Here is a 55,298-nt window from a genome sequence, read left to right on the forward strand (position 1 = left end):
AGTGTGACCAATAAACTCAGGGCACAGGCTTCCGAACCAGGCATGCCTGCTGTTGAATCCTGGCTGTTCCCAGCAGGGATCATGGGCAAGAACAGATGTAATGACCACACATATCACTGCAAATGATCTGTTCCGGGCAGCTGTGGGTTCTGGAGCCAGAGAGCCAGGTGGATGATGGGGGGCTGGGGGAGTAGGAGGGGAGGCGGTTTCTTCATGTGTAAAGCAGGAAACAGAATTCTTTCCTTGCAGGGTGGTTTAAAGGTGGAGATAAAGGGTCTGCCCTAGTGGTTGGCATATTAGAGGCACATAGTAAGTGTTATTAAATGAAAGTATTAAAGGGGTAAAGAACTAGCAAGATACCCAAAAACTAGGGGCTTGGAAACTAACCAAAGAGGAATGGGTGGAAGGAAGGTAGAAGGACTCCAATGAGAAGGTAGGCAGTGATTCTCCATCTAACCTCATGTCATAAAATCCTGGGGCACTGATTAGAATATGGATTCATATCCCGGGCATTGGGATCAGCAGGCCCAGGGGCCTGTATTTTCACGGTCTTTAGGACCAGTAGGGTGCCTGGCAGTGACTGGTTTGTCATACATCATCTCTAAGACTCCGTGATCTTCTCAGAGAGCAACAACAGTGGAGGGACACAGGGTAGAACTGATGTAATGGCAACATATATCAGTGTAAAATGATCTGTCCAGTGCAGCTGTGGGCTCCCCACGCAGGAGAGAGCCAGGAGGAGGGGGGGCTCAGTAGGGGGAGGTGAAAAAGGGGGCAGAGGAGATGGCAAGGAGGGAGAAGTGGGAGCTAAGTTGGGAGCTGATGGAACTCAGGGACTGAGGACTGGGTAAATCCAGCCTTCTGACTGGGATTCTAGATCATTTGACAAATTACAGCATCATGGTTTTCGACCAGCTGTCTTATCTCCATCATAAACAATGGCTGCTCACAGGAGGGCTGGGCAGGGCCCAGATCCAAGTAGCAGGCTGGTTCTAAAGCAGCTGGGAGAGTCCGTGTGGGAAGAGATTCCAGGTTCTGAGAAGCCAAGGAAACTCAGGGCCAACCAGGGAGCTGGTTTGGGCACCTCGGCTCCTTTTCTGTGTCGTGTGTGTAGCGGTTCCGGACACTTGAATTCTCAAGGTGACCGTGTTTGGCCCCTGGGATCCTGCTTCTAGAGTTCAAATCCCAACTCTGGCACGTAGCTCAGTACCAGCATTTAGTTAGTACTCAATAGAGACCGGCCATTATTATCTCTTCCGCTGACGACAGACCCAAGCTGAGAGGAAGAAAAGTCTTCCTCCCACCCCTACTTTACCCCCACACTCAATTCTGCCTGAGTTTCCCCGCCAGCTTGTCCCAGAGTCGAGCAGTGTGAGAGGGCTGGTGAGCCAGGGTTCTGCTTTCGTACATTTAATAAATGTTTGGGAAGTGTCCACTGTGGGCCAGGATGGAGGGGAAGGAGAGTGTGGGGGTCGGTGGCTCACTCCAGGGCGAACCGGATCTTGGAGGGCCTCTCTGCCTCCCCTCCTGGCAGCAGCTGCTTCACCTGACAGGAAGCGGCCTACTGTCTGGGGTGGGGACCTGCACGTAGGGCTTGGGAGTGTTTCCTCTGCATCAGGGATGCACGCCTTCCTCCACAGGGTGCCTTCCAGGCTGAGCGGTTGCTACAAGAGTGAGCCAACACGCGCTCCAGGATTCACAGGGAAGGGAAGACAGGAAATGCATGAATAGATTCAGAAGACATCGCCATCGCAGCTCTTCCCCTTCTTTTCCTCAGTGGCTTGGTGTGAAGCCAATAGGTCTGTTAGCTCCTTTGACCAATCAGGCCTTCGTCTTGTGCTTCTGATCATCATGCTCAGGTTCAAGGTTTTTTACTGGAAGTGTCAGGGCTCATAGCCTATTGGAAGCTCTCTTTGCTAGATCCTTTTTGTGAAAGGGGGTTGGTGCAGATGACATAAGCTGTCTTCCCTATCAAAGTCCTGGTCGTGACCATTGACCTGTTGGGACATCGCAGGCTATCTCTCAGCGCCATCTAGTGGTCAGGGTGGCTTTTCTTCGAAAATTTTTTTCAATTACAGTTGGCACACAATACAACACAGTGATTGGAGTCCAGTGGTTCTCAACCTTCCTATTTCCGCGACCCTTTAATATAGTTCCTCATGTTGTGGTGACCCCCAATTTCATTGTTACAAATTGAACATAATTAAAGCATAGTGATTAATCACAAAAACAATATGTAATTATATATGTGTTTTCCGATGGTCTTAGGCGACCCCTGTGAAAGGGTAGTTCGACCCCCAAAGGGGTCGCGACCCACAGGCTGAGAACCGCTGGATTAGACATTTATATTAAGTGCTCTCCCTGATAAGTCTAGAACCCCCCCCCCCCCCCCCCCCCCCCCCGCATCTGACACCTAGGATGGCTTGTTTTCTTAAAGGGCCCTGAGCCCCAGCATTTCTACTCCCATCCCCACCTAGGGCCAGATCCGTTCCCTTCTGATCTGACCACAGCATGCTTTAGTCACGTCAGAAGATGGTTAATGGGCCTTTAATCTCTGCCTAAAGTGGAGACTTGAAACTCTGCATACCTTTGTTCCTGTTCAATTTTGCATAATTTCAGGAAAGGGGATTGGGAAATTTCACGGTATTAAGACTGGGCTGAAGTAAGGAAAATGGAAAGAACATCCTCCCCCTTCCCAGGTCTGGATGCCTGGCTCCAGCAATGCACACCACCAGCTGGGCACTTATTCCATGCCACGAGGGCAAGGGACTGGAAGAATCTCTTCTGGGCAAAGTCCAAGCTGTGGATTAAGGATCACCTTTGCTCTGCCACAGGTTAAGTGATAGGACATAGAGCTGGAACCAAACTGCTCATTGCGGGATAGTGAGGGCATCCACATACTGGGAGCTTTGTTCATGTGGGAGTGAGCCGTGGAGTGTACAGAGAAGTGGGGTGCATAGTGTACCTTTCCAGAAAGGAATTTCCGCATATCCAACTTCTGAATTTTGTGAGCCATATCCAGGGGAGGGGCTACTAGCCCTTTTCCCTTTACGGAATGGAGCCCACCTAAAGGAACCAGGTAGTGCCCACAGACAGGCCTCGTACATACGAAGGGAGGCCGGGGATGGAGCAGAGCATAGCTTCCTGGGGTAGGAAACTGACAGGCATTGCTCTGGGGGTGACACCTGGCTGCGCTCTTCCCAAACACTACACATTGTCCCAGTGGCCATTGGGGAAACTCCCTGCTGTCTTCTAGAATGGTCTGATCTTGAAAGCAGGAATTTCCCTGCGGGGCATTAGGATCATTCCTATGTAGAACCTCTCTGGAACAAAACATACTCTCGGGAAGAGGTTGTTTGTTTGTTTTTAAACAAAATATTAGTTTTGAAATAAATCCACTAGAATATTCAGAGTAAGAAATTTCTCTAAATACACGCGCCACTCAAAGCCAGTGAGATAGTACTGTGCGGATGCCGTCATGGTCCTGAGATGGGGAGTCATTTATAGAGGTGAGGATCACTAAAATTTTTCTAAGACTTTGCCCTCCACTTAATTTTATTATTATTATTTAATATATTTTTATTGATTTCAGAGAGGAAGGGAGAGGGAGAGAGAGATAGAAGCATCAATGATGAGAGAGATTCATCAATAGGCTGCCTCCTGCACAAACCCGCAACCCAGGCATGTGTCCCTGACCGTAATCAAACCTGGGACCCTTCAGTCCACAGGCCGATCCACTGAGCCAAACCAGCTAGGGCTCTCCACTTTAAATCCCTGCTTTCACTGACATGGTTTTATGATTCTTGTGTCCTTTCTTGAGCTACATCATTCAATATTTCCAACAGTTTGTGTTAGCAGAAGGATGGTTGACAGGACTATATTTTCCCCAATATTTATTAGCAGCAATAATAACAAAATAGAGAAAAAGACACAACCTAAATATCCATCTATTTCATCCTACTAAGTAAATCATTATGATTCATCTAGAAAATAGAATACTTTGCAGCCATTAAAATTTATGTTGAAGAATTATATTTAGTGATATGGGAAGATATTCATTAGTTAATTTCAAGTGAAACAATTTCTATAAAAGTATGTATAACATGCCTTATTTTATGTAAAATTGTATATATGTACAATTGTATATAGTTATGTATATAAATATGGGTAGAGTAATTTTTTTCAAACATTAACAGCAATTATCTTTGGGTATAGAAGAAATTTGGTTGAGTGTTTTTAGTTTCTGCTTTGTTCTTTTCTATATTATATAAATGTTTTATAAGGAGTATGAATCATTTTTCTAAGAAAGCTATTAAAATGTTTTAAAAGTATTGATCTCACCAGTAAAGTAGAAAACTGAGATTCAGGGAAATTGAGAAATAACTCAATGAAGCCACAATCTGCCCATCAAAGAGTCAGAATTTGCCCTCAGAACTTTCTGTCCCTTACGTTTAATGCCATTCCCTCAGAGTAACTTCCTCTAACTGGTTAAAATCTTGGGGAGGGATATGGCCAGTGGAGACCTGGGGGCGTGGGGGATCAGTGTTCTGATCAGAGGGACTCACATTGCTGGATCTCTGTCACCTCTTCAGAGCAATTAAGCTCTGACCACAATAGCGTTACTGGATTCCTATTATACACCATGTTCTTGTGGTCTGGCAGTTGTCCAGGTCTTGAAGGAGCAGACACAAGTCTGGAAACAGAGTTAAGTTGGGCCTAGTTCTAATCCAAACCCATTTTACATCTTTCAGGGGAAATGCCTTATTCAGCCATGTTCTCCTTTTGAGGAAAGAAGGAACGTGAAGCTGGTTGGGTGTAGTCCAGAGGCCTGACTTTGTGAGGTTCTGAGAGGGAGCAGTGCAGTAAGTGAGTTCAAGGAGAAGGTCTGGAGCCCGTCTTCCTTCCCTGTACCCCTTCTCATTCTCCTATGCCCTCCCACGCCCTCCACACTCCATCACTGCAGCACCGGAGACCTCCTGACCCTTCCTTTGACATTCTTAGTGTCTGGAGCATCATTCAGCTCTATTCAGTGGGCAAGCGGCAGTTAGGACAAGGAGTGGGACCCACTGGGCCCTGTGTCTTCCTAGAACACCATCTGGGATTTAAATAGTAAAAGCTCAAGGATATGCTATAGTATTTATCTCCATCACACAAACGCCCATAAGGACACTTACTGGATGGAGACGAGGCCCTGAGCCACCGGCTTCCTTCATAGGCTATGCATCTAAGCACAGACACGCAGCTCCAGAGCAGAGCACTGAGCACTTCCGTGTCCTTCTTCCGCGTTAGTAGAAACCCCACCATTCTGCCCTTCCTGTCCCTGGACCCATCTACTGTATTCCCTGGGAGGTTACAGTCCTATGTGACTGACATGACTGCCCACAGATTTGGAAAAATCCACCAAAGACGGCATTGCCCCCTCCCAAGGTTTGTGTCTTGCTGAAGGACATAAGAGGAAGCAAACTTTGACCTAAGCAAAGAAAGAGGGGCAAAGATTCTTTGGACAGAAAGAGGTGTGTAAATTTGCAAATACTGGCCAATTTTGAGCCAAAGCCTGCAAGTTTACTTTACAAGTAGAGTGTGGTCGATATAAAGCCAGACATAGAAATAGCCCCATCATAGATCACAAGCAATCACACACCTTCCGCGGCAGGGGAGGTGCAGAATTGGAAGCCGTCACTGGGCGTGTGGGGTAAGACCATTGTGTATTGTTCCCGTCTCCATATGGCAGTTCTCAATCTTCTTACCTGTCTGACCCTAATCCTTAGTGAAGGACATGACACATTAATGGTTGCTGAGTTGAATAGCAAGTTCTTTGCAATGGCGCAGCACTAGGGAAGAGAAGACACTAAATACATACTTATTAATCAATTATCGTCTGAGACTAACAGGGCAACTCGAGCGAACTAATTCCCCAGACTAGATAGAGTCTCTGGGATCATTAACCCGTCAGGCGTCTGCAGCCTTTCCTGAAGGTGGCAGAGTTCTCCTAGAACTGCCTAGAAGAGGAGGGTGAAAAGAATTGAAACAGGTTTTATCCTACCCTCGGTGATGCAACCTACACGCCTACCCCCAACTCCAAGTTGGGCTGCTTCTCAGCCAGCTCCTGTGGGAGAAACCTTTTGACTCAGATTTACAAAAATAAAGATTATTCCACTTGAACCCATGCCAGGACCCAGTGGGGCCAGGCATTGAGACTTGGATGAGATGTCGTGATAGAAAGTCTTAACCTATTAATGTTGCCAAATCCCCGGATAGCCTTCTGCAATCACTGCGTCTGGCTGAAATTTCTCTTTGAGCTGATATGGTGGAGTTGGGACAGGCACGCAGTGTCCCCGGGCAGAATGGCTTAGATAGCAGCATGAAAGCTATTAGTTGCAAAGCCTTCTCATAACCAGGCTCCCCTCAACAATACCCTTTTGTCCCTCCTCAGACGACTAAGCTCCTTGTATCCTGGCAAAGGGAGGCAAGCAGGAGAGGTGTCCAGCCTGGAGTTTGGTTTCTAATCTCTAAGGCAGAAATTCTTTCAAATTTGCCCAGCACTTGGGCTGACTGCTCAGTTGGAAATGAGAGCAGCAGGGGAGTGGGGGTGGCTCTCCCCATGATTCCCAAGTTTCATAATCAATTCTACCCCCTCCCCCCCCAAAAAAAATTTACAACCTTTACAGTCAAACCCACACTTAGAAGTAAGGAGTAGTGTCGTTTCCAGGTATGTTCATATTTTCACTTTAATTTCTTTTAGCATTGGCCTCCCCCACCCTCACTGCATTAATTTTCAGAGCTGTCTTAGTGCACACACATTAGTGTCTTCATGCTTTATGGATGAATTCACATGATCACAGAATGGCGAGGTCTTCATTTTCAGGCTCAAGGTGTTCATGAATACTGCATAGTCCTGTCCACTGTATTTTCTTTTGATGACTACAAAAAGAGGGAGGACATGACTTTAAATATCCCCAAGGCAGGAACACACATTCTCTGAGAGCTCTGTGCAAGTACATACCCCTTTCCCACACGGACAGATGGACAGCAAACCTTCCTGATAAAGCTTTAGTCAACTTGACCATTTCTCCCAGGTCTAGTTCCTCTTTCCTCCCTCCACTGGTGCCCCTTTCAAGCCCCCAGAGGCAATTTAGGAACATTCAAGGACATCCTTAACAACCTTTTGTTTCCCTTCTCACAGTTCACTCATTCCTGGCCTGCCTGTCTCCAGTGCCAGACCAACCCCAGAACAAGCAGTGATTTTATTCAGCCATCCATGCTTTCCTGTCCCGGGACTTTTCAGAGCTTCCTGGTGGCTGCATGGCTCAACTAAGGCAAATTTGACTCTTTCACACTTGAGCAGAAGTGATAAAAAGATTGAAGTTGTTCTGGCAGAAGAGCCCTGAGGAGACTTTCAAATACTTCCTGTTATCTGGGCTCCCAAAGGTGTCCAGGTCCTAGCCTTTTCAAGTGTATTTTGCCAGCATTCTCCTGAGATCCATGAGCCACTTGATCATATTCTTCCAATAAATTCCTTTCAGACTTAAGATAGCTAAAGCTGGCTTCTGTTGCTTGCAATCAAAGAACTCTAAATGATACTAGTTCACACTCCTTAGCCTCTTTCCTTCCTATTTCAAGAAGGGGCTATTACCAAGTGTCCATCAGTAGATGAGTGGATAAATAAAACAACAACTATGGTACATTTATACAGTGAAATACTGCTCAGCCATAAATAAGAAGGAAATATTACCCTGTTGCAGCATGGGCGGACCTGGAGAGCATTATACTAAGTGAAATAAGCCAGTCAGAGAAAGACAAGTACCATATGATTTCACTCCTATGTGAAATCTAATGAACAAAATGAACTAACAAGCAACACAGAGACAGATTCCTAGGAAGAGAGCAGGCTGACAGCTGTCAGGGTGGAGTACCGGGCTGGATGAAGTGGTGGTGGAGGGGTTGAGCGAGAAAGAAAAAAAAAGAAAAAAACTCATGGACACGGACAACAGTGGTGATTGCTGGGGGAGGGGGGGTGGGGGGGGGGGTGGAGGAAAGTACGGAGGGGATGAATGGTGATGGAAGGAGACTTGGAGTGGTGAACACACAATGATGTGTTGTGGAACTGTGCACCTGAAACCTGCTTTGTGAACCAGTGTCACCCCAATAAATTCAATAAAAACGACAAAAGGGCACTCTTACAAAGATACTCCTCCAATTTCCCACTCCCGCAAATTACCTTGACTTCCACTCTTACTGCCAAGACCATGTCCCTAGTTTTTGAAAGAGAACTTTTCTGTCCCTTTAAAAGGCAAACCATCTATAAAAGAGTTACTCTTGTCCGCCATTAGAAAATTTCTTGATGACTTTCAGGGGAAACAGAAAGATTTCTGTATGCTTGTCAGAGAGCATGGGTTCCCTCGGGGACTCCCCCCCCCCCCCCCCCCCCCCCCCCCCGCCTTCTCTCTCACCAGCTCATCCTCCTGTAAAGCTGGTGCAAATGATTTCACACTCAAGACTGATTGTGACTCCAGTGCCTCCCTGCTCCTACCTCCCTTCTCTCTTTTCTAGCATCTGGGGCAGACTATACATAGTCTCTCTTGGCCCCCCATTGCCATGCTCCCTACCAGGTTCTTCCCCATTTGGCTGCGGGCCAGTCCCTCCATGGAAATCACCCTCACGATCCACATCTCTCCTGGCTTACAGTCAGAGGGCAACCCCGCAGGGAACCAACCAATCCTCACTCACAAGAATACAGAAAGTCATCAAGAAAATTACCTATAGAAGAGCAACCCCTTTTCGAATGGTTAACTTTATAGAAGGATAGGAACGTTCTTGCCTTTCAGAAAATATGGCTGAGATTCTAACACATTGAGGGCACTTTGGAGACTATGAGACATTTGAAAGACCCTTTTCCCTGCTTGGTGAAGGGAGCTATCATCAACTGCCTCCTGTGGCAGGAACTTTTAAGCATGTCCATGTGCCTGGCACCATGCTAACTACCTAAGATGCATCATTGCATTTATGCTTGCAACGGTCATGGGCTTGGTTATTATTGCTATTTCCATTTTTCAGATTAGGACGTAGGCTCAGAAAGGTTAAACCGACTGCCTTAAGCTATCTGCCTAGGATGTGGAGGCTGAATCAAATCCAGGTCGCTTTGACAAGACAAGAAGGCAAAGGAAGGGCTGGCATCTTTTGGGGCTTAGTTTGTCCCAGGGCCCTCCAACTCGAGTCTGTATTGGAACCACTATCCACCATTACTGTGCCTAACTGCACCCAGAGTCACCCTCCTCACCCATTCACACAACACTGAATGCATGTCTCAACCTTCGCTGGGTGAAAAGCCAGGGGACCACTCTGCATTTTTAGGTCTGATTCTGTAGCAGACTGCTCTGCCTTGATCTTACTTGAAATCTTCTAGGTCAGTGGTCGGCAAATTCATTAGTCAACAGAGCCAAATATCAACAGTACAACGATTGAAATTTCTTTTGAGAGCCAAATATTTTAAACTTAAACTATATAGGTAGGTACATTGTTATTAACTTAATTAGGGTACTCCCAAGCTGGCCTTTGCTAAAAACGTCCTCAATCTGAGGGGCCGACCTCAGCGAACGTACCCCCACTTCTTCTAACGCCACTTCTTCAAAATAGACTCGCCCAGGCCGAAAACCGACTTCTGTGCATGGGCCACCAAGTTTCAATCACACTGTACGTGCGCACCCACAGATGGTATTTTGTGGAAGAGCCACACTCAAGGGGCCAAAGAGCCACAAGTGGCTCGCGAGCCGCGGTTTGCTGACCACTGTTCTAGGTGAAGATAGAAAGGACTGTGGATTGGGTGCCAGAAGACTTGAGTTTGAACTGCATTTTGCCTTTACTAGTATCACCTTGACCAAAACATACAATCTATCTTGATTTCCTCATGTATAAAATGGGGGTAAAATAGCTACCTTACCTAAAGAGAGAAGATATGTCAATTGTAAGGCATTACATACATTTTTTTTTTAGGAAGAAATGATTCCTAATTTAGGAATGAAGAAAATTCAGATCACGGAGTTACATCCAGGGGAGAGCTGGACAAGGTAGAGGCTGGCTGATGCCAAGTCTTCTGCCTCAGCTCCTAACTCTTCCTTCGTTTTGATTCTGTAACTGGCACCTTGGCTAATGTACGCTATGGCTTCTATCCTAAGGATGAAAACACGAATATTATATATGGAAATATTTTCCTAGACTTCAAAGTTTAATTTTTATCTCGGATTTTAAAAGAAAGTCAAACATTTTACAGGTCCTACAATATGAGAGTTACTAGGCATTGCACCTCCTGTGCCTCGTGGATAAGTCACCCTGAATTCAGATCTTTTGCTTTTCCAGCCCATTAGGCTTTCCTCTATGCAATGCTGCCTCCCAGAGTCTGGGAGGGAGCCACGCCAGCTGCCAGTCACAGACTGAGAGAGAACCGGAGCCGGGGAACTGGGCCTCCAAGGCCAGGGGCCGCAGGGAGGTCCCTCTTCAGCAGGCAGGCTTTGCTGCCAGATTAACTAAAGCCACTTCTTGCCAAGGTTTTCCCGAGAGAGAGGGCAGTCTCCTGCCTCGCTGACAGTGTTCTAGGGACAGCTCACCTGCCTCCCTGTAGCCTGACCCTTTCTCCTTCTCCCTGCAGAGTTATCCGAGCAGAAAACACATTTCTGTTACCAAAGGCCAGTGCTGAGAACCTCGTATGCATTACGTTATTGAGTCGTGAAAATATACTTATGAAACAGGCAATACTGTGTCCATTTTCCAGAGGAGGAACTAACTCAGGGAAGCCAAGAGCTCTTGACACTGACACCACATGGCTGCTATGTACTTCCTACATCGGTTTGAGAAACTCCACGTAAGTCCTTCTGCCGCCATTGAAAGAATGACTAAGCCGGCTCTCGAACAGGGCGTGTATGGGATGGGCTTAGAACTCCTTGTCCGCATCGCTCATCTCTAGTTTGGGGTGCACTTTTGAATATCCCGACCAGGGACAGGAGGTTGATGGAAGACCCAGGGCCCCATCAGGCAATTAGAGGAAGACATAGGATTGGATTAGGTTCAGACAGTAGGAAAGCAGCCCAGCTTCTCACCCAGAGTGGGGTAAGACCAGCTGGATGAACCTCAGGTTCCGTTTCTTGGAAGACTCCATGCAGCCTTAGACCTCTGAGAACTCCTTGTCACTGTGGCACGCAATACAAAGGGGAGACAGCTAGGAGAGAAGTGGCGGTCAGACCTCTCAGAGCAGGCCCTTGGCACACATAGGGTTTGTGTAAGAACTGGAAAAGGGCACCCCTCCGGATGGCTTGTTTACAAAAGGACACCCACAAAGCCTTATACGTTTAAAAAAATGTCCCTTTCTCTTGGCTGCAGCACCCAGTACCAGGACTCAGGCTTGGCGTGGGGACATGGGTTGGGTTGCATTCCCACTCCCTGCTCAGCTTTTTTGCAGGACCTCACCTAGGACCCATCAGAGGGGCCTGTCTCAAGTCAGGGCCCTCTGTCAGGATTCCCCACCGTCCACATTCCAGAATCTCCAGGCTTTCCAGATGACATCCAGGATTTTCTACCTTCCAACACAAGAATCTAGATTGACCTCAGAAATATCTTGTTTAATCTTTGCTGTAAATCACACTGTGGACGTTGGAAGATCAGAATGTGCCTTAGGTGAATTCCTTAACTTCCATAGACCTCAGTTTTTCCACCTTGAAAATGGGTCTGTTTCCATGGATGAACTGCACAGAACGTAATGTTGGCACCCAGTGGGTCATGGCCTTCGGGTAGGAGGGCCTGCAGGATACCTACCGTGGATTTTGTGCATGCAGTCCCCACAACTCCTGTGAGCTGGGAGGCAGTCCTCTCCTCCGGGTTCCTGCAACACCTCAAATACGTGTAGCAGGGGGCCCTGCAGGGCCAAGGAGCTCTGCGCTGCGGCCACCTGCGCCGCGGCCCGGCGGAGGGCGCGCTTCCTGGCGCCCCCGGCGCGGCTGACTCCCGGCTGCAAAAGGCGGCGGGGCCGGCGAGGGAGCGCACCCGGCGGCCGACAGGCGAGCAAGGAGTTAAGCGGGGCCGGCGGCCGGGCGCCTGTCAGACGCGAGCATGTGCAGTCCGCCTCGCATCCGTACTATGGGTGAGTGCCGCCGCCGCCGCCGCCGCCGCCGCCGGGGGCTCCGTGCGGCCCGGGCAGCGGCGGCTGCAGCCTCCCGGCCCCGCGGCGGGCGCCGGCACACAATGCGGGACTAGGCGCGGCGCCGGAGGCCGGCGGCGTGGGGGAGGCACGGCCGGCCACTCGGCGCGGGGGGAGCCCCACGCCCGGCGTGGGGGCGGGGAGCGGGCGGCGCAGGAGAGCGCCCCAGTCCGGGCGCGGGAGGAGGAGCGGGAGCCAGCCGGCGAAACGGCGCTCCTGGCCGCTCCTGGCCGCACCTGCCCGCACGCGGCCGGCCCAGCCTTGCCCTGCCCGCGGCCCACGGCCCCGGCCCCGCACTGGTAGGTGCCCCCGATGCCCGCAGAGAGGCCTTTCCGCCTCCCGGAGAGGTGGCCTCGAGGGGCGGCCGGCGCGAGTGAGGAGGTGCGGGCGCGGGGTGGGGATGGGAAGACCGGGCGACCGGGCTGGGGGCGCTGCCCCGTCCCGCTTCCTCTTTGCTTTCGGTTTCGAAGCGGCTGCCCCGGCCGGACAGCGAGCGGCAGATTAGCTGGTGCGCCCGGGCTTGGATTCCCGGAGGGGGATGGGCGCACAGGGGGGCGTGTTGGGGAAGGGGTGCACGCTGGCAACTTTCCCCGCCGGAAAACAAAGGGGCATGGAGGAGATGCTAGGGGAAGGGGCCGGACGGGGAGCTCTGGCTGCAGAAGGTTGACACCCCCTTCCTCCGGGCCGAGAGCACCCCACGAGGCCACCTCGGGAGGGCAAAGGGGGGCGCCAGTCTGGTGGAAGTTAGGGAGCCAGTGCTTGGGAGTGGAAACCACAGACCCTCCTTAGTTTGAGGCTGAGGACTTTGCAGAAGGAGAGGAAACCGTCCAAAATGACCCTGTTGCCTTCTCTCCGGGGGGCTTGGAAAAGCTCGGTGATGGTGGAGTGCACCCCCTGGGGCCCGGCCCAGCCTCCTGGCTGCCAGCTCTCTCTCTGCCCTCTCTGATCTCCGGTCATCGGTGGGAGGTGCAGGGCTGAGATGAAGACCGCTCATCCCTCCCTGCTCATGGCAAGGGCAGAGAGACGCTGGCCTCTTTCCCAGGTGTCTGTCTTCCCCTCTTTCTGTGTATGCCCAGGCAGAACTGGCCCCTTCCCTTCCTTTTCAGGACTATGTCTCCCTCTGTCTCCAGTTTCCTTGGGGGGAAGTCTAGTTGCCTCAGGTACAGAGCCTAGGGTGGCAGGTGGTTCCGATGCTGCTTCATGCCCCCGCAGGGGGGAAAGAGCGGGACCCTGGGAGATCCGGGCCAGTGTAACCTTGGGGGCTCTGCTCATCAATTCTATTGTGTTCAGAGCACTTAGTAACAAATGAGCTGTTACTCTGGCCTTCAGACTTGGGTCATCAGGAGGCCTGGGTTCTGTCTTTGTGTAACCAGGAAGAAGGATCAAGGGGAGGGCTGAATGGCCTGCCCTGGGGGTGGTACAGTGTCTTTCTCTCTAGAAAAACAATGGGCCAGGTCCCAGGTCCCAGGTCCCAGGTCCCAGGTCCCAGGTCCCTGATCTGTGTCTTCAGGAATGAGGTACCTCCAGCTCCAAGCCGCTTGCAGGTGACCATGGGCTTCTATGATGTGGCAGGACTGCCCATTGCCTTTCTGTCCCTCAGAAAGGATAGCCCTCTGAGAGTTGGGCTTTCCCCCTGGTTGCAAGGCGGAGCTACATCTGCTCGCCTGTGGAGACAGAAGGTATTGGGGCAGGGGTAGGAGGGGTAGCTGGTCTGCTGGGCATCTCTCCTGCCTGCTCCTGTGAATGAGCTAATGATACAAGTGAGTGGGCGGGGGGGAGGTGGGGGGCCTGCAGGACATCTTGGTCTAGAGAAGCATGGAGGGGTGGGCGGAGATGAGGCTTGGCCCCCCTCTACAAGGTTTTGTATTTGGGGACAGAGATGGGTAAGTGGGAGACAGCGGGGGCTGGACCAATGTATTTCATCTGATCCTTGGAGCGAAATAACTGGTCACTTAAAGGTCCAGGAGTTTCAGGACCACTAAGGAGCAGCAGGAGAGAAAGAAGTCCCCTGAGCTGTAGCTCTGTGGTCCTGGAACTGTGGCTAAAGTCAGATGCAGGTTCTAGGCCAGAGAGCACCACCAGTCCCACGTCGAGGGCCCTTTCCCCTCTAAATGGGCAGGGTGGATATTGCTCAGCTCCCCCCCACCCCCATAGGCCTTGTCCCAAGCTACTTATTTAGAGCTGAGGGTTGTTCCTCAAATGTACTGACTGTAACTCGAGGATAATGATATGGAGTCCTGACCCCTCTACCCCCAAAGATAAGAGAAGGGGATTTTCCGTGGATTGTTCCTCAAATGTACTGACTGTAACATGGGAAAATGATACTTCCTCTGACTCCCTCCTTTAAAGCGATGAGGTGTGAATTTTTACATTTATAAAGTGATTTAAGAGCCTCAGGTCATTGAATGAAAGATGTCAAATGAGTTAGGGAGCCTTACACTGTCTTTATTTCACTTGTATCGGAATTACATCTTGTCTCTAAAGGGAAAGGTGTCATTTTGGGGGGAAAGGGCTAAATTACAGCTTTTGTGATAGGGAAGGCTCAGTGTTGGTTTTTAAAAGTATAGTTTTTCATCAGAAAGGCGCTGGAGTGGCACATGGGCAGCAAGTGTTTTTGTGTCTGCCTCTGCTCTCAGATGTCTTAGAGCTCCTTCCCAGACGGTGTCCAGTCTGGACAGCAGGGACAGTCACCATCCAAGCTCTGAGCAGGGTGTCTGAGGACGTTGGGGACACAGATATTAGAAGCTGAGACCTGGGTGAGGGCAGTAAAGTGAAGCTGCTTGGTGTTATCAGCAACCATAGAAGATCTGGCTGTCCTTGAGGGAAGGGAAATCTAACCCTCCAACAACAGCCAGGCTGTTTTCAAATTTGTATCTCTTTACTGTTCTTCCCCCCCCCCCCCCCCCCCCCCCCAGTTTACAGACAAGGCTGTTGGGGTTTTATTTTTTCATTGCAGGAACATTCCTTTTAAGGGGTGGGTAATTTCTTACTTGGCAAACTCTCCGCGCTTTTTGTGGCGACACCTGGCCGAGGAGGGAATGTTGGAAGGGATTCCGAGCAGGAAGCAAGTCCGCCCTTCTGGTCAGGTCTCCTGCTTTCTCCACCGCCACCTCTCAGGAATCAGAGGCTCTGTGTTTGAAAAGGCAAGTGTAAGCTGATTTCTGGGGAAGGACTAGGAGCTGGCACGTTTGTTTACGATTTCCTTGGAGGGAAACTGAGTCACGCTGAGAGTTAGCTCACTGGCTGTGGTTTGACTGAATGTCTGTGTTGGGGAAGTTTTCCTTTCCTGGGATTTCAGAATGTTTGGACTCAAGCACTGGAAGAGACCCAGGGGTTATGCTTTTTCGTTCATTCTACGGGCTGTTAGAATTTAGGCACCCAGGTGCTTGGTTTCGGATAGATGTCGGCCTGGGACGTTGAGCTGTGGGGAGCTCCTTGCTGCTGTGATAGAAGGAAACGGTGTGGTTTTCACCCCTGCAACTCACATCCATGGATAGAGCTGAGGCAGAATAAGTGATCTGTCACCTTCCCAGGCGAAAGGAGGCCTGCTCCCTCCCCTCTGCTCTCCTCCATCCTGCAGGTTGGACTCCCGCTCTCTTCCCCCCTGAGGCTGTCCTCGAGGTTCATTTTAACATCAGCTCCCCTCTGTATAATTCAGTGGGGTCGAGGTCACAGAGTGGGCGTGGCCCTCTGCTCCTGTGAAGGATGGCTCTGAAAGGTAACTTCCCACCCTCCGCTGATGTTGGTGCTTCTACCTTGGGGTCGGTCACAGTCCAGTGTGACAATTTGAGGAGTAACCAAAGTCGTTGCCAAGTGCTGTTTCTGAACATGGAGCTCCCCATTTTCCTTTACTCTGCTGGCTCCCCAGCAGGGACTTTGATATCTTTGCAGGGCTCTTGGCTCCCAATGTGCCTGGTATTGTAGAAGGGACAGCATCCTTGACGTTCGAGCACACGGTCTGCATGGACATGTCCTTAGATTGCACTTCCCTGCTGCTCCATCCTCTAGAAGCATGGCGGATTAAAAAAAACAAACAAGACTGTGTGGTCAAATAGTAACTTAATGTAGGGAAATGTAATAGATTGAGGCGGTGGGGGGGGGGGGGAGGGCGTCATCAGAAAGTGCACTTTCTGCCATTCCTTCCCACTCCATGCGCCCTGCAGTCAGGGCGCACTAGCCATTTCTGACTGCTTCCGTGGTTGGATGTGAATGACAAATGCTGGTTCATTCATTCATTGTTTCCTTTCCGTTTTTAAGAGACCCCGTCACATGAGTTTCTGGAATGTTTCATTTCTATCAGAAAGGTCACTCAGCCTGCGTTTTCATAAGGCCTTGACACCAGCCCGAGGAGAGAGGGACGCCAGCCAAAAAGGAGATGGAAGGGCCACAAAGAGAGGATTCTTTTCTGGGCTTCTGAGGGTGATTCATGCTTCAAGATAAATGTGCTTCCTGCGCTTCATGGTTTCGTGGCTTGTACCGTCCATGGAGGGACAGGCCCTGCTGCAGCAAGAAGCCCACCTTGTAGACAATGACTGCCATTCTTTGGAGCAATGGCAGGGGCCTGTATTTTGCCCACTGCTATCCCCATCTTCTTTTGTACTGCTGTCCTTAGCCAAACCCCATTTTAGTTTTTGGTCCCTCGGGTCTCCCTCCCTCTTATTCCCAATCAAAAGTGCCTTTCCAAAGCTAGGAATAAGGCAGCCAGGGCATTGGTCTTACTTTCATCTACCTTCTTAAATATGGACAAGAAGTACCAGTATTGTTACACAAGCAAGCAGCAGCTCTAGATTTAAAAAAAAATGTTTTATTGATTTGAGAGAGAGGAAGGGAGAGAGAGAGCAACATTGATGTGGGAGAGAAACATCGAAGTGGCCTCCCATATGAATCCCAACCAGGGATCGAACTCACAACCTGGGCACGTGCCCTGACCAGGAATCGAGCCATAAACCTTTCAGTGGGACATCACTTAACCAACTGACCCACACCGGCCAGGGCAACAGCTCCAGATTTAAAAAAAAAAAAAAAATATATATATATATATATATACACACACACTTCTCTCTTTTTAAAAAATATATATATTTTGTTGATTTCAGAAAGGAAGGGAGAGAGAGAGAAACATCAATGACAAGAGAGAATCATTGATTGGCTGCCTCCTACACGCCCCCTACTGGGGATTGAGACTGCAACCCAGGCATATGCCGGGACCCGGAGTTGAACCGTGATCTCCTGGTTCATAGGTCAGTGTTCAACCACTAGGCCACACTGGCCGGGCCATTTTTTTGTATTTTAAGTGTGTTTTTGCCAGCCATAACAGGAGATGACTTTCCTACCTTGATTTGTACAAGCCTTAACGCTTCCATATAGCCTGCATGGTTTCTAGAACATGGTGAGGGCCTATTAATCAGCTGTGGTACTAGGATGTGATCAGATACCCAGATTTCTAGGTCATTGGGCAATGATGTTGTTTGTGTAGGAGCGGATAGGTGGCAAAGGCTTCTGGAATGAGGACATCTGGGATTCCTTCCTGTCTCACTTGTGTAACCTTGGACAACCCATTTCAGCCTTCTAAGACTTAATTCCACAGACGGAGCTTCAGCAGGTTTCAGTGCTCTTAGCAATAACAGATACTTATCAGATACTTGTTATACCCCAGGCACTGGGCTGAGCACTTGATATATGTTCTTCTTCTTTCATAGCAATGAGATAGCTACTTATTTGTCCCCATTTTACAGCTAGAAAAGCGGAGGCTCTCTGAAAGTTAAAATGATCGCACATGTCACACAGCAGCAAGTGTCTAAACTGGGATTTGAACTGGGATCTGCCTGATTCCATTGTGTTCTATGAATTGCATGTTGGGAAGAAGGCAAAAGTGGAGGTAGTGTTAGTTAAACGATAAGAAGGAGGGCTTATGTAGATTAAACACAGCTAGTTAAAAGGAGTTGGAATTCCAGATTCTTATTTGAACACCCCAGTGAATGTCCGGGAAGAAGAGAGAGGTCAGTACTCTGCAAGAGGAAGTAGACCAGATGGCCTGGGAGTTACTGTAAGGAGAATAGAATGTATCTCATAAACCCCATTTCATTTTGATGCCAATTTTTTTTTCTCTTGCTTAACAGGCTCTCTGGGCTGCATTTTTCTTTCTGTCACTCTTCAGTCACTAGTCATCGCAGCTTATCTTTTCAAATTCTTGACTCCAGTCCTCATCCTCCAACCTAATTTCTGGGCCTTCCCCTGCCCATTATTATAGGTCTCAGCTATGGAGACCTATCATGACTCTGGGTCCCAGGTACACTCTGCAGAGTACAGCAGACTATCCTGTTCTTCTGAGAAAGGATTTGTGGTCCCTGGTTAGTCTATTCAAGGGTGACCAGCTAGCTCGTTGAGATGATTCTCATCTCTTTCATCCTGTTTGTTTCAGGCAAGTCTTGAGGTGTTTGTGGAAGAAGAGTGAAGGTTGAGGTGGTGGCCTGGCGGAGGTGAGCTGGCCCCCTTGGAGAGTTAGCATGATGGTGTATTATGGAGTATTGTGCTAGGGGTTAGGGGACTTGGGCTCCGGTCTCAGCTCAGTGACTCTAGGCACGTGACATGAGTCCTTTAGTTTCTTTATTAGTAAAAGAAGAATGTTGGCACAATAATGCTGGATGATGCAGTAGAATCTGATTGATTTGGTCCCAACTCAGGGAATAACTCAGAAGACAGAGCTAGGGAAACAGAGGTTGGGTTGAAGGAGAAACCCCAGAAGAAACAAGCCAAATTGGAAGTTAAGGGGCAAAGTTAGAGCTGGAGTAAGTACCTTCTTGCAAAAGGGGTCTGGGTCAGGAAATTCCTCCCCTGACTGTTTAAACAGGGCAGCGGCGAGGTGTGTACTCTCCATCTCCTAAACCATGGGGAGCAAGCACCCCTTGTATCTTGTCTTAAACTTCAACTTCACCCCCCTGTCCCCCTGCACGTTCTGACTGCCCCAGCGAAGGCAGCAGGGAAGTTGTGCAATGGTGTGTTTTACATTCTGCACTTGGACTGGGCAGATTCCAGGGCCTGGTTTGGCTCCAGATCCCTCCAGGGCTCCAGGATTCGGGGACATTGGCTGATGCTTCCCAGGTGACTCAGTGTCCTGAGAGCGTGCCTCTTCTCTGCTGGCGTTGCTCTGGCCTAAAAGAGCAAAATCGTATTGTAAACTCATTTTAGGAACCCAGGGAGTCACAGCTTCTCCGTATATGCCATTGGGCCCCTGGGTTTCCCTGTGAACAAAGCCATTTGTCCAAGGATTCTTGGGTTCTGCTATCCATGGATACACTTCTATTTTTATTTCATCATTTTCAGAGTTGAGGAGCAAATGCGTTCCCACTGAACCCACCAAACTAATCTTTTCTGCCCCTGCCTGCCTTGCTTTTTTCCTTAGTTCCTTATTGCCCTACACCAGTTATTTCTAATGGTGGTTACTATACCAGTGGGAATGTGAGAGATGATTTTAGTTGGTACAGGGACAAACATTCCATTTTAATAACTATGTTTCTAATTAGTGTAAAGAAACATGACTCATTGGGATGTGTTCATAAAGTGACTTAATTTTGTCTTCTACTGTCCCTTTATGTTTTTTCAGCAGGATTAGTCCTTTCCCTGTCCTGGGATGAAAACTCAATCAGTCCCCATACCTTTATGGACATTCTCAGGCAGTAGAAGGTCCTGTGATCACTATAAGTCACAATTCAGTATTTCATGTGTCCAGTCCTTTGCCAGTGGGCTGGGAGGGACAGAAAAGGGTTCACTTGGCTTAGCACTGCTGTCTCCCAGCTTCTCGCCTCCTGGGCCTGGAGGTATTTATTTATTTTTTTGTTTGTTTGTGTGTTTATTTGTTGCCCATATAAAAAATACAACAGAGGTGTGTTTTTTAAAAATATATTTTTTATTGTTGATAGTATTGCAGATATCCCCTCCCCACCTTTTTCCCTCCTCCCAGCTTCTACACCCCCCCCACCCCCAGGTCTTCACTACCCTATTGCCTGTGTCCATGGGCAATGCGTATCTATATATATAAAAACCCAAGCAACCAGCCGACCGTCTGACCGGTAGCTATGATGTGCACTGACCACCAGGGGGGAGACGCTCAATGCAGGAGCTGCTGAGCTCTGGTGACTTGGCAGCTGAGGTTCTCAGGTGATGCACCTGGAACCAGAGAAGAGGGAGCCCGATTCCAGGGTGCGTCACCCGAGAACTGCCCTCTCACAATCTGGGACCCCTTGGGGGATGTCGGAGAGCTGGTTTTGGCCCATTCCCGCAGGCCAGGCCGACGGTGCCCAAATCTGTGCACTGGGCCTCTAGTAAGTATATAAGTTTGTTGGTTTAATCTCTTCTTGTCCTCCCAACCCCACCTCGAGGTATGTCAGTCTGTTCCATGCTTCCCCCAATTCTTTCTCTTCTGGCCAAGTTCATAGTTTCTCAGACATATCTCCCCACCACGAGTTGCTGGGATCATTCACTTCCATTTGACTTGAAAAGAGCAAAATATCCTTTATTCTAAATCATTTTTCTTTCCTTAGCCTCTAAAATTTAGAGATTCACCTTCGGCCTATTTCAGCTAAGGTCCTTCAGTCTGTCTGAGGGGCCCTTTTGGACAGGGGGCCTCTCTTGCAGGTGGCCCATGTAAGTCCAAGGAAACGATCACACATTTGCTGGCACAGTGAACCTGGGTGTGCAGGCTGACCCCCCAGCTCAGCCATCTCCCTCGGCTCCTCCAATAGCGGGTGGCGAGGCTGTGTCTCATACCTTGGGTGTTTGAGGTGATGGTCAGATGCCAGTCCACCCCATTCTCCCCGTTGTAGGGTCAGGCATCAAGTTTCTTGGTCCTGTGGAAGCCTCTTTTGCCAGCCTGGGAGCTTCAGACCTATTGTACTTGGTCCCTTAGTGAACACTTTTGATTTAACCTCTTGTTATATGTGTATCATCAAAGCCATAACTGTCATGAGAAGCCCATGATTTCTTGGATATTGTTGCTTAGGATAAGCCTACAGTATATACCTAACTAAAATTTTAACTTAAATAAAAAGTCTAACGATATCTAACCTTTATTGAGTACTTAGAATACTAGGTACTATTTTCAGTACAATCAACATGCTCTTTCATTCAGCCCTCATGAGAGAGGCACCTGCATGGTCTTGATTTTACAAACCAGTAAACTGAGGCAAAGAGAGGTTAAGCAGCTTGTCCAAAGTCACAGTTGGCCACAGAGCCTGGGTTCAGATGGAAAGACTCTGACCCCAGAGTGTACGGTTTGAAACCACTACACTCCAGCTCTTCCCACAAGGGTGGTGGGCAGCCATGACCACTCATGGAGCGGGAGGCAAATGACTGGGAAATGCTGCTTAAGACGTAATCATCAGTTCTCCATCCTGGCATTTAAGTTCTCCCTGCATAGGTTTTCCCTGCTTTCCCAACGCCTTCTGTGCCCTTTACTAGAGACTAATCCACATGCCTGGCTGAGCTGCCACACACATGCCCACCCTGTATCTCATCATTTTCCTGCCCGGACGGCCCTCATCTGCTTTGCTGGCTCCCCAAACACAAGTTCCTTTTAAAGTCAGAGGCCATTTTTGCTCCAAAGGTACATTTGACCCAAACTACTTGAGCTGGGATCTTCTACTCCTCTTGTAATTTCATCCCTACCTTGGCAATGATTATGCAAGAAGCACATGGAAGGAGCAGTGAAGGCCCTGGCCCGGTAGCTCACTTGGTTAGAGCCTTGTCCCGATATGCCAAGGTGGCAGGTTCGATCTTCGGTCAGGGCACATACAAGAAGCAACCAATAAATGCATAAATAAGTGGAACAACAAGTTGGTGTTTCTCTCTCTACCTTTCTCTCAAATCAATCAATAGATTTTTTAAAATATATATAATATAGGGCAGTTAGCTAACCCAGATTCTGCTCTCCTTCTGCCGTTAACTGCCTGGCTTCATCATTTCTAAAGTATGGGTGTGGATTAGTTCCTTTCAGTTGTCAGAATTCTACGGTTTGTGTTTCCCTTCTTGTCCCTACTACCTTTAAGCTCTTGAGGGCTGGAACTGCGTCTTGTGTGTCTTAGTACCGCCCAGGACTCTGTACAAGGTTTGACACACAGACGGTGTTTAATAATAGCCGTTGGTTGGCTGGTGGGAAATGCAGCTGTAAGTCTGCTCTGGGCTTGACCAACTTTTAGAAATTGCCTTCTTCTGGAGGATCACTGGGGAGGACTTTGCAGTTGTCTTGTCTGCATAAGTTTATAACAAATGATTTGGGTCTAATCTGCTGCCTTTTTTCTATAAGAAAACTGATGTGATGCTATGAAGACTCATACTCCTTTGTCTATATTTTCAAAATCCACGATGGTCTAAAACGGAAAGCTTTTCTTTAACTCGTGTGACGGCAAAACCTGACCTGGACTAATGTGAGGCCCCTGGTTGTCTATTCTGTGGAGTGTGAATATTCACTTGTTTGATGGGGGGTCGAAGGGGTTTCCTGCCCACACCCTGCAATGGGACTATGAAATCTATGAGATGTACTCTACATTACCTTTAAAAAAAATCCTGAATTATAGCCCTAGCTGGTTTGGCTAAATGGATAAAACGTTGGCCCGTAGACTGAAGAGTCTCGGGTTTCAAGGGCAAGTACCTTGGTTGCAGGCTTGATCCCTGATCCCTGGCCCTGGTCGGGACTCGGGACTCATGTGAAAGGCAACCAGTGAACCAGTCGAAGTGTCTCTCTCACATCCATGCTTCTCTCTCTCTGTCTCTCTCCCTCCCTTCCACTCTCTCTAAAACTCAATGGAAACATACCCTCGGGTGAGGATCAACAACAACAACAAAATCCTGACTTGCAAGGGTTTCGGATAGGGTGCTGTGCCTTGTCTCTCACAGAGGCGTGATTGGCACCAGGGGTGGGACAGGGCTTCGTGATGTGCTGCGCTTTCAACATCACAGGACCTCGCCTGACCTGCCTCATCGGCCTGGCCCTAATCCTGGCCCTGGTTCCAGTACACCTACAGCCTGCACCTTACCTGACCAATTTGATTTTGTAAAATATTGCATTACACTATCATATATCTTGATTACTAAGCTTTTCTTGTTAAATTTAAATTTTGTGCCTGAAGCAAATGGCTCTCTTGCTTCACCCTAGTCAGTCCTGGCCCTGCATGATTCTTCATCCTGGAAGGCTTTTCCTCTTCCCATTGCCTCATCTCTGAGATGAACTGGTGTGCCCTCGGGGAGGGAGGCACCTGCTGGTGTCCCTATTTCATGGGTGTGGGCCCTCTTGGCCCCTTGGCCTCCTCAGCTCCCCAGAAGGACTTGTAAACGGATTCCTGGATGCACTTCCTCCTTGCGGGTGTGCCTTCGGAGCCCCAGTGAGCCTGGTTCCTCTACTCTCTTCTGGGAAGCGATGCAGCTACTCATTTGAGAGTCTGTCTGTTTGTTAATTCCTACAGCTGCTTTGACCTGATGTTTAAAAAAATTTTTTTAAATATACAATTGTTCCTGGAAAAATATGAAGACAATGGAAAAATGTATAATGGTGGAATCTAAAGTGTTTTCTTTACTTTCTGACGAGGAAAGCGAGAGGAGAGGAGAGGAGTGGCGAGTGTTAGTGGAAGAGCCCGCTCTAGCCCGCCCATGTGCACCAAGCCAGCAGGCTGCCCCTTCCTCTCTCCCCAGGCCCCTATGCTCTCCGTATGGAGAAGACACGAGTCAGTTAGCTATTGAAGGGCACATTTATTTCCCCTTCGTCCCTCTTTGGCAGTGATGGGCATGCCCATGGGAATTTATGCCTCCTTATCCCCACCATTAAATAACCAGCCCGTCTCAGAATCTGAGCCCTGAGTATATCTGGCCTGCCTTTTTAGCCTATTGGAGGTCCTTTGAGATCGTGTCTCTATCCCTACGCCTGTCCACAATTCCTCACGATAGAGCATTTTCCATAAATACACTTCCTTAAGCATCCTCTTACAAACTGTGTACTCATCTTCTCGTCCATTAAGGAGACATTCCCCAGCCCAGGCCTGGCTCCTATTGCTTTGACTTCTGGTAAGCACATCTTCGCCTCTGGACGTTGAACCATTTACCATTGCCCTGGTCCCTGCAGATGGACGTGTGGCCTTTACCCAGTGTCCTTAGGCTGGAACATGCTGAGATAGGGTATGATTTAAATTAATCATAGAAATGGAGTTTCCCAAAGGTGCCCAATTGAATAGTTTTCTTACGCCCCATGCAGTTGCCCTATGGCCAGTAGACCCATCATCCAGGAGCTTCGTGTAGGCATCTGTACGAGACCGCTGGGTTTATCCTGTGGGATTGGCCCCATGAAGCCACTCCGATTCTGCACACCACCTCCTGCATTTCCCTCACACCACAGTTTCTCTTGCTTCTAGGGGTACATGGTGTGGAATGCTGTCCCCTTTTTATTTAGCAAATGTTTGCCATGCCTCCTAATTACCTTGAATAGAACTCCTAGATACCATGACCTACCTACCTATATAAATTTAAAAATATCAATAAAATGCCTCAATGGTAATATAAGAGAGAAATACAGGACAAGTTAGTTACACAATGTCTTGTGTCTTAATATATACACTTGCTGGAGCGTGACTACATGGAAGCCAGAAGGAAGGAGTCAGATGCTTGAGCCTGTGCGTGGAATCACTAGCAATGTAGCAGCCTCAATACCCACAAGATACAGGTGTGTTGTGTGGGTGACTCAAATTCCAAGGGAGGTGCTGCTGACGTCAGTGTGATTTTCCAAACTCGGGAGCCGCTCTTGGTAAAGTTCCGAAGAACATAAAGTACGGCACCCCCTCGATTTGTACTCTAGTGGCATTCCCGGGCAATTCAGTATATGTGAAAACCCAGCAAAAAGTCCTCTGTGCTTCTTTTAGAAAGGGTGTTTGGCTCTAGATGCAGATAATTACAAAGGGCTTTTCACCCCTGACTGTCCCGTGGACCATCCTAAAGTCACGCGAGAGAGTCCTTTTGTGGGCTCGTGTGAACTGGAGGACGTCCGGCAGTCCCTGAGCACTCCCTCCCTACCGGGGGGCTGAGAGAGGGTCCCCCCGCTGAGAACTGCTGATCTGGAAGAAGGACCAGGACCAGGAACTGGGAGATCTGTGTCCTAGGTCTGGTTCTAGTGCCCCGATATTTATGTGACCTAAACACTGCATGTTAGGGTCCCCTATCTGTAAGGGGGAGTTAGTGACACACGTGTCCTTCTGGCCTTTGGGGTTGTGGCTCACTGTGCTCTCCTCCAGTGCCTCAGGATGGCCAGAGCATCCGTGTGCACCCCACAGTCCATGTCCCACCCACAAGCGCTCCTCGCTGTGGTTTTTCTTAGCATTTGAACATCCTGAGGTCTCTTACCTGGGAGAGAAGGAACGGGGCGGGGGGGGGAGAGGGGAGAGATGGAGGGAGGGCAAGGACAGCCCTGGCATCTCTCCTTCTCCAGCAGCTTTCTCTCTCCTTTCCTTCATAAGCAAATTTCTCAAGAGTCTCAGTCACCTTCCTTTGCAGTCCCTGCTCTCCCCTAAATCGTCCCCAATGGTCGGCTGCTAAATCTCTTCACACCCTGTCTGCCTTGCTTCTGCATTGACCACCACCCCAAACTCTCCTGCCCCCTCTTCCCTGACAGGGTCCTTTCCAGGGTGTCCTGCCTCCCTGCCCTTCCTCAGGCCCCTTCACAGCACCGCATCCTCTGCCAGCCCTGGCTGGTGCCTCTCCCCGCTTCTCCCCAGCCCGCTCCTCTGTGCGGCTCCATGCTGCGGGGGTCCCAGACCTGCCAGCCCCTCTTCCTGTGTCCTGCTCTCAGGGGATGACCCCGCCATTGCCAAGTCAGAAGTCAGGTGTCATCCACCACGCCTCCCTCTCGCCCCCTCCGGTGCATCCCTCACCCAGTGCTATCAGTCCTGCTTTCTTAGTAGCTCTCGGTCTTCACTCGTTTGACTTGCCTGCTTGACCCGTGCTGGCATTTGGGATGGCAGCCTCTGCTCTGCGGGCTGGATGAACACCTTAGAAGCCCTCGGCGCTGACCAGGTCGGGGCCCCATAAGTAATTAAAACTGTATCAATAGAGTTCTAAGTTATAACAGAAAATCATCGTTTTAGAAACCACAGAATGTACTTGCGCAGTGAAGCCACAGAGCCTCTTTTTGATGCTCTCTCATCTTCTCTTCTTTGAAATAGTTTTCTTGGGTGCCCCATCATGGGTGGCACCCTAAGCATGTGTCCGTTGGGCCATCCAGGGCCACTTAGAACGCCAGCCCCCTGGGGCCAGGGCTGGGGTCTTTGCATGTACCTGGTAACATGACATAGACTCTAATTATGTAATGGACATGTGAATGAACATGCATGAATAAGGAGATGAACTTGAAAGGACTCAAGTAAAAGGCACTGTCAGAATGTAAGTTGTTATTATTCGCTTTCTGGGATTAGATAGTACAGTCTAATTTCCAAGATTTTGTGTTTCCGCTGTGTTAAAAACAGCCAGCCCCACGGTGGTGCTTCAGCTTCCGTACTCTAGTCTACCTAGCATTGCGTCGTCTGCGCATGGAAGATGCAGATAAGCATTTCTGAATTAATAAGTAAGTGATTCCCTTTAGCCCGCTGTGAGGCTGCTTAAAGAGACTCTGGCTGTCTGTGAGTTAAAAGTGACCACACACAGCTGTGACAGTGGACTGGGGGAGGGAGGCGTGCCTGTGTGTGGAGTGGGGGGATTGCTTTGGGATTACACTGGTGATGGCGATGGCGATGGTGGTGTGGGAAACGGGGCATCCAACTAGAAAGCCTTCGTGAGATCTCAGAAGGGAGGAATGTGGCCTAAATGCCTAGAGTCAGGCAGTGTGAGTAGTATTAGCCACAGAATGGTGTGTGTGTGTGAGAGAGAGAGAGAGAGAGAGAGAGAGAGAGAGAGGGACCTTATAAAACCTAGAAGGCTTAATAAATAGAACCTGCCTCATTAGGATGGGCTTGTAGACAAAAGAGGTGTTGAAACATTTCCAGAAAATATTAACTATAACTAAGAATAGACCCAAAAGGTCAATCAATCCTGGTATTCATAGGGAGGCCTCCTAGAAGATTGCTGGTTGGGAGAGGAAGGCGTGAACTGATGAAGAAGTACGAGGAGGAGGCCAAGTTGGAAGAAGAAATGTGTCCGTGAGGGACACTTTGGCAGCGCTGGGTCTTCTGTGTCCAGTGCAGACATGTGATGACCAGTGTCCTCCCTGGATTCACCCTCATGTCTGCTCCACCCTCACCCCACCCCTGTCTAATGGAAGGGGCTCGTTTGCTGTTATTCCCCCAAACTTTTTATTTGGAAATTAATTTCAGACTTACAGAAAAGTTGCCAGAATAGTACAAAACACCCATATTTTCTTTATCCAGATTCACTCTTTTTAATATTTTGCCTCATTTGCTTTATCATTTGTGTTTCCTTGCGTGCTCTCTCTCTCTCTCTCTCTCTCATTCTCTCTTTTGAACCATTTAAGAGTAAGCTGCCTACATCATAGCCCTTTAACTCTAAATATTTTAGTGTGGCTTTCCTAAGAAGAGGATGTTGTTTTATCTAACCTGCAGTGAATTGAACATTGTATGATACTTCAATCTGCTGCTTGGATTTCGGTTTTGTCAATTGACCCAGTCGCGTCCTTTACAGCATGCTTCCTCCCCAGCACAGGATCCAGTCTGGGCGCCCAAAGTACATCCTGTTGTCATGTCTCTTGTCTCCTTTCATCTATAAAGGTCCTCAGCCTTCCTTTGTCTTTCATGACATTGACATTTTTGAAGAATGTAGCCTCCCCCTCCCCCCCTTTTTTTTAAAGAATGTCCTTCTCTTTGGAGTTGTCTGATGTTGCCTCATCTGTAGACCGTGGGTTATGCCTTCCCGGCTGCGATACACAGGGTGATGTGCGTCCTTTTCAGAATGTTACACCGAGACACTGGATGTCCATCTGCCCTTTATGTGTGAAGTTGGATCACTCGGTCAAGGGGTTATCCAGTTTCTTCACTGCATTTACTGGTTTCCCTTGTTACTAATATTCTATGGGAGATACCGTAAGACCATGCAAATATGCTGCTCTTCATCAGCATTTCACCCCTAGATTTTCCAACCTCCCGCCCCGGGTTTGCAGGTATTTCTGGATCCCACACGGGTGTGGGAGTGCAAAGCTGTCTGGGACCAGGTGGATCGTTTACGAGGGCCTCGCCCGTGTGCGATGGTGGGCACAGCCCTGTTGAATACTGGCATTTCGACAGTAGTTTTCCTCTTCCTACTCCCACCAGGAACAGAAGCTCGTTCGTCCTTCACTCAACTGACATACGAGGATGTTCTTGCGAAAGCGCCTCAGGTTTATTGGAGCCCAGTGGGGCATAAAGAGAGGGCTAGTGCCTCTTGGTGTCTTTAAGGAGCCAACCACAGAGTTGAGGAGACAAGGCTTGGACTCCCTGGAAGGTAAAGGGTGTAAAAGTCCTCAGTCCTGTGACCCCACAGGACAGCTCCGCCAGAGGTCCCTGGAGAATTAGGTGCCTTTCGGAGTTTGGGGCAGGAGGGGTCGGGTGGGTTTGGCAGGATGCAGAGACCTTTCCTTAATGAGGCTAATCTGAGTGGCATTGAAGAACAGGCAAGTACGGCAAACAGGGAGGAGAGACAAGGGCATTCCAGGAGAGGAACCGTGTGCACAGAGACCCAGAGATGGAGCACGGATGGTGTGAGTTAGGGACCAGCCTGGATAGGGCCAAGGGCTGTTGGAGGGGTTAGAATCCACCCCCTTTTGCTTTGCAGAACAACTACTTTGCATCCAAATCTTACTGAGCACCTACCTCGGGCTTTTTAAAAAATATATACATTTTATTGATTTTTTACAGAGAGGAAGGGAGAGGGATAGAGAGTTAGAAACATCGATGAGAGAGAAACATCGATCAGCTGCCTCCTGCACACCCCCTACTGGGGATGTGCCGGCAACCAAGGCACATGCCCTTGACTGGAATCGAACCTGGGACCCTTCAGTCCACAGGCCAATGCTCTATCCACTGAGCCAAACCGGTTCGGGCCTACCTCGGGCTTTTAAAAACACTTTTTCCGATTCTAAAAGTAATCTATGTTCAGTATAGGGAGTTTAGAAAGATAGAAATATGTAAAGAAAAATTTTAATGAAGTTCCTCTATTTTTGATCCAGCGATAACCAGTTAACCGCTGCATAGTCCCTTCATTTCTAATATCTTTACTGTTTTTCCTGCAAATAGCTTTGTTTTGTTTCATGGATTCAGTAGCCCTTCTTGCCCCTCAGAGGCTATTAATCGTGCCTTTAAAAATAATTTATTCTGTTAACTTTGTTCATTTTGTTTTCTAGCTAGAGCTTCTGTTCTTAAATTTGGTGCTTCTTTCGAGGTTTGGTTTTTGTCCCTAGCCCAGTGTCCAGGGCACAAGCCTGGGTGGAGAGGTGGTCAGCGGCCCACCACTGGTATGGGCCTCATTAGTGTGGGCTTGTGGACAAAAGCCCATTTACGTGGCTAATGAGAGTCCATCCACTCAGGACGCCTCCTGGGCCTCTGATCTGCAGGCTTCAGAGTTGGAGCCCCCAGAGCTGCTCACCTGGCTGAGCGTAGAGCCCTCAGCTACACTGCCTGGGTTCACATCCCAGCCCTGACACTTACTGGCTCTGTGCCTCGGGAAAGCCGTGTGACCCAGGGTCTTATTTATAAAGTAGGGATAATAATATTCTCTACCTCAAAGGATTTTTGTGGGGGTTAAATGAGATAATATATGCCAAAGTTCTTAGAGCAATGTCTGGCATACATATGTGCTATAGGAGTATCTATTATTATTATTATTATTATTCTGTCATGGTTGTGGTTTCTCCATGTTTATTCCCATCTACCGTCCATCGTCAGGGAATCCATATAATTCCTTCCTGTTTTCTAGAACGGTAATGGATTTATTCTTCCTAGAAAAGGCCTTTTCTGTCATTTTCTAGGGCCTTAGGGGAGGCAGGCATATGCCCTGGCCTCCCGTCTAGAAACAGCCATGTGTTTCCTTCAAGTCCTTTTCCTCTGATTGTGTACAAGTGTTATTGTTATCTGTAGTGTGTACATCAGGGCACGTGTGCACCAGTTCGCCCTAGAGCCCAGCCCAGGCGGGTCTCCCGTCTGCCTCTGGGCCGTTACCGGATGCTGACTCTGTCCTGCAGGGGACTGGGCGGTGGAGTTCTCTCCTTGGCCTGGGCCTCGCTGAGGCTGCTCTGAGGCTGTCCTGATGAATGTAACGGGTCCTCTGTTTCCTTTGTCAAAAGGAATGTTAATTATTTTCAGCAGTCTAATTACGTGGCTAATGAGAGACTGAGTGAGATAACATTCCCTTTAATTACTCTTGCCTAAGTGCTGTTTGGAGCCATAGTTTGAGCATGTTGCGAGGCTCACTTCTTTAGAGGTAGATGGAGCTGTCCAGTGAGAGATAGAGTGAGGAGCCAGGCTTTCTGGCTAAGGCCCGTGGTGCGAGGGCCTGGCTGCAGCCAGTGCCCAGCCCAGTGAATGCTGCCGTTTCCTCTGTGCCATTCCTTAAAGGAACGCAGGGGTGGGGAACTGTTTTTCTGCCAAGGGCCATTTGGTGTTTATGACATCATTCGCAGGCCATACAAAATTATCAACTTAAAAATTAGCGTGTCAGTTAATTAGCTCACCCCTAATCCCTTGGCAGGGCATTAGCGAACGGGACGGTTGGATTGGGGTCAAGTGTAGAGCAAACAGCGTTCATCACAGCTCCCCCAGAAAAACTCTTTCCTCAGTCCTTCATCCAATGTACTTGCCCTTCGGCTCCTCTTGGCCAGGCCCTCTGACCCATGGATACTGAGTCTCTACTGTATGTCACGTGCTATCCAGAGCATGGGTGCGGAGATGAGGAACAGATTGCCTTCTAAGACAGAAGTTTGATCATGCCCCTCCCCTCTTTGCCCAGGATAAATGCCACATGTCTGTGTTCTGACCCTCTACCGCCGTCCCAGGCTGATCTGTGCTAGGGCCTTCCTGGGGTTCTGATGGGATGTCTGCAGTACCTGGGCCTTCATGAGCAGACCCTTGGAAGGCGGCTCTCCCAAGCCCCTGGGTGGACCGGAGGAGGCTGGGAGGCGCAGCTCACATGAGACTGTCTGCCATGAGAGCCTATTGCCAACTGTGGGTGGCCTGTTGCCATAGGTAAATTAAGTCTCTTAGTGTCCATCCACATGCCCCCATCTCCTGAGTGGTGTAGGGGGGAAAAGTGCTGGCCCTCCCATTGACTTCTTTGAGCTCCTCTTGCCTGCTGAATAAAGTCAGAGTTAATGTTTGCCTCATAGCCTTGTGGAGGGGCGTGCTGAGGTGACTGACCTATGTGTGGAAGGGAATAATGAGATGACCTGGCACATGGGAGATGCCCAATAAATGGTGTGGAGTTCTTAACACTCCAAGCAGCATCCCTAGACTGAGTTACAGCCAGAGACCTAGTGGCTGGCCCCATGCACCAGTAGGCAGGGCCCTCTCCTGGGCTCTTGGAGGTAAGTCATTCCTCAGACAGTGGACAGTGACTTTCATGTCATGGAACAAGGCTTGACCCTCCCTCCATCTCACAGTGGCAGCCTTGGTTAACGTGGCCTGAGCTTGAGGAAGAGGCAGGGCAGGGGTGTCTGTTCAAAAGGGAAGGATTTCCAAGAGCAAGGAAATGGAGCGCAGCCTTAGGTCTGTGTGTTGGTCAGCCTTCTGCTCACCCTTGGTTAGTCCTAGAGCAGTGCAGTCCAGTGGTGATGGACATGGTCTATCTCTACACTGTCCAGTATGGTAGAAACCAGTCACACATAGCTGCTGAGCACTTAATGTGGCTAGTGCAGCTGAGGAAGGAATTTTCTATATTACCCACTTTTAGTTAATTAAAATTTAAATATCCAGTTGTAGGCAGTGGCTATCACATGGAATAGTGCAGTTTCTGCCTCCACTGGTGAGGCGATTGAGGGAGTGGGTCCCCATTGCCCCAAAGGCATGGTGTGGTGGGGTAACCTGTGGGGGACATGGCAGTAATAGGGAGAACCAGATAAATAAATGTCTGGTCACTTTGTCAGCGAGTCTGTGAGACCACGGCTGGCAGGAGGAGGCTTGCTGGTCTCATGTGACAAGGATTTCCAGGGCCCTTCAGCTGCCACCTGATGGGAACTGCATAGGGGATTATTGATGAAGGGGAGGCGAGGCAGCTCTTTACAGTAACACATGCCTCGCCCTGGGACGGCGGCCAGGCAGCTAATTAGAGAGCCCAGCAGCTGTCCAGCCTTTCAAGCAGCAAGCAGCAGTTACCCAGTGCCAGGAGTTGGGCGGGGGGTGCAGCGGGGGGACAAGAGAGGGGCCTGGGGCCAGAGACCACCCTCTGAGGTACAGGGACTGGGCTGTCAGGGTTCATGCAGAGGGAACATGGGAGGGCCATGTAAGTGAGAGTGACCTGGAGGGGAGGCGGGGAGGAAGAGAGGACAGGTGGCCTCCAGGTGAGACAGAAGGCAGGGTGGTGAGATGTCCGGCCAACAGGGAAACCCTGATTCCGAGCCCTGAGGGAGCGGGCCCAGAGTAGAAGGCAAGGTCAGGTGGAGTCCATCCCGTCTTCACCCCCCTTGCCTGTGCCAGTCAGGTCCCCAGGGCCTGGGCCTCCTCGCTCCCCAGGGGGATTGGAACCCCAATTATATATGTAGCTGAGTGTGGTCACTCCTTGGTTTGGGAAGTTGCCAAATCCACTTGTGTTCGGGGCTGGTCTTACTACAGGACAAGTACAAGCATTCGTTCTGTGTCACATGGGAAGAGCTGGGAGGACTTTGAGTGACCAGAGGGCTCGCAATGGCCCTTTGGGGCAGCTTCTCTTTCCTTCGTGGGAACCTGCGGTGAAGTAGATTTGGGGAGAGAGTTAAGGAAGAGGAGAGTGGGAGAGATAGAGGGGTAGTGTGCTTCCTGGCTCCAGTCTCAGGTTCTGGGCCATTTAGATGTGGGCGGTGAGTTGGGGTAGATTTGTTGTTGGTTTTTTGTTTGTTTCTTGCTTTTGTTTATTTAATCCTCACCCGACGATATTTTCCCATTGATTTTTTTTTAGAGAGAGTGGATGAGAGGATGTGAGAGAGACACATCGATTGGTTGCCTCCTGCATTTGCCCCAACCGGGCCCTGGGGATCGAGCCTGCCACCGAGGTACATGCCCTTGATCAGAAATCGAACCCTCGACCCTTCGGTCAGAGGGCCAACACTCTAACCACTGAACCAAACCAGCCAGGGCTAGATTTGTTTTTTAGGTTCCCGTCAGAGAAGCAGAGATTGAATCCTGCAAACCCAGCTTACCCTACATAGTTAGAGGGGAGAGAGAATGATGCAGAGGGAATTTCCTGCCAGCAGCCGCTGGGTAAACCTCTCTGGGAAATGAATCCCACTTGTGTGAAAACTGGATGTGCCTTCTGAGAGGGCCAGTCCCTTGCAGAAATAACAGAACAGGCATTGTCAGTCTCTGGCCTGACCCTGAGCTTGGAGCCTGCACTGTCCCTGAGGATGCCTGGGACGCTCCAATCCTGCCCCAGACTTTCTCAAGTGACATGTCTTTTGGATTGTCTAGACCAGCCATGGGCAAACTATGGCCCGCGGGCCGGATCCAGCCCGTTTGAAACGAATAAAACTAAAAAAAAAAAAAAGAACGTACCCTTTTATGTAATGATGTTTACTTTGAATTTCTATTAGTTCACACAAACACTCCATCCATGCTTTTGTTCCGGCCCTGCGGTCCAGTTTAAGAACCCATTGTGGCCCTCGAGTCAAAAAGTTTGCCCACCCCTGGTCTAGACCCAAGGCACCCACCTCGTCTATCCACACCGCTCAGTCCAGGTGATGGCTCTTGGGAAGCTGGAGAAAGGGGCATGAGCATCCTTCTTTCTTCCCTCATCTCCAGAGAAAGCCCTTCCGTGCTGCTAGCCTGAAAATGAGAGGAGATCCCCAGCCATCACTATGTTTGGTGAATAAAACTGGATGGTGCAATCCCCCAAGAATTTAGCTGGGCCCTTCTCTTCCTTGTGTGTCTCTAGCCATCAAACAGACATTTCATGGTCTTGGAATTCATTCTGTGGAGGGGGAAACAGACACATAATGATTTTAAAGATGGAGCAGTGTTTCTTGTTTTAAATTTATTTTTTAATTTAAATATTTATTGTTGAAATATTACATATGCCCCCCTCCTTCCCCCATTGACCCCTTCTAGTCTGCCCCGTCCCCTGCCCCAGGCCTTCACCACCCTATTGTCTGTGTCCATTGTTTATGCATATCTGCATACACATCCCTGGGTTGATCTCTTCCCACCCACCCCTGCCTTCCCTCTGGAATTTAACAGTCTGGAAAATTACGTTTCAACAGAAGGATGTTCAAGGGCCTGTGGGGACATTGGCGATGGGGGACTGTGGGAAGATGGCATCATCGTCAAAGGGGTGAGGTGGGAGCAGGGTCTTGGAGGAGGAGTGGGTGCGGTGGGCTGTCGAGGAGGCAGGTCGAGAGGCTTGAAACCGTGTGGAGGTCTCCTCTTCAGGCTCCTAGCAGCGCCTGGCCTGTCCAGGGAAAAACTGTATGGACAGACTCGGCTGTATGTTTACAAATACGAAGCTTGCAGAATGGACTAAGTAGGTGACACTTAACGAAGTGCAGACATGTGCCTTAAGAGTGGGATTGGATCGAAAGCATTTTGAGGGCCTGCTGCATGGGGAGAGGGGTGACTCTAGAGCCTGAGGACCAGGGTTTGAATCAAATGTGTGGATTTGGCCCAATTTCTTAATATCCTGAGACTCAGTGTTTCCATCTCTAAAATAGGAGTGAGGGGTGATAATTCCTGCCCTCCCCGCAGGAGTCTCAGCGAAATCACGAGATGATATACTCCAAAAAGTCTAAGTTCTACGCACATGTTCGTTGTTTTCAGGGCTCCTCACACATTCATGTACTCTATCAACGGGTTCAGGCCATGCAGTCCACAGAGGAGCCTAATACTCTGTGCACCCTGGGACCTACTCAAAGGGGGCAGGAAGTGCTGGAGGGGGCTGGGACTCGCCCCCCGCCCGCCCCCCCGCACTATACCATCACCTCCTCATCCAGCCCCCACCAGCTCCCTGGGGAAGACTAGGAAGCAGGAGGTGTCCTGCTCTGACTGCCTCAGCTTCATCTGCCAGGGTGGTACCTCAGCCAGCAGTGGGCTGGGCTCCCAGGGCTGACTTCAGCGACCAGCAGGCTCTGCTGCCAGGATGTGGGCTTTGGTTCCTGTTTCTGTTTTGGTTTCGACTTGTGCGGTGGATGTGGCCTGCTTAGGGCTCAGGGAAGGGGACGTGCCCGTACCCAGGGGTGGCTTCGAACTCCCCAGGCACAGGGTCATGGTGGTGCTGGGGTGTCGAACATGCCCCGTTAAAGCCCTTCCTCGAGGGGATAGGTATGTGCCTTGGTGATCTCTTGCCCACCATCAGGCAGGCAGGGAGCCGGGAGGAGGCTGAGGGGTGGGCAGGGTTGGAGGCTCCTGTGTGTGGAGGAGCTGGGAGGGACAGAGGCAGAGCCCAGGAGCCCAGTGCCCAGCACAGCCTCTGCCCTTCATTTCTCAGCGCAGGGGAGAGACCCAGGGGTGCACACCGTCTCCACCCACCAGCACAGGTGCACACAATGGATTTCAGGTCCCCAACCCCTGTCCTGTCACTTCTTGCAAGTTGTCAGCTTAGGGAGCAAAGGCCTGAGACACCTCTGCTCATAGGGCCTGGGGTGGGGCAGGGGGAAGGTGACCGTAGGTGTCAGCAGGGGGTAGCCCCACTGTGGCCCACCCTGTTTGGCCACCCAGGGGGGATGGCGCTAGCTGCCCTCTGCTCTCCCCCTCCCCAGTCATATTATTCTTGTCCGCTTCCGAGTGGCCAGTGCTCCTTCCATAGGCCGTGCCACACCTGTACTTGGACCTGTGCCGATGGTGCTGTCATTTAAGGCAGGGGTCCTCAAACTACGGCCGCGGGCCACATGCAAATACAAATATTGTATTCCCGTTTTGTTTTTTTACTTCAAAATAAGATATGTGCAGTGTGCATAGGAATTTGTTCATAGTTTTTTTTTAAACTATAGTCCGGCCCTCCAACGGTCTGAGGGACAGTGAACTGGCCCCCTGTTTAAAAAGTTTGAGGACCCCTGGTTTAAGGGGTTCTCAGGGAAGCTTCAGCACCTTCATATTAAAACAAAAAACCTGGGAATCTCTATCAAACGGTCACGTCCTAGGGATCTATTGGAAACGTACATGGCCAGGGATGTTGTCAAGTTGAGTTACAGCAGCTGTTGTCAGTTGCAGATGTTAATATGAAGGCCTCCACAACAATAATGACAAAATAATAGAATGAACTAAGTATTAGGGTGGTGGGATTGTGGGTAGAGGGGTTAGCACCTATTTTGATGGTGTGCTTGTTGTTGTAACTCCCTAAATGCTAAAACCAGCATCTGACAGTGCCTACCCTCCATGGGGCTCTTGACCCCGCTTTGGGAACACGTGTACCCACTACAGGGTGAAGGTAAGAAGCTGAAGCTAAGTAAGAATGGAGCTGGATTGTAAGATTATATCCGCTCTCTGATTTACGAGTGAGCACACATTCCCTCGTGGTAAAAGAAGTCCTGAGTCCTGGCCCCGCTTGGGATGTGACTTGGGATGGATCCAGGGCTCTTGTTGCTGGATTAACCAGACCCGAGCAGACAGGCCAGCCTGGAGGAGGTGGCCGGTTCCAGGAAAGGGATCAGGCAGCGCGAACAGGACGACAGGACGAGTGTCTAGTGCTGAGCCTGGAGCTGGGCCCTTGAGGCTGCTTCTCTGGCTGGCCCGGTGGCTCGGAGCTGGGGAGAGTTTAAGCTAAAGAACATCTTCTCTTTTATTCCCAGGGACACATGGAAGCCACCTGCCCACTAGCCGAGGATCGGCTAAGCCCTGGGACTAATGCTTGCCCACGCTGCTGAGAATGGCACGGTCGCCCAACCAGGCACCAGGACAAAGGTGAACCCAGGACACTCCTGGACAGCGATCCTGATGTCTGTTCTGAGCTGCGCACTGAAGGGTGTGATAAGTGAGTGTGTTACAGGCTCCCTGGGGAGAGCCAGCCCTCGCGGCCTCGGCAGGGTGGAACCAGGTCAGGAAGTCCTGGTCTGAGCCTGCGTCCCGTCCCAGGGCCTGCCAGGGCCCCCGTAACCCCTGTCCAGGGCCCCCATAACCCCTTTCCGGGGCCCCCTTCTGGAATTGTGCATCAAGAAGTAGTCCCAGAGGAGAATAGGGTGGGAATGGGCGGGCAGGGCCCAGCAGTGTCAGGCCATGTTCCTTGCTGGAGTCATGGCCTCTAAAAATGAGGCCAGACTCAGGCGACGTGAGTGGCATGAGACACCCAGCACCCAGGAGACGCATCTTCCCAAACCCTCCTTGTCTGTAGGCTCACGGATGCTTTGAGCCTTGGGCTCCACTTCTTTCAATAGGAACTGTGCCTCCCCTGGGACTTGGACTCTGCCCAGATGCCACGGTCAGTTTCTGTGACTCGGGTAGAGCATCGGGGGCACTGGGAGGTGAGGGATTTGTGGCACCTGAGCTGCCATAAAACTGGCCATCGGGGCGTCTACTGCTTTTGTCCTATTACCCTGTGTCTCCTCGTCGGTCCAGATGAGCTTCGTGTAGGGAGAGAGGCCCCCCAACTACGGAGCATCGCCTGTCCTCACGTGGCCTCTCTTCCCAGCCTTGGCCTCTGGCTTTTCCTGGATGATGCTTTTAAATATGACCATTGTCAGCATTTCCAAGCCCCAGAGGCCTGAAGGCTGTTCTGTGTGTGGGACCAGCAGGCAGAGAGCCCCCCTGGAAGGCAGGGCAGGGAGGGGGGGTGCTTTTGCACACCTGACTGGACAAGCGTTCAGGAGCAGCTGGGCTGGTCCATGGGAGCCGGAGCCTTCGGTTCCACGGAGGAGCTTGCAGGACGGAAGAGAGTAACCAGGTATTTCTCAGCTTTAGGTGGAGCTTGACTCTACTGCCAGCTGAGAGTGTACTCAGGGCTAGAATCTGTGTTCACTGAGTTGGGGCTTGCAAAGTCAGTTTGTGCTAGGAGGGTCTCTTAGGAAGCGTGCTCTTGGGTTGCTTTGTGGCCGGCGTGTTGTGAGTGTGCCTGGACCGTGGGAGTGGCGTGGGGGTGGAGAGAGGCCCATGGAGGCCGCTGTGGGAATGCGGTGACTCAGTCAGGAGACCTCTTACCCACATAACACAGACTTCCCCAGAGCAGTCTGCATCACCAGCCTTAAAACGGTGGTGCCCTCTGTCCAGTGAGCCCACTTCTGGAATTACTCACTAACAGATAGTCCCGAGAAGAAAGGGGCTGAATTATTTTGTTACAGGCATAAAACAAGATGTTTCCTGTGGTCGGGGTAACAGTGGAAATGGGAAACAGTTGTTCTCCCTTTGTTGAACATCTGTGTTAAGCAAATTATAGTTTTCTACTTGTGGAATATTACACAGCCATTATAATAATGAGCACATAGGCAACACACCAATTTGGAAAAACAGTTATGATATAGTAAGTGCTAATATCAGGTTACAGAACAAGTACATTCGGGTAACTTGTAAAATAAACTTGTGAGAAAAGATTGCAAAGAGGAAATGATAATGGCTGCTACTTTGGTGGAATTGTGAATGCCTTTTCTTCCTAAGATGCCTGGATTTTCTCTTAAAACAAACTTTAATGTGGATGAGTACACAACCCACCATTAATGGTGACTTTCTCTATGATGTGGGGTGATGGGGGACTTTGCTTTCTAAGCCATTCCTTTCTGTAATGTTTAAATTTCAAATGTGAACATGTTACTTTTGTAATCAGAAAAAAATAAAAAAGATATTTTAAAATGATAGAATTGAAATTTTAAAAAACAGGAGAAAGAGGAGAATAGAAAGGTTAAGCTGGCTAGCTGTTTATATCTGCCCTCATCAGTGTTTAAGGGGCTGTGCCTGCTTGGGCCCATTCATTCATTCATTCATTCATTCCATAGGCAGTAGTGGGTCTTGTTGCCAGGCACTGTCCTAGGCACTGGACAGAGCCCCTATCCTGATGGAGCTTTTTCTCTAACTAGGTGGGAGAGGGGGTAAGACAATGAACAAGTAGCAAAATATCAGAATGTGAGAGTGCTGTGAAGAAAATGAAATGGGGTGATGTGAGTGACAGGGAGGCGGTTTTGGATCAGAGATCAGAGGTCTGAGGGGTGACCGTTGACCTTAGACCTAAATGACAACAGGGAGGCAGCCACATGAGGTTTGGGAGAGCCTTGTCGGCCATGCACAGGGTGCCCAACCTACAGGCCCATCCGCGAGTGCCCTTTGTTGCTTGAGCCCTGTAGAACCTCTGTGTCAGGGCTGACGGTCCCTCAAGCCCACTTCCCCCCTGCGCCTGCCTGCTGGGATTTGCTTAGCATCTGAGACCCTCCCCTGCTTGCTGGCCTGTGTGGAACGGTTGCCCCTGACACTCTGGCTGCTGTTGGTCCAGGCACAGGGCTTCTCTGGCCAGCCTGCGCGTTGGCCACTGCTCCTGGTGGGCAGGGCTGGGCCATCTGAGATTCCCAGCAGTGTCGGGGCAGCTGGCAGTTGGGGAGGCTGCAGGTAATGCGTGTCCTGGTAGGGGATCTTTGAATGGCACATGCCTTGAGGCCCTGAGAGGTGGCTGCCCTGGTCCTGAGAGGGTCAGCTTGTGACCCTGGAGGACCTTTGTGCAGATCCTGCCAGACCTTGGCCTCAGAACAGAACATGGCCCCCCACAACAGTCTGAAAGCCTTGGTAGCTCCAACACCCGTTCTGAGCTTCACTAATGATCTACCTTAAATCTTATATCCTTCTTGTTTCCTGGTGTCTCTCCATATACCATCCAGCTTTCCAGAAGCAGAAACTCGGAAAATGGTAGTGCCCTCAGAGGAGCCTGTAGTCAGCTTCGAGCACTGCAGTATGCTGGGGGGACTAAAGGCTCTGGAGCTGGGCTCGAGTCCCACCTCTGCCTTGCACAGCTGTAAGAACTTAGGCTAATTATTTAGTCTTTCTCTGCCTCAATTTCCCCATCTGTAAAATGGGCTTGAAGAATATCAGAGTTAATACATGGAAAGTGCTGAGAAGATGCCTGATTATTAATATTACTAGAGGCCTGGTGCACGAAATTCATGCACAGGGTAGGTTTCCTAGGCCTGACTGGCGATCAGGGTTGATTGGGGCCTTCCAGCTGCTGGCCATGGCCTCCCTTCCCTGGCTGCCAGCTGCTGGCCGCCGGCTGGGGCCTTTCTTCATTCCGCACCGGCCTCTGGTGCTCAGCGCGTGTCATAGCGAGTGATAGAACTCCGGTCGAACTCCCATGGGGACACTTTGCATATTAGCCTTTTATATACATAGAAGATTGTGACTGAGAGGTGGAGGGAGGACCTTCCCAGGGGACTTTCCTAGGGGATGCCCACAGCAAGAGAGGTGGAACTCTGGCATCTGGGCCAGCCAGTGACCACAGGTGTTTTTCCCCACTTGCTTCCCTTCTGGTCCGGAAGCAAGCTCATGTTGTCCCCTCCCCACAACTTGATAACCACAGGGGAAGCTCAAGATGCACCCAGATGCCCAGATGCAAGGGCAGCTCATGGATCCCACTCACCTGCAGTACAGGCTCTGTCAGGGGCCTGGGCTCACAGTCACTCACTACCCACCCCCACGCTCTTGCCCTCAGGGCTGAGCCCCTCCGCATCTCCCCAGAGCATAAAACTGTAGTGATTTGTGTACCTGGGGATGGGGAGTGAAATTTGGGAAGTGGATGGGGTGAAAGAGGAAGGCTTACTTGGCCTGGCTACATGGAGGAGAAGCCCAGTTTTCTAACAAGGTGCTCCTTTGGACCTTAAGTCATTGTGTGTGGCACCTCAGCTTCCTGGAACAAGATGGGAGTTTTTGGCAAAACCGAGGACAGTCATCTCATCTGGTTTTGCTTCCAGCCTGCCTTGGGCTTTTATGCATTCTCTTCGCTCCTCTCAACTACTGGCTCTGCTCTCCGGCGCCCTGAGGAATAGCTCAGCAGGCCCTGAGAGCAGCGGGGAGACAGTCCTCGGGAGCAGGGCTCTGGAGGCAGCCCTATCCCCTCCCGTCACCCGTCCTTGGAGGAGCCGTGTGCTGCCGGGAAAGTCCTTGAGTCCTGGCCCTTTGCTGGAACGCCGTGTTCCCAGCCCCATTGACCAACAGGTTTGAGGAGTTTCATCGACACTTGTACTTACTCGAGTGCTGTTCCCCCAAATCCCTCTTGTGAGACTGTCCACACTTTTTTTCCTGCCTTCAGTCTGGCCCACACTCTCCTCTTTACTCCACCCTAAACGTTCTTGTCCGGGCTGTTCCATTTTTGTGTCCTGGTTCTCAGGATGGTGTGTTTGTCACCAGGAGAAAGCGGCCAGCATCCAGCGTGCTCAGTGCGCTGCGGGCTCTTCCGGATCCGTTTCTTCCCAGGGCTCCGGTCCCAGGGCCGAGCGAGGAGGTACGGGAAGGGGCCAGGGCAAAGGCTCAGGTGGGTGGAGGCCAGGCAGGGATAGGTACCTGTTGGACCTAGCCGAGGGTGGGTGAGCTCAGTGGAAGCAACGGCACCTGTGGTTATTAGACATGGGTTTGGGGAGTGGAGTTCTGAAAATCCCCCCGAGACACTGCCTGCCTCTAACCTTAGTGTCTGTCCTACCAGAGTGTCTGTCCCATCCCAGCTGGCGACACTGTCTTACCTCGAGGTTCCCTGTCTTCACCCCCATCTCCTGGCCCCAGCCAGGACTTCCGGGTTCTCCCATTTATCTTGCATGCACCAGGCGAGTTCTCTGGCACGACACCTCAGATGCGGTCTGGCCTTGCTTAGATATGCTTCCCTCCAAGTACCCCCGTTCTTTCAGGCACAGAAGATCCCAGGAACAGAACCCAGGCCTCTGGCACCCCATTCTCTTGCTCGTCCTCTCTTCTGTTCAGCGGCTTGCCCTCTCCCTCCCTGTGACAGCTCTCTCTTTATTCTTGCTTCTGCTTGTAAGGCTTCCAAGTCGCCTGATCCGGGGGCCACTGGAGCCTCTGGTTTGTTACCGACCGGGAGCGCATTCTTGGCCGTCCCAAAAGGTGAGGCCAACCGGCAAAGCGAGCAGGATTTAAAAATCAGCATCCAGGTGGGAGCCGACTTGAGCGATGAACGGAGTTGTGTGCTTGGCTGAGTAGGAAGCCCCTTCCCGGATCCTGTGGGATGGAGGAGCCTGGGGTTCAAGTGCAGGTCGGTGGACAGACCCGAGTTCAGAGGCACGAGTGGGGCGGGAGACAGTGGTCTGTTGGGAGCTCAGGTTAAAACGAGGGTGTGAGAAGCTGTGCCCCTTTCTCCAGCCTGGCCTTCCGAGCACTGGTCCTGGCGGAATGTGCTCTGGCTGTTTGTGTGGTTGTTTTCACAGGGGTATTTGACTGCCAGGTTGGTGCTCTGGGTGGAGATAAAGGCCTGTCCTGCTTGGCAAAGGAGGCTGCCTGGCTGCGAGTGAGGGCCGGGGCTGAATGACCCTGTCTCAGGGGGAAAGGGGCACTCGAAGTAGGAGAAGCTGACCAGCAAGCCTGGCTCTGTGCCAGAGACGATAGCCACCCTTTCTTGAGTGTTGGCTGTATTCTTAGTAGTATGTTCGCTCATTCATCCACTCAGTAACCCTCAGGGATAGTTCCTCTTATTATCTTCATGTTACCTATAGGGAAACTGAGGCAGGGGGAAGTCATGTAAGATCCTGCAGGTGAAGGGTGTCAGCCAGGAGGCAAACCCAGGCGGGGAGGATGCAGAAATCCTGCGCTTAACCACCACACCTGATTCAAACCTGAGTCACGGTGTGTTGTCGGGATGGCTCAGGAGGGAAGAACCTGTGTTAACTTCACGTGCGTTCAGGTTTCCTAGGTTCATGTGCCTGGCAGATTTATTGAGCGTTTTCTCCATACACGGCACAAAGATGAGTAATACATATTCATGTAACGATTTTTAAGATAAAATGTGTTTTTATAAAAGTTATGCATTTTTGTTGGAAATATTTTTTAGTCTGTACAGAAAACTACAAAGAAGGAAGCAAGGGTCACTTATATCACTCACCATCCAGAGGTGATTGTGGTGAAATTCTTTGTATATTTACACGTGTGTATGCCTTTGCCAAATCAAAATTATATTAACTATTCAATTTTGAATCTGGCTTTTTCTCTTAACATTGTAGGAAACAAACATTCATCAAGCGGCTACTAGTGCCGGCTCCAGGCGCGTCTGGCAACGCTGAATGTGAAGTGTCGTCACAGACGCGACCTGCTGCAGAGGGGACAGCAGGGCAGTGGGCAGCTCTGGTGTTGGAGGCGCTTAGGGAAGTCTTCCCGGAGGAGCTGGATCTTGAAGGATTATGATTCGCAGGCTGTGGTGGGGGTGGGGGTAGTGGTTGCAGGTGGGAAGGGCACCCCAGGTAGCAAAAACAGCCATGTAAAGACTGAGACAGAATCTGAGGCAAAGCGGGAGGTCACTAAGGACTTTGCCAGCCATCCCCAGGGGTTTGGGCCTTACGTTAAAGATCCACTAATGCAGGGGTCCTCAAACTTTTTAAACAGGGGGCCAGTTCACTGTCCCTCAGACCGTTGGAGGGCCGGACTATAGTTTAAAAAAACAAACTGTGAACAAATTCCTATGCACACTGCACATATCTTATTTTGAAGTAAAAAAACAAAACGGGAACAAATACAATATTTGTATTTGCATGTGGCCTGCAGGCCGTAGTTTGAGGACCCCTGCACTAATGGTTAAATGGGGATAAACATTGGATTTGCATTTTGGAAAGACTGCTGTTTGTACACACTCTTTCATCGTGTGCTGAGTGAATTGGAAAGGAGGCGAGGAGATGATTGGAGTCATCCAGGTGAGAGGTGACAAAGGCTTGAACCAGAGCAGCAGCAATGAGAAAGCGGAATGAAGAGCAGAAGATGGGTTTCAGAGATGTGTAAGAGGTGGAAAGGACAGGCGTTAATAGCTGACTTGGTGCTTTGCCATGTGATTGGTGTTGACCAACAAGATGTTAGTGGGCGTGACTTAACCAGTATTTATTTATTTAATATATTTTTATTGATTTCAGAGAGGAAGGGAGAGGGAAAGACAGGTAGAAACATCAGTGATGAGAGAGAATCGTCGATCGGCTGCCTCTTGCACGCCCTCGACTGGGGGTCGAGCCCGAAACCCGGGCATGTGCCCTTGACTGGAATGGAACCTGGGACCCTTCAGTCCGCAGGCAGACACTCTATCCACTGAGCCAAATCGGCTAGGGCAGTGGTTCTCAACCTTGGCTGCACATTTGAATCACCTGGGAATCTTTTTAAAATCCTGATTTCGGATCAGGAGTTTAAAAAGATTCCCAGGTGATTTTAATGTGCAGCCAAGGTTGAGAACCACTGGGCTAGGGCCAGTCTTTTTTTTTTTTTAATTAGTATCTCTTTTTCAATAGACTGTTTTTTAAAATTAATTTCAGAGAGAGGAAGGGAGAGGAGAGAGAGATAGAGTCATCAATGATGAGAGAGAATCATTGATCGGCTGTCTCCTGCACACGCCCTACTGGGGATTGATCCTGCAACCCGGCCATGTGCCTTGACCGAGAATCAACTGGGTTGTGAGCTCAATCGATTCTACCTTGGATCTTTACATTCCTGGTTCTTGGGTTGACGCTCAACCACTGAGCCACATGGGCTGGGCTTAACCAAAGTCTTGAAAAGCGCTGGTGCCATTGGGCTTATTGCTCCTGTGCCTTCGCGCTTGTCCTGAGAAGAACATGCTGGGGCTAGTCTCCTGGGCCCAGGAGGAGGATGAGAGACGAGTATAAGAGAGTCACCCCAGCCAAACAGGACCGAGCCTCCAGAGGACTCGCAGTCTTACGATGGAAGTCTTGAGTCCCAAGATCTGCCAACCCATGGATACGTGAGCTGCAGATTTACATGAGAGTAGATTTAAGCCACTGAGTTTTGGGATGATTTGTTATGTGATGGTTGCTAAATGATAAGAAATGTCTTTGTTCTTGTGTGGAATGCTTACTGTGTGCCAGGCACTATCTAGGCACGGGAGATACAGTGATGAACAAGGTCCTTACTCGCAGGGAGCTCATGTGAGAATGGGGATGTGGCAAAGGGAGCTAGAATGACGCCAGGACTTCCGGCTGCTAACTGGGTGCATGGTGGTACCAGTAATCAGGATGGGTCGTAGGAGGATAACAGGTTTTGGGGAAAAGATAATGAGTTTGATTTAGGAAAGGAACTGGAGGTGCCTATGGGACATTTAAGTGGACGTATCCAGGAATGAGTGGGATATGTAGGAGCAGAACACAGGAAAGATGTCTGGCTGGGGACTGCAAGTTATCAACATGATAAAACAAAAAATCAGCTCGGCCAGTGTGGGTCAGTGGTTGAACATGGACCCATGAACCAAGAGGTGCCCCATTCAATTCCCGCTCAGGGCACATGCCTGGGTTGTGGGCTCAATCCCCAGTAGGGGGTGTGCAGGAGGCAGCCAATCGGTGATGCTTCTATCTCTCCACCCCTCTCCCTTCCTCTCTCTCTAAAATAAATAAAAACATATTAAAAACAACCTGAAAATCAGATGTACCAAAGAGAGACAGAATTAAGTGTTGTGGATATTCAGAGGAAAAAGAGAGGACTTGTGTCTGGGAGGATGAAAAAGATTTTGTTCTAAAGGTAACCTGTAAGCTGGGTTTGTGCCTGTGCAGGTGAGAGGAGAAAGGCACACCAACACCATGGACAGGGTTTGCGGAGGCATGGAGGTAAAACAGAGAGAGCTGGACTCTGAGAGTAAGGCTGAAGAAGTAGATTAGAGTGACAGCATGGAGAGCCTTGAATGCCAGGCCAAGGATGGTGTAGGGCAAGCATGTCAAACTCAAGGGCTAACACGGGCCAAATAAACAAGGTTTAAGTTTATGTGAGCCACAAAAAAAACAAAAGCTTCAGTTTTCATAGAAACATAGGTTTATTTTGATAAGACATGCTGAATACAAAGGGCTGTAATAAATGAGTGATTGTTAATATAAAATAATAGGACATTTTAAGAAAAATTAATATTTTTTCTTGAACTTACCAGACACTGAATAACTGCACAAATTAATAACGGTAACACAGGCCGAAACCGGTTTGGCTCAGTGGATAGAGCGTCGGCCTGCGGACTGAAAGGTCCCAGGTTCGATTCCGGTCAAGGGCATGTACCTGGGTTGCGGGCACATCCCCAGTAGGAGATGTGCAGGAGGCAGCTGATCGATGTTTCTCTCCCATCGATGTTTCTAACTATCTATCTCTCTCCCTTCCTCTCTGTAAAAAATCAATAAAATATATTTAAAAAAAAAAAAAAAGAAAGAAATAACGGTAACACAAATAAACCTATTTTTCTTGTTCTCCGAAAGGGAAATATTTCCTGTTGCGCACACCAAACAAGTCAGTCCAAGACTAATGATGTGGCAGTCAGCTGCTAAAATATTCGCTGCTAGTATTAGTGGAGAGAAATGGTGCCCCTGCGTGTAAGGCGCATAAAGGGAAATGAATGCAACACTATTATAGTAATCAGTCATTAGCGAATGTTGTAGTTCATTATTAATAGCTAGAGGCCCGGTGCATGAAAATTCATGCACTGGAGGCGGGGGTCTCTCAGCCTGGCCTACCCCCTCTCACAGTCCAGGAGCCTCAAGGGCAGGAGGCGACCCAGCGATCAGGGGAAGGCGATGCCCCCATCACACCTCTGCTGCTGCCACTGCCAGCAGTGCAAGCTTCGGGCGGCTCTGGTTACCTGTGCCCTGGGCAGCCCTGGGCGGCTGGGCAGCCAACATCAGGCTTGCCGGCACCTTGGGCTGGCCCTGGGAGGCTGGGGGGCTGAGCGGACTGGGGGACTCCGGAGGCAGGCGTGCTGAGTGGCCGGGCCCACTTGGGGGCAGGCCCAGCCTTGCCTCACGACTGCCGCCCCAGTGGGGCTGAGGGGGCTGGGTGCCGCCATCTTTGAGGGCGTGGCAATCAATTAGCATATTCCCTCCTTATTGGCTGTGGGTGCTGACATCTTTGTGGCAGCATGAGGGTCAATTAGCATATTCCCTCTTTATTATATAGGATTACATATAACAGGATATTGTAAAAATTAAGTTACGAAATTGTTATTAAAATGTTTCATGCATACCACTGTATTGGCTGGGCCACAAAAATATTCGTTGTGGGCCATGTGCGGCCTGTGGGCTGCATGTTTGACATGCTTGGTGTAGGGTTTCATTAGGAAATAGGGAGCCATTGAAGGTTTTTGAACAGGGGAGTGACACTAGGCACTCATGTCTGGGAGATGGAGAGTAGTTTGTAGTGGGATGCGTTTTAAAGTCAAGAGATACAGATGCCAGTCTCAGCTCTTGCATTCACGGGCCCTGGGATATGGGCAAATGACCTCACTGAGCCCCAACTATCTCTCTTAAAAAACAGGAGTAAAGCCCTGGCTGATGTGGCTCAGTTGGTTGGAGCGTCATCCTGTACACCAAAAGGTGGTGGGTTCCATTCCTGGTCAGGGCACATACCCAGGTTGTGGGTTCTAGCCCTGGTCCAGGTGCGTATAGGAGGCAACTGATTGATGTTTCTCTCTCACATCAATGCCTCTCTCTCTCTCTCTCTCTCCTCTCTCTTCCTATCTCTAAAATCAATGAAAAGCATATCTTCCTCCAGTGAGGATTTAAAAAAAAAGTGGGAGTAAAACTACCTGCCCTTCACATGAATCTTCTTTGGTTGTTGATAATCCTCACCCGAGGATATTTTTTCCCCATTGATTTTTAGAGAGCGTGGAAGGGGCAGGGAGAGACAGAAACATCCATTGGTTGCCTCCTGCACGTGCCCCAACCAGGGCCAGGGATCAAGCCTGCACTCAAGGTATGTGCCTTTGACCAGAATCCAACCCGAGACCCATCAATCCATGGCTCTATCCACTGAGCCAAACCGGGTAGGGCCACATTAATCTTAATTGTGTAAAAACCAATGACAAATATGAATGAAAGTGCTTGGAAGACCATAAAGCAATGCATAAAGGTGTGCATTTTGTGACTAGGCTGCTGAAAGATGAGACTGGAGTTCCTAGACAGGTGGGCAGACTGCAGATGTCATCTTGTTAACCTCTGACCCCTCTCCCACCTTGGAGAGGGGATTGACAGCAATGCCAAGCCTGGTGTCCACTGGCAGCTGGCCCTGCTGGGATTCATGATCCCATACTCTGTCTTCCTGTCCTCGATGCAGCCCTGGACCCCCCCATCCCACCATCCCCACAAACAACACGTGTCATTTAGAGAATGCCTGTTCGGGAGAGGCCTGTGCCATGGCTGCGGAAGAGAAGACCGGAAACATTTGCTGCCCTCAAGGAGTACACAGCCTACTTGGATCAAAAGGGCATGTGCCTAAAATAGTAAATAGGGTGGCATTTGATAAAGGGCCAATGAGTGGTCTAGACAGCTGCTGGGGAAGGGTGAGGAGAAAGCAGAGAGGCCTGAGGACTGGGCCTTCAGAGAAAGGAGGGGGAGGGGAAGAGAAGTGGAGGGAAGATTCTCGCCTCTGTCAGCTCACTGGTTTCCTTTCACTATCGAAACTAAACACCAAAACCCTGCTTAAGGGAGCAGTTAAGGACAAATGTGACCACAAGGAGCTACCACTTCATATCCATTAGGATGGCCATCCTCAGAAAACCAGAAAATAACAAGTGCTGGCAAGGATATAGAGAAACTGGAACCCTGGTGCGTGGCTGGTGAGAATGTAAAAACGGCACAGCCACTGTGGAAAACAGCAAGGCCATCTTCAAAAAAATAAAAATAGAATTACCAGGTGATCCAGCCATTCCACTTCTGAGTATATCCCCAAAAGAGTTGGAAGCAGGGACTCGAGCAGCATTATTCACAATAGCCAAAGGTAGGAGCAACCCGTTAATGGATAAATGAATAAACAAAATGTGATATATCTAGATAGATGGATCACAATGCAGCCTTAAAAAGGGAAAGAAATTCTGACACATGCTATCATATGGATAAACCTTGAAGACACTCTGCTAAGTGAAATAAGTCAGACACAAAAGGACAGATATTACATGATTCCATTTAAATGAGGTGCCTAGAGTAGTCTAATTTATAGAGACAGAGAGTGGACTGGTGGTTGCCATGGGCTGGGGAGGGGATGAGAATTCGTGTTTAATGGATATGGAGTTTCAGTTGGGGATGTTGAAAAGGTTCTGGAGAAAGATGGCAGCGGTGGTTGCACAACAGTATACTTAATTGTACACTTAAAAATTACTAAAATGGTAAATGTTATATACACGTTAGCACACATGCATGAAAGACGAATATGATGGCTTGCTTAGAAAGATCTCAGAAACATGAGGAAAAGTGAGGGAAGAGATGGGGACCTCAGGGGGCCTGGTGAGAAACCAGCTCGTAGCCTGGAAATGGGGGTGATTGATGGACCAAGCCAGCTGACTCTCTCACTGACCACATCCAAAAAAGCTAGTCTAGGAAGGGTAGCAGACACCTTCCTCAAAGAAGCATTTGAGTAGAGTTACTCAGAGGAAGCCAGTGGGGAAGTTTGCTTTCTTCATTTCTCATGCCCACGGCTCAGGTAAGGAATATGGGATAAAGTAATGACCATGGAATAAGGTCAAGATTATGGTTGGTAACCAAAGAGAAAGGCAGAAGCAGGTTTGAAATCCACTCGGCCTTGGTTGCATCAGAGACCTGGACTGGATGGTGGGAAGGCAGCAGGAGAGGCTCAGCCCTCCCTGCCTCCCTCCCTCCTTCCCCCTCTCACCTGTCTCCTCTGTGTCCCAGCAGCTGGCTCCGGTGGGCACCATGGCTTCTGTGGAGCCCTTGACGGCGCTGTCCCGCTGGTACCTGTACGCCATCCACGGCTACTTCTGCGAGGTGATGTTCACGGCGGCCTGGGAGTTCGTGGTGAACTTTAACTGGAAGTTCCCGGGGGTCACGAGCGTGTGGGCGCTCTTCATCTACGGCACCTCCATCCTGATCGTGGAGCGCATGTACCTGCGCCTGCGGGCCCGCTGCCCGCTGCTGGTGCGCTGCCTCATCTACACGCTCTGGACCTACCTGTGGGAGTTCACCACCGGCTTCATCCTGCGCCAGTTCAACGCCTGCCCCTGGGACTACTCCCAGTTCGACTTTGACTTCATGGGCCTCATCACCCTGGAGTACGCCGTGCCCTGGTTCTGCGGGGCCCTCATCATGGAGCAGTTCATCATCCGGAACACCCTCCGCCTGCGCTTCGACAAGGACGCTGAGCCGGGGGAGCCCGGAGGCCCCCTCGCCCTGGCCAACGGCCACATCAAAACTAACTGAGTGGGGGACTCGTGGGGGAAGGGCTGGGGTCTCTCATGGACCCTGTGGAGAAAAGTACGAAGCTGGTGGAGTTGCCCCTTCTGTACAGCACAAGCCCTGCCTCACCCTGGCCTCAGCCCTGCCGGGCCACACAGCCCCAGCCTCAGCCCTGCGGGGTGCACACAGCCCCAGCCTCAGCCCTGCGGGGTGCACACAGCCCCAGCCTCAGCCCTGCGGGGTGCACACAGCCCCCATCCCTCCACTGTGGGCTGGTGTTGGGGGCGGGCTGTCGAGGCAGCAAAGGGACTTGGGGGTTGGCCCGTGGATCTCACCCCAGCTCAGAGGCTTCACAGGGACTAGACTGTGCGGGTGACTTTGGAAGCAGCAGGCCCTGCCCTGGCTACGGGACTCTGAGAAATGGGCAAAAGGCGAGAGGCAGGTCTGAGGAGGCTTAGGGCTGCTGTCTCGGCCACCTGGTTCCTTCTCGCCTGGTTTAGTTGGCCTTTGGCTGGTTCTGTTAGGCAATATTCAGGTGCTTGCTTGCAACCAATACCTCCCCGGGGGCCTGCTGAGAGACTGGGCAGCCAGAAGCTGCTTGGAGCCGTGCTAGTCTGCAGGGCTGGGAGGCCTTCCCTTGGCTCCTATCCCTTCCCCCAGAGCCCCACGCTGCTCTCTCGGCCTCCTGGGGGCCCCCTGGTGCTGGATTCCCACCAACCTTGGGCTTTTCGAGGTTTCAGTCCCTGTGCTTTTGGTGGCGTTTCCCCCCTTTCTCGCTTATTTTTTAAGGCCTTTACCACTATCAGCCCTTTATCCATGTCAATCACCCACCAACCCCCAACTCCCACTCCCCGGCCAACACAGCAGCTGCCAGAGATAGAACCCTGAGACACCCCACCAGCCCTCCGCAGCCTTCCCTCCACTGTTCCCCCAATCCGGTAGGCTGTGGCAGTGCCCTGGTGCTCTTCTCCATCCATGCCCCCTCTTCACAGTGGCCCAGCTAACGGAGAATGACACCCACAACACACAGTCGGGCCAAGATGGGCCCCACAGATCCACAGTGGGGACCCAGAGACAAATCAGTGTGTGTGGGGGGTGCCGTGGGGAGGGCGGTAAAGGCACGCCTGACGGTTCATTTTCAGTCCAGTCGGGCAGTCTGGCATTCTAGGGGGTGGGGAAGCAGGATCATGGAGAAGGAGTGAGGGAGACCCTCCCATCTGGTGGGAAGGGATCAGTTCTGGATCTGCCATAGCCCCATCCCTGCAGCAAAACCTCCTCAGGGCCACCCCACCCCACCCTCCCCAGCAAGACTGACACTGCGAGCTTGCTCCTCAAACAGTATTAACCCTGCCACGCTCATGGGCGTTGTCATCTTGGGTGCCCATGACAGGTCCGTTGCTGGCAGTGGACAGGTGAGAACCTCCCTCCAGCCCACTTCCGGCTCTGCCCCCACTTGCCAAGGGGAGGGTCCATCAGAACACAGCCTTTCCCATGGTACTTGGGCTCTACTTGACCACACTAGAACTCTTAGGTAGAAATTAGCCTTTCCCTTTTTATAGAACATTAAAAAGTGATCATGCCACCTGTGGAGGGAATCTCCTCTTCCTTGCTGTGTTGCTCCACCCAGATCCTGCAGACAGCACCAGGTCAGGGCAGGCGGGTGGGTGTGGGCAGGAGTGGTGTCCAGGATTGGGAGAAGGGCGGGGAGACTCTGGCAGGGTTGCTCTCTGCACTTGACCTTGTCCAGGACGGGATGAAGGGTGTTTTCCAGCCTCCGTGTCCTGGGTAGGCTCGTCACATCCAGGCATGAACTACATTCTGCTGGGGCCAGCCCTGGCTTTGGTTTACCTGTGGCCCCAATTCTAGGGCTTTGGGGCTCCTAGGCGCTTCAGGCTGCCAGTGGGGGTAGATGGTGCTCCGTCTACAGCTGCAGGGGGTTCCAGAGGAAGAACATTGCCTGGCTTCCCTGTTCCCTCGGGAATCGCTTCCTTGGTCCTCCCCTCCAACTCCATGCTATGTCAGTCTCTTGGACCCCAACACCCTTGCAGGCCCCCATGTGGGCTCCTAGACCCTACCACCCACCTTCGCTCTCCCCTTCCACGATGGCATCTGGTGGTCAGCTTGTTGATGTCTCCCAGCATAAGGCCTCCACAGTTCTCAGCCTGACCAAGCCCTTGAATGGCCCACTGGATCTGGCCTTTGCAGGTGTTGCCCTGTAGACATGCCTTGGCAGGAGGTCCTGGAGCAAGCCTGCCTCCCTGGCAATGTGCAGAGCATTGTGTTTCTGCTTCATGGGGCCCCCTGCAAAGGGAGGCAACGAGCCAGGGCTTGGCCACAGGATCGGCAGGCTCAGTCAGAGCTCACTGGGGATAGCCCAGACCTCAACTCTTTTATTTGGTATCTTCAGGGCCCCAATTCCTTAGTGCCCAGGGCCTCGAGGTTTAGAGGAATCCCAGCCCTGCCGAGCAGTGGGGGTGCCGGCGGAGAGAGTCGGCTTGCTGTGTCTGAACCGCTGGTGTCCTGGGTCTCTCCGCTGGACATCGCAGCATCTCTGAGTTACAGATCGCCATGTGCTGCCCCGCATGGTTGGACCGCTTCCGTGTCTGCTAGGTGTCCTGTCCCTCGTGCCCTGTTCCCTCGGATGCCAGTGAGTCATAATGGCATCGCAATGGCCTATGCTTATTCTCAGCAATAATACCTAGGGAGTGGCCATGAGTCCCTCTGTCCTGGTCCCTTGCCCTCTGCATGGGTCTCCCGGAGAGGCAGGCCCTGAGTGGGTCAGTTCGTGAGAACCTGTATCTATGGAGCTCTGGGCTGTGCAGATGTCTATGCAGGGGCCCAGCGCTGGAGGAGCTACGGGTGAGGCAGGGAGCTCACCTGCCACCCTGAGGCCACCCAGACCTGGAGGAGCTGCAGGTCCTGGCTCTGAGGCAGGTGGGACTGTCTCCCAACTGCGGCAGCTCCTCAGCAGGACACACGACTGGTTTGTGCGCCCATTGCCTGCTCTGTCTCCGTTAGTCTCTCTGTCTTTCTTTTCACATCCATGCACATAAAATATACTGGTGTTTGTGTTCCAGGACTGGCTCTGGCCCATGTCTGTCGTCTTCTATTTTGGAGCCCTTCCCCAGGGCTGCCGGGAGCCAGCCCCTTCACACCCGGGCATCACCCTATCCTGAACCCAGAGGGCTGCTGGGTGGGGCCGCCCTGGGGGGAGGGCAGGTGGCACTACCAGCCAGTCCTTTTCCCTGTCTTTGGTCTGACCCTCTCTGGAAACCCGAATTCTCCACCTAACCCCCGACTGCCCACCAGGAGCATAATCTGGCCCAGGCCTTACATTGGTCCCAGGATACAGGACAGATGGGGAGTCCTGGGTGTATCCAGAGTGGCTACAGGTTGGCTGTATCTGCCCATGAGATGAGCTCCTCTCGAACATGCCAGCCATGACCTGGGATGTCTCAGGGGGTGGGAAGGCACAAGGGAGGAGGCTGAGGATGCCTCAGAGAGCCGGAAGCTAGACTCCCTACTTTCCATTGTCTAACAGTCACACTTTGAAGACACAGAACTCTGCGCTCTCCTGGCAGCGCTGCCTTCCCAGAGACGTGCCTTTGCAGAGAGCGGTCCCTCCCTCCTTCGTGTACCTCTGCTCTACGGGGCCTTTGTCCCTTCCCCCCAGGATTCTCCTGACCACTTTCCTGCTTCCAGGGAGAGGGTTCAGATTTGCTCAGTCAGTTCAACTAAATAGCCATGGCTTGAACCCTCCCACTCCAGCACCGACCCCTGCCACAGCTAGGCTGTAGCACCCTGGCTGGCTGGCTGGAGTAGGCAGTGTAGTGTGCTTTCTGAATCACCAGGACAGCTCTCGACCCGCCCCCCCCCCCCCGCCCACTCACCTGAAGCTATTTATTTCTTTGACTGAAAGCTTCTCCCCTTTAAAAATGAGCAAGTATGAAGCCCCAACAGTCCTTTACATGTTAGTGTAAATAAAACTATAAGGCCATTCCTTAGAGCAGGTTTCTATAGAAAGACAGAGGCAAGTATAATGAAATGGTCCACGTTATGGAACTTCAGAGAAGCGGCATGAGGTGGGGCTCAGAACAAGAAAGCTGAGGGCACTCAAAACCCTTCTTTAAAAAAAATTTTTTTAAATTTATTTTAGAGAGGAAGGGAAAGGGAGAGATAGAAACATCAATGATGAGTGAGAATCATCAATCAGCTGCCTCCTGCACGCCCCTCACTGGGGACCAAGCCCACAACCCAGGCATGTGCCCTGACCGGAAATCAACCATTAACTTCTGGTTCATGGATCGACACTCAACCACTGAGCCACACCAGCTGGGCTCAAGACCCTCTTTCTGTCCTCTACTCAGCTGGTGCCTTCCTTTCTTAATACTTTCCTTCCTTACTCCCTTCACCCAATCCAGGGGCACCTTCTGACAACACTAGAAGTTTTCTAGGAAAGCTAAGGTCAAGGCCCTTGGCTGCATCTTATGAAATCTGCCCAAGCTTTGCAAAAGCCTGATGCCTAATTAATAACAGTGAATGAATGACTACAACCTTGCCTTGCCTGTTGGGGAGTGCCTATCTCAGAAGGGTGCAACCCAGGGACAGCTGTTTTGTGGGCAGGGAAACAGGTCCAGCAAAAGTGACCAACTCATCGTACTGCAGGTTAGAGGGAGCCGGGCTTAGTTTTAACAACAGCTGCAACCCTGATTTTCCACATCACTCTTT

General features: G+C 50.6%; 1 protein-coding gene across 5 annotated transcripts; it reads left to right on the top strand.

Moving 5' to 3' along the window:
• Positions 1 to 12,278: 12,278 nt before the first annotated feature.
• TMEM229B (transmembrane protein 229B) lies at positions 12,279 to 53,646 on the top strand. Of its 5 annotated transcripts, none has more exons than XR_011470154.1 (2): positions 12,279 to 12,483; positions 18,606 to 18,647. XR_011470154.1 is itself a non-coding variant. In XM_070403676.1 (2 exons), exon 2 carries the CDS (start codon positions 50,091 to 50,093, stop codon positions 50,592 to 50,594), a length of 504 nt encoding a protein of 167 aa, XP_070259777.1. In that variant the 5' UTR covers positions 37,192 to 37,279; positions 50,073 to 50,090; the 3' UTR covers positions 50,595 to 53,646. The 5 variants fall into 5 exon arrangements, 4 of the variants coding, with proteins under 4 accessions (XP_070259777.1, XP_070259781.1, XP_070259789.1 ...); XM_070403676.1 differs by lacking the exons at positions 12,279 to 12,483; positions 18,606 to 18,647 and adding exons at positions 37,192 to 37,279; positions 50,073 to 53,646; XM_070403680.1 differs by lacking the exons at positions 12,279 to 12,483; positions 18,606 to 18,647 and adding exons at positions 37,217 to 37,279; positions 50,070 to 53,646.
• The last annotated feature ends 1,652 nt before the right edge of the window (positions 53,647 to 55,298 follow it).

Source organism: Myotis yumanensis, unplaced genomic scaffold (genome assembly GCF_028538775.1).
Source record: "Myotis yumanensis isolate MYYU_CA2020_CCGP unplaced genomic scaffold, mMyoYum1.0.hap1 SCAF_1, whole genome shotgun sequence".
Classification (NCBI taxonomy): Eukaryota; Metazoa; Chordata; class Mammalia; order Chiroptera; family Vespertilionidae; genus Myotis; species Myotis yumanensis.

Excerpts from the sequence above, each read along its gene's own strand:
- TMEM229B (XM_070403676.1), top strand. The coding sequence starts at position 50,091 with ATGGCTTCTGTGGAGCCCTTGACGGCGCTGTCCCGCTGGTACCTGTAC.